General features: G+C 50.5%; 2 protein-coding genes across 10 annotated transcripts in view; one reads left to right on the top strand and one right to left on the bottom strand.

Annotated features, from left to right (window-relative positions):
* Lrmda (leucine rich melanocyte differentiation associated) overlaps positions 1–7,530 on the bottom strand; it is a 1,035,474-nt gene extending 1,027,944 nt beyond the window's left edge. For 2 of the 9 annotated variants that reach the window (XR_009591436.1, XM_060382109.1), the window contains exon 1: positions 7,130–7,529. Coding sequence is in view for 7 of the 9 variants with exons in the window: in XM_060382109.1 (XP_060238092.1) it covers positions 7,130–7,159 (30 nt within the window). In the remaining 2 variants the exon portion in view is untranslated. Of the gene's footprint in view, positions 1–7,129 lie in introns of all 9 variants that reach the window. The other 7 variants (XR_009591437.1, XM_060382108.1, XM_060382107.1 and 4 more) reach the window with 7 other exon arrangements.
* Positions 7,531–33,406: 25,876 nt separating this feature from the next.
* On the top strand, positions 33,407–37,182 carry Znf503 (zinc finger protein 503). The gene is made up of 2 exons (XM_021637511.2): positions 33,407–34,739; positions 35,436–37,182. Exons 1-2 carry the CDS (start codon positions 34,434–34,436, stop codon positions 37,032–37,034), a joined length of 1,905 nt encoding a protein of 634 aa, XP_021493186.1. The 5' UTR covers positions 33,407–34,433; the 3' UTR covers positions 37,035–37,182.
* The last annotated feature ends 33,677 nt before the right edge of the window (positions 37,183–70,859 follow it).

Below are 70,859 nucleotides of genomic sequence, written 5' to 3'. Positions count from 1 at the left end.
CTCCTGTGTGGAGGGATTTTAATTCAGAACATGGCTGCTCTGGCAAGAGATTGTATCCAAAGATCTTCTAGAACTGTGCAATCTAGCTGGAATACAAACAGGCCTTTAATCCAGGAGACAGAGGCAGGCAGATTGGAGTTCAAGGCCAGCCTGGTATAGAGCAAGTTTCAGATAAAGAAAAGCTTAGGTCCAGGCATGGTAATATATGCCTTTAATCCCAAACAATGAAGGTAAAGTTAGTTTGTAGAAGGAAGCACCCATGTTTGAAAATGATGTCTAATTGAGTGGCAGAAACAGTGACAAATCAGAGAAAGACTTGACAGGATAGGATACACCCAACTCTCACAAGAAGGAAAAGGGATGCAACTTAATAGGCAATGCAGAGAGAAGAGGAAGTTTTACCAGGTCAATAATAAAGAAAGAGGGTGCAGAGAAAGAACAAGTTAGACACAGGTGAAGGAAAAATGAGTCAGAGAATGAGAAGGAGCCAGATTATAAAAGACCGCTGAAGTTAGTTTGAGGCCAAGCAGAGCAATTCAGAGGCTTGAAAGAAAAGCCAGACTGAATAAATTAACTAGGAAAGAAGTTTGAGTCAGAACAGCTGAGTTGAACCAGATAGCTTTGAGCTCACAAAGAACAAGAAAGAGTGATCTTATGAAGCAGTAATTCTCAAAGGCTGAAAACATTATAGGCCTAGGCCAGATTGTATGGAGGCTGAAACTTCCAGGATTAGGCCTAGGTTAGCAGATGGAGCTAGATCAACTTCTGAGACAACAATTACCTCAAGAGAATAAAAGTTCATTTTACAATCCTGTCTCCCTACAAATATGTCTTGGGATGACCAACAGATCTCCAGAGCACTATGTCTCTTAAAAGAAAAAAAATGTGGTGGTCACAAGACATCCTCAGATATTAGTCTGAGCCTTATGAATGGCAGATAATCAGAGCAGAATGTTCATTCATGAGGTCACAAGCACCCTATTACCCCTTTTTTAAGCCATTGCTCACTCCTCCTACTGATTACAAACTGTTGGCAACACAAAGTCTCGTATTTTCTCTTCCCATTCGCTCTCCTTCAGTAACTTCATTCCAGGAAGAGAAAAAGTGAGAGAAGGGACAGAAAAAAAAAATAGCTAACTACTGAGTGGTGATGATAGTCCCAGCACTTGGGAACCAAAGCAACTGCCTGGGCAACTTAGTATGTTCAAAGCCGGGCTGAGTGGCACAGTCAGACCTGGTTAGTACACCTCTAAAGAAAAAAATAGATGACCTCAACAAAATTCTATGTTTTCATTTTTAACAGGTGTTTATTCTCTCTCTCTCTCTCTGTCTCTCTCTCTGTCTCACTCTCTCTCCCTCATGTGTATGTGTGTACATGTGTGCTCCATGGCACACACTTGGTAACAAAGGTAACTTGAAGTTTTCTTCTTCCACCAAGTAGGTCCCCAGAATCAATTTACCCACTGTGAAGCATCTTAACGGCCCAACAAAATAATAGCCAGTCTCTCTCTCTCTTTCTCTCTCTCTCTCTCTCTCTCTCTCTCTCTCTCTCTCTCTCTCTCTCTCTTTCAGCATTTAGAGTAATTAGGAAAGTTCTACTTCCATGCTGAGATGGAAATCGTACCCAGGAGAGACTGAGGCTACCAGGTCCCAGTGGATACTGGGACTTGGTTTCAAGCTGTATCTTGTTCTGTAAGTTCTCACTAACCCTCCAGGCCCATGGGGCTCACTCACACACCCACCACATGCCACCACTATTTTGTACCATCACCACATAAGATTTCTGTGACATCCAAAGCAGGGAAGCTTAGCCTTAAAAAGAGACACTGAGCCCTGTCCGCACCGACTAGGCAACAGATCTAGTGGGGATCCAGCTGGTCAAATCTTAACTTCCACACAGGAAAGAACTCCACAGCCCTCTGAACGTAATATAGATTCCTAGTGATGCAGCCTGGGTAAGTTCTGAGCTGTGAGGAAGGACTTCCCAACATAGGGAGCACAGAGTGCCTTTCATGCCCATGCAGGTGTGGGTGCTTTTGAGTAATAAATGCTGATGGTTTCCAACCCAGTATTCCTGTCAGGGAGTTGCTTCTGTTGGGACACCAGGAAACTTCTTACTACTGCTGCAGATATAAACATAGTTTTGTTTTAAACCAGGTATGGGAAGTGAGACGGATTCAGAGGGTCCACAGCAGCAAACGATTTGCCTGCTGTGGGCGCTGAGAGAAGCTTTTTGTCATCTGAAGAGAGTTTAAATGTGAGGACTCTGAAGAGAAAACACATGCCAGAGCCCAGAGAGTGTGGAGGAGCTCTGAGAAAGAACAAGGCTGCTGCTGCTTCCCCCCTTCGGCTCCTGTTGCTGTTGACACAGTGAGACAAGAAGTTGGAGATCTCCTGAAATGAGGGTGGCTCCAAGGAACCTGACAACCCTAACCAGCAGGAAGCAGCTCAGACAACTGTGCCCCCTCTCCCACAAACTCTTTCTCTCTACTACCTGGTGTTGGGGTGTTAGAAGGGATTGAAGTGGAGGCGAGAGAGACATATAAAGTATAAATAAGAGTTGTTTAAAAGTATGCCAACATACTACAATTTGTTCTCGCTCTCCAGAGGTGAAGACCTAGGCTTCAAGATGTAGCATGAGAGTGGATTTGGTAAGCCACACAGCGTTTTCAGCCCTAGGTAAGCTGGCAGCTTTCAGCCATGCCAGTTAGTCTCACCAGGCTGGAGGGCTCAAACCGCTGGCAAGGTTTGAGCAGGAGCAGCCACCACAGAGTGCAGCAACCAGTAACGACCAGAGAAATTTGGTGAGGACGTGCTTCTGGAGGGAGATTCCTTGTGACAACAGGCAGCTTCTGACTGGAGTGGCCCAGACAGCCTGAAGGGCCAGGCCAGAACAGTCCCATCTTCAGCAGACAGGGACAATGGATGAAACCATGAATGGCCCTTAAGTGGCATTTGAGTCAGAACATCAACACAAGAAGTCATTGCATCTGATCGACTACTTTGTTTAGACTAAATTTAAGGACAAAATTTTGAGCTTTTAACTTTCCTACCTTACTATTTAGGAAGAAACATCATTACCAGGCAAATGAAAATGTATCGTTAGGGTTGGAGCTGTGGCTCAGGTGGCAGAGTGCTTGCCTCATATGCATGGGTTCAATCACAAGCCCTGCACACACTGGGCATGGTGGTACCTGTAATGCCAGCACTTGGCAGGTAGAGGAGGCAAGATACTGGAAGTTTAAGATCATCCTCAGCTACGTGGTAAATCTGAGGATAGCATGGGCTACACGAGTTCCTGTCTGAGAAAGGGAAAAGAAAACAATGGAGAAGGGGAACAGGAAAGTGGAAAGGAAAGGAGGAAGAGCAGGGAAAGGGAAAATGCAAAATGAAAGGAGAGGGGAGAAAGGTGAAAGGAACAGAAGAGGGACAGGGGAGGAGAGCAGAGAAGAGGGGAGAAAAAATATAAAGTCAAAGAGCCGTCCAAAGAGAAACCAGGACGTGAATGTGTAAGCAGACCCCCACCCAGGCACATACTCGGTCCCTGTGAGCAGGCACTGCAGAAGAGGGCCAAAGCCCATGCGGCCGCAAACGTCTGTCAACCATTGGGACAGTTGCTTCTAGGGTCTTTCTGAACATGTTGTCAGTCACCAGAGAGGGCAGATTATCCAGAAGCCCCCTCTAATACCAGGTGGGCACTCGCCAGCAGCTCTGTCCCAGTGGGCGTCCTCTGGGTCCACTTCTGAGCACCAGTGTTGTATCTGGCTCTTTCCTTGGAAAAGTCACCATGTCCTGAAACCTGTTTACTGTTTTGTTCGTTTAGAGAACCACATGTATGTCAGGATGGCCTAGAGTTCACTATGTAGCCAAGGATAACCTTCAGCTTCTGCTCCTCCTGCCTGGGTTATGCTGCGGGTCAAACCCAGGGCCTTGTGCACACTAGGCAGGCACGCTGCCAACTGAGTGACTCCTGGCCTCTGCTTCCCCTTTCTTGAACGAGTCAAGGACTGTCATCAGCTACCACCAAAAACAGTTACGATAGCGCAATAACGTTTAATAAATGCCAACCAAGTGCCCAGTTATCTGTTGCATCTCCAGGAAACAACAGCCTTTGGGATCAGGCAGTCTCATCCCCATTGTACTTATATAACAGGAATAAAATGACATATGAAAAGCACGAAGTCTCTGTTGTGCAGAAGTCACCCAATCAATAGCTGCTGTTTCAGACCAATAACCCCATGGAGGGTATTGGTTGTTTTCATTATCTCTTGAGCCTAAGATTTCAGTGCCCAAATTTCAAGTTTGCATTCATGTCTGTAATTGTATCCATGCCACAAACTGTAGCTGTCATACCCTAATGGAAAAGGGAAGATGTAATGCTGAATATAAATGAAGCATTCAAGCCAAGAAAACCCAAATGAGGTCAGGCCTATGATGAATAAAAAGATTTTACAGAGAGAAGTGATGGGGCAGCATCAACCGCCCCACCTGCCATCAGCCATCAGCCCATGGTGGTGCAAGAAGCAGCAATGTAGCTTCAAACAATTATCACCAACCACTCCTTTAAATTGTTTTTAATTTTTATCGAATTCTTTCCCTCGCACTTAAACCATCCCTTTATTTAGGATGGATGTTCTCTAAATACTGAAAAAGTTGCATCCAATTTTATACTTAGCTATTTCAGTTACATTATAATGCAAATGATAATCAAGCCCTTGGGCTCCCCCCCCCCTTTTAGGAAGAATCAGGGTGGACTGAGCTAGAGAAATGGCTCAGCAGTTAAGAATACTCACTGTTCTTCCAGAGGACCCAAGTTCTGTTCCCAGCACCCATGACTGGTGGCTCACAACTGCCTGTAACTCCAACTCCAGGAAATCTGTCTTAGTCCTCTGCCTTATATTGCTGTGCTAAAACCACTAACCAAAAGCAACTGATGGAGGAAAGGGGTTATTTGGATTGCATATGCCAGGCCACAGGCCATTGAGGAAAGGCAAGGCAAGAACTTGAGGGAGGAGCTGAGACCAAGGAGGAACTCTCAGCTATTGCCTTGCCTACAGGCCAGGCTGCTGCGGAGTTTCTCAGCTGAGGGGCCCCCTTCTCAGAGGACGCTGGCTTGTGTCAGGTTGACAAAAACCTAACCAATATATCATGCACTCTTCTGGCTTTCTTGGGTGCCCACACACACTAGTTACACAGATACACAATTGCACACAAATAAAAATGAATTTTTAAAGTTGTTTGTGTGTGTGTGAGAGAAAGAGAGAGAGAGAGAGCATGTGAGGTCAAAGCAAAACTTATGCGAGTAGGTTCTCTCTGGGATTTTTTGTTTTGTTTTTTTGTTTTTTGTTTTTGTTTTTGTTTTTGTTTTTTAAGGCAGGGTTTCTCTGTAACAGCCCTGGATGTCTTGGGACTCACTCTGTAAACCAGGCGGGCCTGGAACTCACAGAGAGCTGCCTCTGACAGTGGGTCCTGTTATAAATTGAGTGGAGCAGACACTGCAAACACTCCAGCCCCAGAGCCAGGCACTCACATTCACCATCCAGATGGTGTAGCAGAGGAGAGAGTAACACCCAGGGTACAGCCCCAGCCTTCCTAGCTCCTCCCCAGTAGTTGATCTTGATATACTGGGCAGGACCCAAAACGTCTTACCCACAAGTCAGCAGATGGCCCTGAGCCCTGTGAAGCAGGCTCCATTGGCGGTACAGGAAACATCAAGTCTTGAAGAGGACAAGATAAGAAAAAGGAAGTCTTGTGAAGTTTCAGTGTCACTGTCAAGTTCTCCAGGAACTTGGAAGACACTACACACAGAGAGTGCTGGGACTGGAAATGCAGAAGGAAACCCTGCTTTTTAGGCAGACACACGAAGGGCAGGCCCCCTCCCCCCACACACACCCCTCCTTCTAGGCAGTCAGACTCACTCCCAGAAGCCCCCTTCCCTGGCTCAGAATAAGATCTCATTTTTAGGCTTGGACGTGAGCTGACATCAGCCTAGCAGCTCTGAACTCTGGACGTGTGCCTGTCTAAGGCTCCAGGCAGAGCCAGCAATCCTAGGAGACAGAACTGTCAATAGGGGCAGCAGAGAGATGGTAATTAAGCTCATTTCCATTAATACCTGCAGGGTGCCTGGTATATAGTAGTCACTCAATAAATACAATCAGCTGAGAAAAGTACCAACCACCTTTAAAAAAAAAAAGCAGCATTTCAGTAGGAATGCAGGCAGCATGCCTTACGATTCCGATTTGTAAAATTCTTCGGCCTCTGAAGAGGAACCATTCCCTTATCCCTGATGCTAGGTGCCTAAAAGGGAGAACATTCAAAACTCGAAACTGTTTCCCTAGGGTAGAGAAGAACGTTGCAAACAGAGAGAGCTGGCTTCCTGAGAGGGAGAGGCAAAGCTTCATTTTTTGGCAGATGCGGGGGGGGGGGGGAGGGGGCTGCTCAGCCTAGTGGAGTTTTCTCCAAACACCAGAGACCTTACTATCACTACAGGGCTGAAACAGGGCCGCGCGGTGTCCACCATCCAGCGTTGCCATGCCCTAGTGACCCCTGTTCAAGAAACCAGAGACCAAGTAAGACTCTGGAGGACCCTGGGCCTCCGCCTGCCTTGGAAAAGAAGGACCCTCTGCAGGCAGAGCTCCGCCAGCACCAGGCCAGAGAACACGTTGTTTTCCAGTGTGGCTTTGGTGACCCTGTGCACTGTGCTGTCATGGGCCACCTTCCTCCGTGTAAATGCATCAGACCATTTCTTTGCTCAGTTGTCCTGGTATCACACAGCTGCGTATTAAAACATTCTTACACGCCAAAAGTTCTTTTAAAACCAGGATTGTGAAAGAAGAAAACACTTTTGGAGGACCCTGAAAAATATGAGCACCAGCATTAGGACTCATGAAGAAGTTAGTCCCCAAATGTTGCTCAGTGTGACCCTAGAGGCAGAGAGGAGGGATCTGGGCTGCTTACCACGTTTCTAGGGAGTGTGCCAGGATCAAAAGAAGGGTCTGGAGCAGGGGTGGGCACTTCGCATAGACCACCTGCTCATGTGACCTCCCAGGGCAAAGGCGCTCATGCCCCGCTGTCCCTGCCAACCCAGCTGGGCCCGGGGACTAGATGGGGCTCGCCTGGACCGACTTACTTGAGTTCCACTGACCACGAACCCAGCCATGGTGGCGGGCCGGCTGGCAGGCTGCACTGAGCGCGGCGGCCGGCTGGCGGTGCGGTTCCGCACTGGGCAGTCAGCTGACCGACGGAAGCCCTAGGCGCCGCGGCCGCCACGAGAACTGCGCGCGGCTGCGCCTCTCGCTTGGCTGGACGCGAACCTCGCCGCCCGGCAGCTCGCAACAGGTAGCTGCTGCAGCGTGGTATCCAACGTGGGAAACCCACGCGACCACTCGTCTTTCCTGCCGGGTTCCTGCTGGGTTCCTCTGTACCCCCGTACCCCAAGAGGTCCCCCTCCCGAATCCAATGCCCAGAACTTTATTTCAGTCATCGGACTCAGGCTTGGGGTGAAGGTGGTTCCCATCATGAGAGTGCCATCAGAGCCGTTACTTCCCGGCTCAGAACTGGGCCTTCCTGGAGTTTCACAATCTAGGTTACATAACTGCCCTCAACTGCTGGAAGGAGGAGCCTCTTCACCCAAAGCCCCCACCACAGCTTAGAAGTTGCCAGGGGAAGGGGAAAGAGGCTCCTGGTGGGATGCAGTTTTCCTTTGTTAGAGGGAAGGCAAGGGAAAGTTGAATTTTCCCTTAAAGTGCCACCCTGCCATAAAACCCTTACTCCACATGCCCTCAGGATGCCCACCCCCACAACCGCATCAGTTGACAGTAATGAACCTTGGGCCTGGAATATTAATAATGTCTCCAAATCTCAGGATCCCCTTCTTCTTCTTCCCCTTCTTCTTCTTCTTCTTCTTCTTCTTCTTCTTCTTCTTCTTCTTCTTCTTCTTCTTCTTCTTCTTCTCTTCTTCTTCTTCTCCTCCCCCTTCTCCTCCCCCTCCCCCTCCTCTTCCTCCTCCTTCTCCTCCTTCTCTTCCTCCCCTTCCCCCTCCTCCTCCTCCTCCTTTTCCTCCGCCTCCTCCTCCTCTTCCAAGGGAAGAGGTATTTGTGAGACCCAGTTCACAGAGAAGAGAATCGTGTGTATGTGTGTGCATGTGGTTATGTGTCTGCAAAGACACATCTTAGACTGGATGAAGCTGAGACGGCTGAACAGGAATGTGATGGAGCAAAGGCTGTAATGTTGGGTGAACAGATTACAATCCTGTGCAGCATTCCCTCCGGGACTCCTCTGGGATCAGGATCTAGTGACTCCCTATCAGAGAATTTCTTGACAACCAGCTCAGACCCTGGAAGGTGGCTCTGGGGTAGAAAGGCTCTGGTCCTTAGGGCCCGCCTTGGGGAAGTAAAATATTGGTTTCTGTGACTCATTTCTAGAGAAAGGGTGCTGGAGAAAGGAACGCAGGAGATAGTCAGAACAAGAGCACTTCTGAGGTTGCCCTAGGGCCTTTCCTTCTCCTCTATTTTTTAAATTATCATTACATTCTGTGTGTGTGTGTGTGTGTGTGTGTGTGTGTGCACATTGTAACATCTACACATGTTCACACATGAAGAGGTCAGAGGACAGCTTTCAGGAGTTGGTCCTCTCCCCCTACTATGTAGGTCCAGAAGAACTAACTCGGGTCCTCAGAGTGGTCACCTCTGCCCGCTGAAACCCTTTCTACCCCCTTTCCTTTAATTCAAAATGCTCCCCCTACCAAAGCCTTGTACTGTGAAGTATCACTTTCCGAGCCCCTCTCCTGCCTCGCCCATTCTGCTCTCTGCACAGATGGATGTCAACATCTAGATGAGGAAAGGCTGAGTCCCTGTCTTGCTCTCAGGTCAGGCACCACAGCTCAGCAGCACTGCTGATAATTGTGCTGCCACCTCCATACTGGAGAACGGTCATGGGGCTTTGGTTATCATTCTCTAAGTAGTGTCTAAGTAGTACTTAGAAGCCCCTGGCTATGCCACTGATAATGACAGCGATGATGGTGGTTGAGAGTTTTGTTCTGGGCCCTGCTCCTAGCCCATCTCTAGGCAGCAGGAAGGCGGACCCGCCCGCCCCTCTCTTTCATACATGTCCCGTAGAAAGAGTGGCCATAGCCAAGCAGAGCTGTGGAAAAGCATCCCAACTATATTTACTTTAGGAGGTTCCTGGAAACACTGCGAGTGACAGGCAAAACAAAAAAGCTACTTTCCAGGGAGAAGAGGATGAAAGGGAGCCTTCCAAAGCCTGATGCCTCCTCCAGTCAGTGCAGGCTACAGTGTCTCCGTCCATCATCCACTTGGGTTTCCTGCCTGAAAGGAAAGAAATGGTTCAGAGCCCTGGTCATTGTGACAGTCTGTCCTCCCCACCACCACCACCACCACCACCACTCTCGCCACCACCTCTCCCCTCAATCTGCCGACAAGGACCCTAAGCAGAAGGTGATTCGGAGAAGCCTGCAAAGACAGGATCCCTCCCACAGCCCTCCTCCACACACAGCCTCATCTTCTGAGGCTGTTAGGTGGACACTGTCCACCACCGACACCATAGTGGACAAGGCTTGCTCCCCTTCACACACACTGTCTTGTTGCTGTTCCCTCCTCCACAGAACCTCAGGGGATCATTTTGAAACCCAAAATCTTCCAGCATTTCCCATTCAATTCCTCATAATCCAAGATAGAGTGTGATCTTCAACATCTCTTTCAGGGCTGGAGGGACAGCTCAGCTGGCAAAGAGCTTGCCTAGCTGTGCAAGGCACGAGGCCAATCCCTAGCACCAAAGGAGGGGGGGAGGGAGGGTGCAGTACCTGTATGTTACACACCAAAAAAAATAAATAAATAAATGTAATAAAAGTTTTGGGATTTTTTAATATCTATTTTTTATAGTCCCATTAGTCCCTATCCTCACCTAGACTTAAAGGAGTTTTTAGTTTTGCCAGGAAATGCCTCCCCAATGGTTCCTGTCACCACTCAGTGAACACACCAAGAAAGCCAGTTTGACAGTGTGTGCAAGGATCACAGGAAGACTGCAAAATTAACTTCAGGATAGCTCCATCTGAGGGAGATTTTAGTGTGTACTATAGGGAACTATAGAAAGTTCTTGGTCAGAGTGACTGTCTTAGACTGCCCCAGCAGCTACAGCTGAGTACCATAAACTAGACGGTGAATTAACAACTGGCAAGTCATTCCTCATATTTCTGGAGGACGAGAAGTCTGAGATCAGGTCCCAGCAGGTTCCGTGTGTGGTGGGAGCCCATTAGATGGTTACAGACAGTTGTGTCTCTCTGTGCTCTGGGGGGGGGGGGGGTAGGGGGCGGTGTACACCAAAGGCATTAATCTTATCACACAGGCTCCATTCTCATGATGTACCACCATGTGCCAAAGACCAAAGGGTTAAGGTCTTAAACCTGAACTTTAGGAGGACACAAGCATCTACACTCTAGTGTTCGCAGTTTCCCTGGTGTAGCTGTCAGAGGGCTCAAGCTGAAACAAGGGGACTTACCTGTGCTTTTGCCCATCAGCTCCCAGGGGTTGGTCTGCAGAAAGAGGACAATGGAGGAGAGAGGGAGGGGGAGGGGAGGGGGAGGTTAGCAAAAGATGAAGGGACAAAAGATCCTGTCTCTCTGAACCACAGAAGATAGAAAGGGGAAGAGGGAGACATCCTTCTGCTTCCTTCTGATTGAATAAAAAGAGAAATTAAGTAAAGTGGTCCTCCTTTTTGCAGGGGTAGGGGAAATGCTGGCTTGAGGCCTACACAAACAATTCTTGAAATATAAGGAGTTTATAAGAGTAGACAAGGAAGAAATGCCCTGTTGAAGGTTATGGATAGAGCAACTCCACCTCTGCCCCCAGGAATACTGAGAAAGAAGGTAGACTCAGGCAAGCATTGGGGTTGCTCTTGACTGTCATCACCCTGTTCTACAATGAGAGTCTCCTCCAGCCTCACTGGGGACATTGTCAGCTGGTATACACCCTTCAGGGAAAGATGGTTCAGCTTGCCTGGGACATCTGCAGTCACATATCAATAAGAGATGCTCTCACAGAGAGAGAGAGGGAGGGAGGGAGAGATGCTGTCACTGGTTGTGGTTTCTAAACCCCCAAGAAGATGCATGGCCCAGTATGGGTGAGTGCACTCATGAGCCTTACAAAACAGGAAGTCCAAACATGGCAGGGACCTCTGGACCTGTGATTCTGGCACTCTAATGGGGCTCATTGGGAGAGTAAGAAAGCTCAACAAGGTACCTTTCCTTGCCACCCTGGAGGAAAGGGGAAGAAGCATTGTATTCCCCCTGTCACCCTTGCTGCTGTTCCTTGGCAAAAGAGACCCTTTCCGTTGGAGTTCTTCCTCCATTGCATTCCTGGGGACACAAAGGAAGATCCTGTTTATTTCCAGTCAAGGGAGTTGATGTTGGGGTCAGCCAGGACTAGCCAAACAGGAACTGATTCCTCACATCTTCAGAGTGTGCCTTAGCAGCAGCGGAGCAGGACAGGGCCAGTTCTGAAGTTCCCTGCCATTGTCTCCAGCCTTCAAGAAAGTGGGGGCAGCCATTCATCATGCCTCTGGTGGGCTTTCTACCCTGAGATTTCAGCTTTCAAAAACACTAGATGTGTGCATATGAAATGCTCCTTGATGCTGCCTCTGTCCTCTTCAAACTGGGGGCAGGGGTGGGGGAAGAGAGGAAAAGGGAGGAGAGAAATTAAAAAAAAAAGAGATAAAGTGATTGTGCTGCCTCTTCTAAGCACCTAAAGCAGAGGATGGAAGGTAGCAGATGCTCCCAAACACTTCCAGTGTCCCTCAGTGAGAACAGTGAATATCCTTAAGTGGACATCATGTGCCATCAGATATCTGTCTTGGGGACTCCTTCTACAAATGCTAGTTCAACGCTCTTACAGTGTTTACTATGCTTCTCTCTCAGTGCCTCTACTCACCTTCTCTTTAGGTTTCAGTGGGTTTGGGCTTTTGTTGTTGATATTGCTCGTGTGTGTGTGTGTATGTGTGTGTGTGTGTGTAGTGCATGTACGCATGTGGATGTGCACACATGTACATGCAAATGTACATGCATATAATGGGCACAGACTGACAAAGGGGGGTCTTGTTCTCTGAGACAGGATCTCCATCTGAACCTGGAGGGCACTGAGACTAGGCGGGGCTGGCTGATCAATAAGCTCCAGGGATCCACCTCCCTGTGTGTCCCTTGCCCCAACACTGGGCTTGCAGAGCCATAGGCAGACCAGACTAGCTTTATGTGGGTGCTGGGAATGCAAGCTCAGGCCACCAGACCTTGCTCAGCAGGCAATTTACCGCTGAACTGGTTCTTAAGAAGCTTTGTGGGAACCAGACTCAATATATGTCTATAATTTGGCACACTAGAGGCTTGCAGTACCGGGGAGCTCACACGGTAATGGCCTATCTCAAAATTTAAAATTGTTGCGTAGTTGTTTTCCTATTGAAATGCAAACAGCAGGGAGGGAGTTTGGGAGAGGTAAGGGTGGAAGGGCTTCTGCCCTTTCTTCTGTATTGGCTATGAATGCACTACTTCTACAGTTAAAAATCAGAAAGAAGCTGAAGCAGCAGGTACATCTAATCCCAGCTCTAGGGAGGTAAAGACAGGCAGATCTCTGTGAGTTTGAGGCTAGCCTAGTCCACATAGAAAGTTCCAGGCCAGCCAGGGCTACATAGTGAGACCCCAGCCTCAAAATAAAATAAGAAAGAATAAGAAACTGAGAGATTGATGTGGATGAACAAGGAAAAAGACTCGGCCACTGGCGCTGCCCTATCTGCCCTTCTTTCTGTGACATCTCAGCAGATGCTGGGACAGCTGAGTCCCACCTTAGTCCCACCGTTGCCCAGAACCCAGAGAAAGAGGCTCACACAAAACTTAGGCAAGGAAAGGAGAATCCAGCTCAACTGTCTATTTCCAGTGAGGGGGTACCTTCCCAGAACCCCGCCTTGACTTACAGTGGTTCTATGGTCTAGAAGTTGAAGATGAACTCCTCAGACCCTCAGTTAAATCCATAGAACTTGAAGGTAAGTTCAGCTAGCAGGTCCCCTTCTCCCTCAAGTGACTGGGATTTGGGAACGTGCAAAACGCACCACTTTGGACATCAGATACTCCAAAGGGGTGCCTGGTGGCTCACACCTACAACTTCAGCATTCAGCTGGGGAGGCTGAGTCAGGAGGATTGACATAATTTCTAGTCTGAGCTACGTAGGGAATTGCAAACCAGAGTGTGAGACTGTCTTGGAAAGAAATTTAAAAGGAAGAAAAGGTTGGAGGAAAAAAAGGAAGGGAGGGAGAGAGGGTGGGAGAGAGGAAGGAAGGGAGAGAAGGAAAGGAGGTAGGGAGGAGCTAAGTCATCTACTGCAACTACATCTGAGGAAACCAAAGCCTGTAACAGCTTTCTCAACCTTCCTACTTTTGTGACCATTTAATACAGTTTCTCATGTTGTTGTGACCCCCCAACCATAAAAGCATTTTATTGCTACTTCCTTCATAACTGTATTTTGGCTACTGTTGTGAACCATAATGTGAATGTCTGAGAGGCAGGATGTCTGACATGTGATCCCCAAAGGGGTTGAGATCTGCTGGCCTGGAGAATAGAAGAGACCAGCCCGGCAGAACCAGCAAAGGCGCAGCTGAGCCTATCCTCACTAAGGAGGAGGGCTCCTCTTGCATCCCACTGACAGCAGGCTGAGGAGGCCAGGAGGGGCACCTGAAGGTGCCATCTAATCACTTCTCGTCACCTTGAAGCCATTTTCCTCACCCAGAGCCCCACACTGATGGATCAGAAATAACATTTTCAAAGTTCTATCCACAAGGAAATGGCTATTAATGTTCTTCCTCTCCTTTTAGAGCTCTGAGGGATACATATTCATTTTCTCTCTACTTATCTTGCCTAGTTGCAAATTGTATTTACTACCCAGTGCTCCTATTTGTCCTGCCGCTAAAGAGATGATGGTGAATAAATGTATTCCTGGAAATAAAATAATTGTCCCTGAGATTTATTTTCATAATAATTTACAAGGATTATTTTAGGAACTCGGAGGGCAAGAATAAGAATGCACGCACGAGAGTTCTGGAAAGATCTTCTGATTTTAATTCCAAGTCTCTTCCTAATCTTCCAGACTATAATGCTTTGAGTAGAAGCAGCAAAACCTACCTTTGGACCTGAAGCCACCAGCTCCAGAATTTGAGGACAAATGAGGGTCTGGCCTGGGTGTGACGGTCACTAAGGACCTGGGATTCTATGATAAACACGCAGCTGAGCTTTCCTCATGGCAAACAAACCTTACAGGTAGGGAGTAGAGGGTTGTTTGGGGAAGTTTTGTTGTTGTTTGTGGGTTGTTTTGTATTTTTTTTTTTTTTTTTGGGACAAGGATTTTTGTAGCTGGTCTCCAACTTGGTTGTGTAGCTGAGGATGACCTTGAGTTCCTGATCCTCCTGGGTTTTTATCAGAATGAACACTGCACCTTCTGTATTTAGTATAGGAGCAAACTCAGGGTGTATGCCAAACCAGCACTCTACCAACTGAGCCATATTCCCAACCCAGGATCTTTTGATTAATAAAATTACGCTACATGTTGGATCTGGGGTTCCCTGCAAGGCCTGCATGTTAAACATGTTAAAGGTGAGGTAATTAGCATGACATGATTGGAAGATGGTAGAACCTTTGGTTGTTACTGGTTTTGTTGGGTTTTTGTTTTTCTGAGACAGGGTTTCTCTGTCTTGACTGTCCTGGAACTCACTCTGTAGACCAGGCTGTCCTCTCACTCGGAGATCTGCCTGCCTCCCGAGTGCTGGGATTAAAGCTGTGTACCACCACCACTGGGCAATGGTAGGACCTTTAAGAGGTGGAACCTGATGGAAATTTCTCTAGCCATGATCACCAGAGGCAAAAGCCGAAAGGCTGATCAGTCATGGATTGAAACCTCCAAAACCAGGTGCCAAAATAAAGCTTTTAACTTTATAAGCTGTTATCTCTGGAATTTGTTACAGTATCAGAAAACTGACAAACAGCAAGAAGATGTAAATGTACCTATCTCTCCAAAATAAAGAAAAAATTATTAGCGGATACCATGAAGTGCTTATTATGAGCTGGACCGTTAAGTACAGGCAGAAACAAGTCAGCTGTTGCCCTTGATGCCTGTGCCTGTGAGACTTAAGGTATGGTGACCTGCATCCCTTCAGACACACTGGCTATGAAGATGAAAGTACCATGAAGAGTAACATTGTGTGAACGGCTCTAAAAGCCAGCCTTTCTCCCAGGACACCTGGCTGGGATGTGAGCTGTACTTGCTGCCTCTGACAGGGTTTTTAGCGATATCTAAACTTCACAACCCTTGTATAGCTGTGGGATGACCTGAAAATGTCTCTTCCAAGGAGAAATGATTTAGCTGGAGTCAGAACTTTGATGTGGGGCCTGCTACAGAAAGGCCTAGAAGGAGGGTCCCCCGGACAAAAGGGCTGGCAAGCACAAACTGTGCCTGACCTCTGCTCGTTCCTTAGGTGGCGTGTAGTTACCTGTCTCATTGCCTCGACAAAATGCCTGATGGAAACAACTCGGGGGGGGGGAGTATCTTGACTCACAGTTTGGAGGGAGTCAGTCCATCAGTGTAGGGAAATTATGATGCAGGGGCATGAGCCGGCTCACAGTGTACCTATGGTCAGGAAGCAGGAAGACATAAATGAAGTGTAGACCCCAACCTGTAGATGAGTGTGGTCCACATGTGGGTCCCCCGCTTCAACCGACTCAATCTAGAAAGTTCCTCACAGACCCAAAGATGGCTTGTCATCTAAGCAATTCTAGAGCTTGTCAAGTTGAAGACAATTACAAGTGATGGACTGGAACTGAAGTGCTTCAAATAGCAAACATCACCCAAGCCAATAGGAAGACAAGCCCAGGACCAAGACAAGATAGTTCAGTGGGTAGGGGTACTTGCTCCCAAACCTGATGGCCACAGTTCATTCCCTAGGACCCACATGGTAAAATGAGAGAGATGACTCTCCCAAGTACTGTGACACACATATACACAGAGAAATAAATAAGGTTTCCAAAAAGAAGAGAAACTTGTGCAAAAGAAGAAAAACTACACGGGCTTTTACGTGTTTTTTGCTTCCAAAGCATCGGTGGGCTGAGGCCTGGAGACCCCAGAGCTGAAGCTAAGGTAGGCAACAGAGAGTTTCTGCAGTCCTGTGGAAAGCCTGGGGTTTGCTTAGAAAGGGAAATACTGATGTGGAGGTCCTTACACGTGGCCACAGACTCACAAGCAAAGTGCAGGCACAGATGGATGCACGAGGAGCAGGAACCACAAGTCCCTGTTCTCTTCCTGGTGGCTACCCTCTCAACCCTGAATTCCAGTCCCAGGCACACCACGGTTGTCCCTGTTCCTGAACTGGCCTCTAGAATCCAGAATAGAACGTGGACATGTGAGACTGTCATTGCTTGATTAGAACCAAGACATTTTACAGTTTATGGTGAGGTCCTAGAGGCTCAATCCATTCAGTCATTCAAAAAATATTCAATAGTCAGGCTAAGTGGCATGTGCCTGTGGACCAAGGAATTCTTGAGGTTGATGATTTAAGAACACAAGTTTAAGCCAGGCGCAGTGACGCACGGCTGTAATCCCAGAACTCAGGGAGGCAGAGGCAGTAATAAAAGTACAGTATCACGTGGTAAGGAGTAATCATAGGAGAGCATGTGTGGGACATGCCAGGGATGCATGAGATGAGACGGCCAGAAAAGGCACCACTGAGAAAGAGACTGGAGCAAATACTGCAGCAAGTAGGCGTGTGGTAATGAAGTCACACGGCAGGTACACTGGACACTGCTAGTGCAAGACCAGAAGGCACTAGAATTTCTGTTTCAGCTGAGCTGGGGGGGAGGGGTGCTGAGAGTGGACAACATGATGTAACTCATTTTCTGAAGCTTGCTTTGGCTGCTGTGCTGACAGTGACCATGGAGAGGATGGAAACGGGGACTAAACAGCAGGCTGTCACAGGAAGCCTGTGGACAGTGTGTATCACCAGGACACCTTTAAAATCATCTGAGTCTGCTGATGGCTTAGACAGAAAAAGTATGAGAAACCAAGACTTGGGCCTAAGCAGCTGGAAGGGTGGAGCTGTCGCACTGTGAGGGATGAACACTGTTGGGCAGGGAGAGGGGAATCATAGTAGAATTTTGGGACCTGACATATTTGAGATGACTTTGAGAGACAAAACTGGAGGTTGGAAATTGTCATGAAATTTGGGGAGATGGGTGTGGACTAGAGTTAGAAATGTGTGTATCCTCAGCTTCATTTGGCATACAGATCCCCCAAAAGAGAAGTGGGAAAATATGAAGCCTGGGCCCTTAGTGCACACCAAAGGGCTGCAAGTCAAAGAGGATTAAGGGAATCCCACAGAGCCCGAGAGACAACAAAAGAGGTAAGGGAAGGCCAAAAACAAGTTTAAAACTCTAAGTCAGTGAAGGGCCAAAAAGATTCCCTAATGTCACTGCCAGTGTAGCCAAGGGTCATGAGGAATTGGCAGGAGCACTATATGAACGGGGCATTCACACAGGCTTGAGCATCACTTGACAGATGGCCATCTCTAAGGTACAGGGAAGAGGGAAGAGCCATCTTGACAGTGGAGAGATCTGTCACTACTCCAATCAACACCCAGTATCTCCAATGGCCTGGTAGCTCACATTCTGATGTGATCAGATGGGCAGTGCTCTCGTACAGTCCTAGCATGTGTTCCTGCCAAAATGCTTAAACAGGAAAACAAATACGGAAAGTGGAATATTTTACAACGTATCTGGGCTAGGCTGTTAAAAATCGAATGAGGTGGGGATTGGATGGAAGAATATGGGAGATGAAATGAACTAAAGAGACAGGTCAATGTCTCAGGCATGGTGGCATACGCCTGTAACTCCAGCACTAGTGAGGCTGAAACTAGAATGTCATAAGTTAAGGACAGTATAAGCTATATAAAGTGACTTCCATAACAGCCTGGGCTATGGAAGAGGAGAAACCACGTATGATGCCTGATCCATGACCGGACAGTGGCACTGGAGAAAAAAAGCTTACAAGAGCATTTCAGAGACAACTGGGGACATTTAACTCTGAACTGTTTGAAGATATGATTGAAGATATTGAATTAACATTGGTTTTCTTACTTGTGAAAATTGTACCATGGTTCTTTAAGAAACTGTCCTTCAGCCTAGAAGATGCAAGATGAAGAAATTAGGGATAAACATCAAAGTGCCTACAGCATTAAGAAAGTTCAGTGGAAAGGTGACAGAGAATGTGGCAACGACAACGGTGACTCTGAGTAGGCATAGGACCTTCACTCCCTTAAATTTTCTCATAAACTTGACATTTTCACAAGTAAAATGTTAAGGAAGAAAAGGGGAATGACCAGCTATGTCTGGGGCACTCAAGATCAGGAGAAGTCAGGACTAAGAACAAACACAGGAAGAACAACGCAGGAGTCACTGGTGACCTTGACGATATGAACAGCAAAAGAGATAGGCAGGGGCCTGACTGGAGAGCGCTGTGGGGGCCTAGCTCAGAGGATGATGTCGGACAGGAATAGTGACGTGTGCTTTGGAGACACCAGTTTGTAGAGGATGTTCACAAGGGAAAGGGGTCAGGGAAATGTCCTCACAGACCCTCAGAGCACAACCTACTAATCAGGTAGAGTGCTGAGGGTGGCAGGGAGAGCAGATCCAAAGGGGGAATGTTTACAAGCTATGCTTTGACTTCCAGGGACAGAGGTGGGAGGAGCCACTACCATGTCAAAGTACCAGCTAGGGATGAAGTGATGAGTCCTGTCTCATTCCTTGTGTTCTCCTCTGGAGAAAGCAGCAGATGGGACCCAGTGAGTCACTCCCACACTGCTTCGTGCTCCTTTGATAAGGTGAGGATTCTGGAGTCACAACTCTGGCTCTGACAATGACCTGACAGTCTCCATGTTCTGGGACTCACTCTCATTAGAGGCCCTCCCAAGTCCTCCTTACCCAGGAACAAGTTTTCCTAATGGACCAGCTATCAGTGCCCCTTCCACTTTGATGGTGGTTGTCTATCTGTCAGTGTCTGTTTCCAGCTTCCCAATGAGGTAGTCAGTCCTTGAATATAGGGAATCCCTTTGAAATCTATTGATCAACTGCCCAGAACAGGTGATCAATAAACTGGGAAGAAGGAAAAGTGAGAGAAGAGGAGGCCACAGGAGTCTCTACACTAAAGACACCTGAGCCATACTGTACACAATTCTATGTCTTCTATGGAGACATAAAGTTAGCTACACAGGGGCCTTGCATGCCAGCATCGACGGCTTTGGAGCCCTACCTCAATGCAGACTGAGCCCCTGGTTAGAAGCCTCACAGCAACACAGCCCTGGATGCTCTCCCCTAGGCTGTTTGCAAGTAAGTGACTCACCCAATTAAGAATATCTACATAACAAAGCCTCACCGGGCTGGGAGGTCACGGAGACTGTGAAGTGTCTTCAGTGTGTGCAGCAGGGAAGGTTCATTAATTACCAGTCATTTCCACCCCTCAACAGCCTGACAGCCTTTGAGATGCAGGGAATAAAAGACTCCCCAAATTCCCACCCCACACCCTTCACTTCTCCCTCTCCAACCCACCCCAGCAGCTCAAACCTGTGACTAATAGGTTCCAGGGAAGGGGCTCTTCCCACCTGGCTGAAAGCAAGGAGAGAGGGAGGGAAAAGAAAAGAATTGCTTCCAATAAGGTGGGCAGGCACATTGTTTTTTAAGCAAGATGCAACTAGAAGGTCTCTCTTTGTTTCTTTTAAACAAGCAAGTGAAGCAAAGTGACATAGTTAGCTCCTGTCCCTAGAGACAATGCATGTTTGTGGCAGAGACTGAGGGCAAGCAAGATGAAAGCTAAGTCACCCACAACCCAATCCCAGAAAGGATGGGTGGCCCCACAGATGTTCTGTCAGCCTGCTGTTTAGGTGACAGGTATTACGTGTGGGCGTGCCCTTGCTTCTTCATAACCAGCTTTTCAAATTGAATGGGCTATCACCATCTTCCTGCCCCATGGATCAGGGCAGGCAGGGATGCTGCCTGGCCTAGAATGGGAAGTGCACGGAGCTCAAGAAGGAAGCATTTTGAGAATTCCTGAAAGGGGGTTCCTTGGAGACTATACAGGGCAAGTGATTTTACCCCAGAATCCACAGTCTCTTTATCTGCAAGGTGGGTGTAACAGTATATGCCTAACAAAATTTTGGCAACGATTAAGGAATTAAGGGAGACCCTGGTTGTAAAAGGACTATGCCATTATTGGACATTTTATGACTCACTTTAATAAGCATTCATTAATTAATGCCTGCTTTCTACTTAGCTCCCTGTTAGTCAGTTTTAAGAATGTAAAGAACACATCTGGCTCAAGCCTAGAGGAGTTCAAGATCTAATTAGAAAGGTGAACATACACACACACAAGCCCAAAGTTAAACTAGGAGAATTTAAACAGTTAATAAAAGTTATCATCAATTAGTAGATAATTAAAAGAGCCAGACAAGAAACATAGACAGGACTCCAAGGGTTCAGAGGTCAGAGAGAGCAGATGACCACAGTAATGGCTGCCATGAGCACTTTCCGTGTGCCAGGAACACACTCTCTTTCTAACCTTCCCACTGACTGTATGACATGGGGACCGTTATTACTTCCATTTTTGCAGAGGGGGAAATGGAAAGTCTTGCAGTCAAAACCCTCACCTGGCCACACACCTATAAGTGAAGTCATAATGGTGCTATCTTTTGGACTGAAGCAGCTGGCCCCAGAGCTTGTCATAGGCTGAAGCTTATAATGACCTCATGTGTAGGCAGCAAGGGATGCTGGGCCCTGAGCAGAGTCTACAGGAGGGACCATTCCACCAGGATGCGTGTGCATCCTGAGGTATGTAAGCTTTGCTGGGAAGAGTCAGATTGGAGTGTTACCTAAGGTGGATGATCTTGGCAGTGTCCTTTGGAATGCTTGGAAACCATAATCAGACACATTCTCTCCACACAGGGTTTTGGTAAGATGTAGGCAGGGCAGTGTCCTGAACCTACCCCAAGTGGTTCTTGGGACACCATGGGTATTTGGGTGCAATAAAACCATCAGTATGATTCTCTCACTCAGCTCAGCAGAACCCAAGCTGACTATAACATGTTTTTCCCTTGAAGTCGTTGCCTGGCTAAACTAGAGGCATTCGGCCAAGCTGCTTGATGGAGCCCACAGCACAATCTAGAAATAAGAACCATCATGCATGATTAGAAAACACCTATACTGACAAGTCAGTTGCCACTGTTGGTTGTAAGTGACAGAGACCAGCTCTGAATAGTTCAAGGAAAGAAAGAGGGAGAGGAGGGGGAGAAGGGAGAAAGGAAAAGGAGAAGAAGAAAGGAGAAGAGAAAAGGAGACAGAGAGGAGGAGGAGGGAAGAAAGAGGAGGATGACAAAGACTGCCAGGATCAAGTTCATGAAACTAGAGAGACCAGCAACCAGCAACCCACCCAGGGACAGAGGGAGGAACAGGCAGTGGCTGGATTGGAGATGGAGCTGGCCATGCTGCTATCCAAGTCCAGTTAGACCACTGCCCAGATGATCTTCCTATTACAGCAGGGACTGTCCCCTCCACTTGGCCTTCCCTCCCAGTCACAGTCATTGTCATAGGCTCAGTTCTCCTGACAAGGGTTTCCAAATGATTCTTCATCCTCTACTCCCCCTTTCAGAATCAGGCCAGGTAGGGGATTTTGCTGGTGGAGCCTCAGCTGCCAGGTTAGGAAGAAGGCAAAAACAGCCCCTTCAGCCTCAGTAGTTAGAAGCAGACCCTGGGTCCCTAGGAAAGAGTTTTCAGACACCTGAAAGTCAGAGAGAGAAAAACAGCAATGTTCATATGAACTAACTAGTTCACTGCAGTACCTAGATTAAAGTTTTTTCCACACTAGACTGCTATTCTAAAATACCAAAGCCATCTCATAGGAATGCTTGCCTGCTCCCGAGGCTATTTCAAAATCCATCTGTATTAGTTATTTTTCTATTGCTGTGATAAATACCATGACCAGGGCAATTTTTAGAAGGAATGGTTTATTTGTGGTGTATGGCTCCAGAGGGATACGAGTCCGTTGTGGTCAGGGAGCAGCAGGCATGGTGGCTGAAGCTGCAAGCTGAGCGCTCACATCCTGAACCACAAGCACAAAGAAGAGACAGCAAACAGGAAATGGCTTGGATCTTTAAACTCCCAAAGCCTACCTTCAGTGTGATGCATTTCCTCCAACAAGGCCTTGGCTCCTTTAGCCTCCCCCAAACAGCATGACCAACTAGAGACCAAGCATTCAAAATCCAGACACTATAGGACACATTTCTCCTCTAAACCTTCACCCCATCCATGTACAAAAGTCTCCAAAATAGGTTTCAGATACCTTTTTTGATCACTGTGCTGGTAACCCCATGGCCGAGCACCGCTGGAGAGGCTTGCTAAGCGGGGAGTGACATTATTAGGAGGTGTGGCCTCATTGGAGTGGACATGGCCTCGTTGTGGAAGTGGGCTTTGAGGTCTCCTATGCTCAGGCTACACCCAGCATGACATACAGTATCCTTCTGCTGCCTGCTGATCCAGAAGCAGAACTCTCAGCTCTTCCAAGTCTGACCGCGTGCTTCCACGCTTCCCACCATGAGGACAAAGGACCAAACCTCTGACCTGTAAGCCAGCCCCAGTTAAGTGCTTTCCTTTATAAGAGTTGCTGTGGTCCTGGTGGCTCTTCAGAGCAATGAAGCCCTAACTAAGACAGTTAATGTTTGTCTGAAAATATGAAAACCCTCAATTTCACTGGCTTGAATAGAGGCTTTCTTCCCTTAAGGAAGATTTTGGCAAGGAAGATGGCTCCATGTCCCAGTGACAGCAGTAAGAGGCTCTCTCTGCGGCATACTTAGACTTTTCCTTCTGGTCATAAGATCCTGGCCACAGCTCTAGATGTTTGGTTCAAGTCACGGGAGAAGAGAGAATGGGAAGTGGGGGGAGGGCCAAACCACTCACAACATCCCCTTTGATGATGACGCAAAAGTGCTTCCCAGTATTCCTCTCCGGCTTGGCCACCCCCGGTGGTCCCCATTTACCACAAGCTAGTCTCATGGTCATCCCTAGCCATAAGAATGGTTCTGATTGGTCTACACTGATCTTAAACCACTTCCTAGACCTGACACATCATTATGCTGTCGGGATGAGAAGAAAAGGATGAGGAACAGCATAACTAGTATTCGATTTGGTTGTTGCAGGGTTAGAAGTTGGTTGAGCATGGGACAGAAGTAAAAAAAAAAAAAAAAAAAAAAAAAACACTTGGTTTGGACAGTGGTTGTACTTTAATTCTAGCATTTAGGAGGCAGTGGCAGGGGAATCTCTGAGTTCAAGGCTAGCCTGGCTTACAGAGTGATGTCCAGGACAGCCAACCCTACACAGAGAAAAAAGAAAGAGAGAGAGACAGGACTTGTGGGGAGAAAAAAGAAATTCAATTTGGCTATTGTGTAGACATTGTAATTTGGTTATCTATCCTACAAAAATAAAACTACAGGTTGCAATAATATAGACACAATTTTATTAATTAAATAAACATGGTAGCAACCCATTTGCACATTGATAGTAGAATCTTGAATAAGCACTGTATGTATGTATATGGTTAATGCAATATATACATATATACATATATAATGGTGAAGTTTAAAAGCAACTAGCCAGCACTGGGGAGCCTGAATCAAAGGCTCATTAGCTGGAAGCCAGTCTTAGTTATATAAGGAAACTATGTCTCAAGGACAGTGAAGGGGATTGGGGTGGTCAGTGAGATGGTTTGGTGGGTCAAAGTCTTGCCTAGAGGCCTGGGCTGAATCACCAGAACTCACATGATAGAGAAAGAATTTATTACTAAAAGTTGTCCTCTAACGTCTGTACAGGTGCTCCAGCATGTGTATACACACACACACACACACACACACACAAAAAAAAAAAATTTTTTTTTAAGTAATGGCTCCGACTGTCACCCAGGGGTAAGGTGCTTAGAATGCACAGGCCTCTGAGTATGATGGAAGAACCTGACCCCACTCCCTTCCCCCCAAAAAAGTATTTACTCAAAACCAGCTAACACTGGGTACCTACCTCAGGACACCAAGTGGGAAACAGAGAGGGGGTAGAGCAATCTTTTGGTTTTGGTTTTGGTTTTGTTTTCCTTTTATATCTTTGAGTATTTTCCTGGCTGGTGTGAACATACATAACTTTGGTGTGCAACTTAAGGCTCTCTATAAGTAGTCAGAAACCATATGTTTTTGAAGAGTTAAGTGCTATGCATGGACAGTGGGAAGTTACTGAAGGTTTCTGAGCATGGGAATGATGCAGTCAGGAAAAATGAACCAGGAAGGTGTGACAGACAGAAGGGAGACAGTCTGAGGACATGCAGAACCATGAGCCACTATGGAAGCAGCAAGGGACTGACAGAGATTACCATAATATGTAAAGAGGACCAAAAGGAAGGGGGTCACCAGGGTGGGCTGAGGCAGCTTTTCCAGCAGAGCCTTAGAACCTTGATGTGAAAACATGCCAGAAGTGGGAGGCGTGGTCATGAGGGCATGTTTCCTCCTGCACCCTGTCAATCAGCACGTCTTCCGCTCTGAGAGTCCAAGGAAGCCCGACTCCTCTAGCCACCCCTCCAGCAGCCACTTCGTTGACATTGACAATATAGACTCAGCATAGTCATATTTTTCATGGGATTTGTGTTATTTCCCCCTCTAAACTGAGAAAATCTTGGAACATGAGAAGACTTAATGGCTTCCCTCCCAAAATAGAGTGAGCCTGAGAGGTAAGTATCCATTCATTCCACACAGTTGATTTTATTTTTATTTATCTTCATTCATTCCTTGGAAGAGAAAGCTCCAGCTACTACCCCTTGGAGTTTACCATCCTCGGGAGAAGACCAAGTCTCAACAAAACACCCTGTTATGGCTGAGGTTCCAGGAGATGGGAATGTGCTTGGAGTCCTGTGTACTTGAAGCTCTAAGGAAAAAGAGGGAAGAGCCAGTAAAAGGGGAGGACCAAGGGCATCAGCAAAGCCCTTGAGGTGGGAAGCAGCCTGGCCTGTTTGAGCAACCAAAGGGAAGCCAAGGATAGTGGGAGCCCAGGATGGGAGTAGGAGGCAAAGAGCAGGGAAGACAGCTGTGCAGGAGTGGCAGTCCAGACCAGTGTGGTGCTGAGAGCAGCTGATACCCACACTTTTTTTTAAGCAAAAGGAACCGAGCTCCAGGGTGTGCTCGGCTTTCAGAAACAGTTTTTTTAGTTTCCATTTGGTTTAGTTTTGTTTTGTTTTTGGGGGGGGGGGGTTGTTGTTGTTTGGGGTGTTGTTATTTTCCTTAGTTTCGTCACTGTTTTATACAAGGCTGCATGCTGAACAGGAACTCACTGTGGAGCCCAGGCTGCCTCTCCTCCCCCCCCAGGTGATGGGGTTGCAGGAAGACAGCTCTGCCCCTACTTTCTGTGGTGAGTGCTGGGGACTGGGGCCAGGTCTTCTGCTTCATGTTTGCCTGGCAAGCGCTCCATCAACTGTGTCCCCAGCCCCTGCTTTACTTTTTCCCCTCTTTTCTCCCCAGAGAGAGCTCTCTGACCCTCCCTGGTTGGGACCTCAGGCGAGGAACCAGGATGCTGAGACCATGTCAGGGGTCCCTCTCAACTTCTCCATGCAGTCTGGCTCCGCACTGGCCTGGACTCCAAGCTACAGTTAACGGAGGGAACACCCGAGACCTCAGAAGACTTGCCCCAGGACTGGAAGAGATGGACGTGTGTGATGAAGGCAAGGCTGTCATCTCCTCTCCGTACTCAATTTGTCTGTAAAACAGGAAGTTCGTGGCAACTACCTCAGAGAGTTGCTTTAAGGGCTCAATTTCACACAAAATTTTTTTCATAGTATTGGCCCAAAACAGTCTACCAGAAAGTGTTAGCATTTTGTTCCTTGTTTTTCATCTTGGTTTTGTTTCCCGCACCCACAGCAGATTCCAGCTAAGTAATTTGGCTAACTGATTACGCCTGAATGGTCACTTCCTTTAAATGAGATACGAGTTTATTAAATGGCACGCAGTTGAATAAAAATACTGAACGTGGGAAAAAAAAGTTTGTTCTTACTGAAAGCTGAGCCCCTGCAGGCACCGACTGTATCCGCATCTGTTCCAAGGGACTTATGGTTGAGAAAGCTTGAAGACCTCTGGACCAGGTAAGTCCACCCAAGGACCAAGTTTGACTAAATCTTCCGTGCTACCTGGGGCCTAGTCTTCTGATATGAGGTCCTTCTGTTCTCACGACTGAAAAAGAAAATAAATGCAGATGGGAATAGGGAGCTGCCGCTGCCCTCCGGTGATACCCGGATTTGGCGTCAGGCCTCGGGCTGGGACTGAAAAACTCTCCGGGAGCCCCGGGACCCAGACTGAAGACTGCGGGGCGGGTCATGCGGCAGGAGGCGGGGCCTCACGGCAGCCCTCGGCCCCACCCCAGCGGAAGTGCTGCTGTGCCCGCCCCTCCTCAGCCTCCCGGTTCACCCAAGCCCGTCCTTGGGCCTGATCCCTGCTGCGCGCAATTCGGCTCCCAGAGCGGCTTAAACCCGCGCCCAGCTGCCCAGCTGCAGTTTGAGAGGGCAACCCTGGCCGCTCTCTGCCCCTCCCAAGTCCCCGCCCTCCCCACCTCTCCTCAGTTATCCGCGGGCCGTTGGTGCCGCTGGGAACCTCACAGGTAAACTGTGCGCAAGTGAGGGCGCAGGTGGAGGCGCCTCCCGGGCAAGAGGAGCAGGGAGAGAGGAAGGGGACCTTTTGGGTCCTGCAGTGGTGGGAAGGGAGAGCGCGGAGCCCGGGAGTGGTGCTCGAGATGGGCCGATAGAAGGGGCGAGACTGAAGCCCTCCAGCGTGGGGGCCGGGTCGTTTGTGTCCCCGCGTTTTGCGCAGTCTCCGGTCATGCCTGGGAGATGTTGAGCTGAGTAGGTGGGGGTGGGTCAGGCGGTGACACCCGAGAATTGTCCCCCGGCCACTCTGCGCGGTGACTGGGTACTGACAGCCACCCCGCCCGGGTGCGCACACTCCCAGGTTTGCAGAATGAAAATCAATAAAATCGATGTAGTGGCAAAGAACACGAAACATGTTGGGTTATTATTATTATTACTTGTGTTTGTTAAACTCTTTTTTTTTAACTTCCTTCTTGGAAAATGTGGCTTCAGGTTGCATGCCTGCCTCAAAGAGGGATGCAAATTGTCTTCTGGTTCCCGCGCAGACTAGGAGACACTTGGTCCCAAGCCGAGACAACTTCCCCAGGAGGCCTAGCAACGTCGTCCGCGGGAGCAGTGCCCCAAGGCGTGCGCAGCTTCTACCCGGAGCTTTTCCCGGAGCCCTGTCATCTGCCCTTCGGGGAGATGGACCCCTTCCTTCACAGGTCCCCAGTTTACCGCTCCCATGCCCCGGGGGCCGAGCCTCCTCCCCTCCCCCGAGCGCTCTCGGTCGCTTTAAATAATGATATTTGCATGCAAGGAGCGATTCATAAATATGTCAGGGCCGGTGAAATATAGGCAACATTTCAAACTTTCTATTTAAAAAACATGAATTATGGCCGCGGAAAATGTGTTCCCATTTAAAGGCGATACGAAGTATTTGGTGCCTCGCCCCCAGGCCCATCCATCATGCAGACAATAAAGAGAGTTTTTCGCCCTGACACTCGCGATTTATGGGCGCCCTTCTCTGCCCTCATCACTCACCCACTACGGCCTGCCGGGGGACAGGCCCTGCGGAGAGACTGGCAGTAACCCCCGCCGGAGTCCAAGCGCGCAGTTTACACCTTTGCTGGAACTCCACATCCGCCGAGCTCAAAGGGAAGCGCCTCGAGTTAGGGGGATCGGCCGGCTGGGAGGATGTGAGCAACCACGTGCGCGTGGGACACACAAGCATCCTCCTGAAGCGAGTTCCTTCGGAGGCTCAGGCCGAGGCGACCCAGGAGTGGCCCTACGCGCCCTCAGCCGAGGCCTGGACGCTTGCTGCAGGGGGCCCCAGGTTACCCAAACTCTGGCTGGAAGTTCGGGCAGAGAGATAGGCAGGGGACCGCTTAGGCGGGCTCTAAGCCTTCCTCCCGCGAAGGTGACCGGAGCTCAGATCCTCTCGGGCTGTACTGGGCGGACGATTTGGGGCAAGGCTCTGTACCGCTCCTCCAGAGCTACTCTTCCTCCCCACCCCCTCCCCGCTCCGACTACTGCCGCCCCTGCGAGGCGTCTGCGGCAGTCTGAAAATCTCCGAACCTCGTCTGGCCGAGGGCGGGAGGAAGGAGGGGTGCCTTCACTTTGCCTCTGGCCAAGCTAGGTCACCGGGCACCCTCCCTCGTCGGGCTCACACTAACTCAGCCTCCACTTACTCTCTGGAGAAACTTGCTTGAAGCAAAGTTCAGACTGCGGTGGAATTTGCTTTCAGTTTTCGCTGGGGGCGGACTCTGCCCTGTAAGAAGCCCCGTAGGCTCCAGAGCTTGAGCAGCTGTGGGGGCTGCTAGGCCCAGCAGGGCTGCGAGAGGCCAGGCAGCCTGTGAGCGCCAACGAACGGCGGCTGGACCCACTGCCTCTCGGGCACCGGGAGCCATCTCGCTCCTGTGACTGACGAGGCTCACTGGTACATGCCAGCCGGGAGCCATTTCCAATCCGTTGCCTACTGGCTGGACTTACTCGGTTTAATGTAGCTCCAGCGACGGCCAGAGAAAGCCTGTCGATTCTAAAAGTGACAAGGTTGAATTTATTACGGAGTCATGTGTAAGCTTTATACATGTGAATATAAAATTACACAAACATCGTGGCGCTCAGTACTAACACCATTGCTTCTGGCTTCAAGGACACACAACACGTCTGGAAATTGAGACCTACAGAATAAAATATATACATATATATATTCTTAAATTATAAATGTGTGAAAATATAATTAAGTTGGAAAATTTTTAAAGCAGTATTTAGTTTGTTTTTTACATGTGATGTTTTTTGGTTTTTTTGTTTGTTTGTTTGTTTTTTTACATCCTTTGTATGAGTGTTATCGGGGCCCAAGACAGAACTTCCGTCTAAATAACCACCCAGTGACTATTTTCTACAGCTGTCTATAGCTCTGTAAGTATCTGTAGCGCAGTGAAGGTGGCATAAATAAATGCATAAGAAAAGGAGGAAGGCAGATAGCTGAGCCCGGCGTGTCATTCATATATATATGCATATATGAATATGTAGTATTTCTGAGCTTAGGAATTAATTCTTTTCATAAGACTGGAGAGTGAGGACAAATTGAGGGACTTGGGGGGCCTTCTGTGGGGATCCCCAGTCCTGCAGCCCAGAGCACCAAAACAGCCAACAAGACCTATTTCAGGCTGTTTGGTGCCTTCAATCCCAAAGAGCTGCTGCTTCTCGGAGAGGCTCAGTTCAGCTGCAGAGAACCTTTGGGGTTCTCATGGATGAATACCCCAGAAAGTGCCTTAGAGGAGAGCTGGCATTTAAACTAGCAGGCCCTGGGCCCCTTCAACAACCGTTTCTCCTCAGACACTTCAGCCAGCTTTCAATCCTGGCTTAGTCCAGCTCTGGCAATGGCCATTTGGGTCTGAGTTTGGACAAGAGCATGACACAGAAAAGGATGGGTGGTTACTCAGTTCCAAGACATTAGCAGAGCGGGAGGCCAGAGACACCAAGAAAAAGGCCACAATTCGGGAGGCCAGAAGCCAGACCCCTCCTAGCCTTGAGGCCATGGAAACAGTAAACTGGTGTATTTACTTAGGAAATCCTGGGCACTCCATACACTAAGTGCTGAAATCCCAGTGCCCTGCGGGTCTGAAGGCAGTCGTGAAGCTCCACGGAGGCTATTGCCCAGGTCAGTGAGGCTGGAACTGTGAAATTCCGAGGCAAAATACTAACTCCAAACAGGGGCTTGCAACAGCCCACATATTTAACTATCCTGCAATGGCTAAATTACCTCCCTGCCCCCAAACACACAAAACCCTCAAGGGAGTGAAAAGCCTCTAAAAGTCCCTACTTGAAGAAACCAGAGGCCATTTTTGCAGGAAATCTTTGGACTTGTGCACGCTCCAGCCGCGAGACAAATAACCCGGGCCCCGAGAACGCCCTCCTCCAGCGGACATGATTTGTGGAAGTTTATACGTTGGGTGGGTAAGACAATATGAAATGTTCTCTAACATATCGGAGAATGGAAAGGAGGAAATGAAGAGGGAAAGGTTCAGAGAGTCAAAAAGAAAAAACTATAATGGAAACAAAAAGAAGAGAGAGTGGAAATTTTAAAACAAGCAAATTCAAAGAGGCGAACCTAGAAGAGTGCATTCTATCTCGAGGTCCCAGGCCTAAGACAGGCCGCTCGTCCCGCCCCACGCCTTGCAGGTTTGAAAAGCGGTTAGGCTGGGGTGTGAGGGTGTGACCGTCACCTCCGCAGCCTCGGGAATCCTGGACCTGCTGGTCTGGTGGGCAGGGACCAAGGCCAGAGGCCTCAGCTTGCTCTTTCCCTCACCCCTCCAAGGGGGGTTGCTAGGCAGAACAGAACCGGGTGCAAAGACCCCTGGGGGTGTGCGCCAGTCCAGGACTCTTAGGGCGCTCTGGGCCAGGCTTTCCAGCTCGCCGGGCCTGACCTGTCAGCCGGATTATCTTCGAGGGAGATTAATAGGGGAGGCGGGCTGCAATAATAATCGTTTTGTTTGATGTGACAACTCTGATAGGCGTTGATTTACTTACAAACTGATAGGCTTTTAATTGAGCGCCTCCGCCGAGCCAGAGATGAAAGGAAAGCGGTGGTGAAAGGCGGCCCGCCTGCCCTCCGGCCTCAATACTGATTAGCCATCTCGACAGTGAATAGTTCAAGGCATTTTCAAACTTTTTTCCTCAGCTCTCTTCCCTTCCGCCTTCTCCCCTCCACCTCCTCTTCAAATATCTGCCATGCCCACACCTTTTCTTTTCTTTTTTCTTTCTTTTTTTTTTTTTTTTTTTTTTTTTGACAGAGCAAATTACGTCCATTGTGTGCAAATAAAATCCGCAGGACGTCTGAGGGTTAGAGGCATTGGGCCTAGCCTGGCGTAATTAATAACCACCCCCTCCGTAGCTTGCTGGGCCTTCAGGGATTTGGCCTCCCCTGAGAGGTGCGCAGGCTAAAATGACGGTGCCTCCCCCAAAGCCGTGGAACGCAGACCCCCCCAGGCGCCCCCGTGCGTGCGCTGCTCCCACCTTCAGAGTTGGGTTTTAAGGCGGCCGGCGGCGGGAGCTCGCAGAGCAGGGAGCCTACCCATGAGCGCTTGCAGCCAGTCACTCTGGGGCAGGAGCCATTCCACGATTCCACCAGGCTTGGAGAGCGGGGGTGGCCTCCCCTGAACTGCACTGTGCAATGAGAAAACTACTGGAGTCGGAGGGAAGGGGACACAGTGAACCTGCAAACTGAACCCGGGAGTGAAAAAGGGCATCCCAGGCCTGAGCTCCTGCTAGCCACGGTTCCGTCCACGGTGCCAATTTCAATGTCCAGGCCTATCGGAGAGGCGTGCTGCTCTGGGACCACAGCAGCTGGCCAGAGGTGACACCCCCACAGCCACACAGTGGGTGACAGTAACACCGCAGGCTGCCGGGGAGCCTCAGACACACTGCCAGCCCAGAGAGTTTGGGGCCGCCATTCTGGGAAACTGTCCGGCTGGACACTTGCCGAGCCGCTTTCACAACCGCCCTGCGGGACCTTGCCACGGTCTCACAGGCTTATCTTCCTCCAGTGTCTCAGGGGAACCACAAACCTTGCCGAATGCCAGTGTCCTCAACACCCCCCACGCGAACACGCGAACACGCGCACGCACGCACACACACACACACACACACACGCACGCACACACACACACACACACTCACACCAGCAGCAGCACAAACCACCCCTTCTCTCCAAATTAACATTAATCGAGTTACCATCTCATTAACTTTGCCAACCCAAGGAATCAAGGAATAAAACCAAAACTCCGTGAAAGAAGACCTACGAGAAAATCATAAAACTAACCCATCCCCAGAAACTTCTCTTTACCGGAGTGGAGTGAGAGACAGACACAGAAGGGAAAGGGAGCCCGGGGTGCCGGGAGAGGAACGCGCTGGCCAGCCGAAGGGATCCCCGACAGGACCCCGGAGCGTACCGGTCAGCTGGGGCGCGCGGCGGCCGGAACCAGGTCTCAGGCTCGCCCCCGCCCTGCCAGGGCGCAGAGCCGCTCCGAGCTCCCGGCGCTCCCGGCACCACCATTTATCAAAGGGATTTGACAACAAAAGAAGAACCCTGCGGAAAAGCGGGGGAGGGGGATTTCAAAGCCTCCCGAGTCCCTCCGAGCCAGGGGGTGTGTCCTCCTCTCGCCCCTTCTACTTTCTGCGAGTTTCTGGAGGTGACCCCGGGGCGGAAGCCCAGGAGTGCGCACGCACTGTGCGCCCAGACCCAGACGCCAGGCGGCTCGCGAAGCGCCTCTCCTCTCCTCCCCAACAGCCCGGGCGACGGCGCAAATCGAGGGGAACGCCGCCGTCCCGCTCGGCTTCCCGGGAAGAGCGGGTTCGCACGCGGCCGCCCCTCCCCCCTCCCCGCGCAGGTCAGCCCTGGGCGGACGCCCCTTCACTCTGTCGCGCCCCGGACAGTCGCGGCTCCCGGGCCGTCGGGTCGCGCGGAGGGTGTGGCGAGGCCCCGGGGAGCACGAGGCCAGCCGGTTGGCCTGGCGTCAGCCCTGGCTGCGGACAGAACCGAGGGCTGTCCCACCCGTAGCCCCCGGGCCGCCCGCCGGCGGGGTGGCTCTCCGCTCCCGCTGGGCCGGGGCGCTGCGGAGGGCGGCAGCCGCCGGCTTCAAGTTACACGCCCGGGGGTGTCCCAGAGAGGCGGAAAGCCCCGCGGTAGACGCGCCGCCGCTCCCAGGTACCAAGCTCCCGAACTGTGACCCGGATGCACCGAAGCCCCCAAGGGTGGAGGGTGCGTCTCTCTCCAACCCCCGGAGGGAGGGAACGCACGGGGCCGGGGCGCCGGAGTCGGTGCACCTGCGCACTTTATTCCCACTGTTTGACTTGGCGACGGCGGGCGGGCGCCTCTCCTCGCCCCTCCACTCTTTTCCTTACACCCCTGCACACATCCCCGGAGGCTGCTCCTCTGGCCCCCTCCTCCAGCTTCTTCCCGGTCTCTTCTTTCCTCTGTCTCACTCTCCTTTTCCCTTCAAGTCTCACCCGCCTTGTAATCAGCAACAAAAGCTGACATAAATCACGGGCAGATTGACAAGAGCTGACAAATAACTGATTGATTGCGGTCGAGGCACATTGACAATTGATGGAGGGGTGGAGATGCCCAGAGAAACGGGGCTGGGGGAGAGGGTAGCAGGAGGAAAGCAAGAATGGGGTGGGGGGGACCGAGTGTGAACCAGGAGAAACATGTGACCCCCGCTCATGCCCCAATCTGAGCTTCTTCGGATGTCACGTGACCGGGAAGGGCGGAGAGCCCAGCGCACGTCGCCGGGACGAGCCGCCACCGCCTCCGTTGTCCTTCGAGCTTCTGGTTTCTCCGCCGCTGAAGCTCCGGAAATCCAAGCGGGCGGGCGGGCTTCCTTCAACGTCGGCTCTCCGCCTCTCCCTACGCGGGCGGCCACGCCGCGGGAGCCGCCAACTGCCGAAAACAGTCCTGTGCCGACCCTCAGGCTTCCCGGAGCGGACTGCTCAGCAGGCACCCACAGCACGGCCCGCGTCTCTTCTCCCTCCCGAAGTCTGTTGACTCGTTCGCACTCCCTCCCTCCAAAGGTTTCCGTTCTCCAGCTGGGAAAAAGGAACGACGAGGAGGAAAAAGAAGGAAGGCGGGAGATGGCAAACGCAGAATAAATTGTCCATCTCGTCCGGGTAGCGAAACCGAGGGAGGGGACAGGCCGAGGGGCGGCGAAGAGGGAGCTGCCCATTAAAGCCAGCTCTGAGAGCTTCGGCGGCGGCGGCGGCGGCGCGGGACGCGTCACATCCCCTTGACCCTCCAATCACCTCGGGCTCCCATTTGATTGGAAGGCGGCAAAGGCTTTAATCTCCCCCTCGGTGCAGCTGCTTTTGAAGTGAGTTTCCTCCCAGAGCCCGGGCTGGCCAGGCAGCGGCTCGCACCGCAGAGCGCAGCGCCGGCTGGGGCCGGGAGAGCGCGGCGCCGGGCGCAGCCCCCGCGGAGCGCGCAGCGCGGGACCCCCGCGGCCACCAGCGCCTCCGGCCCGCCGCGGCTCCGCCGAGGGCCGCCCAGGATTACCGGCTTCTGGCTCCCGGCGCCGAGCAGGCGCGGGGCTCCCGCGGCCGCCGCGCCAGCTCCTCCTCCAGCTGCTCCCGCTCCCCGGGCGAGCGCGCAGCCCCGAGCCCGCCCCGCGCGCCCCGGAGCCCTCCCCCCGCTGCTCCCATGCGCGCGGGTGGGTCATGAGCACAGCGCCCTCGCTTTCTGCCCTAAGAAGCAGTAAGCACAGCGGCGGCGGCGGCGGCGGCGGCGGCGCGGACCCTGCCTGGACCAGCGCGCTCTCTGGAAACTGCTCCGGCCCCGGCCCAGGCTCGTCCCCGGCCGGCAGCACCAAGCCTTTCGTGCACGCCGTGCCCCCGTCCGACCCTCTGCGCCAGGCGAACCGCCTGCCCATCAAGGTGCTGAAGATGCTGACGGCACGGACTGGCCACATTTTGCACCCAGAGTATCTGCAGCCTCTGCCTTCCACGCCCGTCAGCCCCATCGAGGTAAGGGCTCTCTCGGGGTCACGCTGGGCCCCTACCAGGCTGCCTTCCGTGGGCTCTCTCCCCCTGGGATCTGGGCGAGGGGCTGGGACGGGGGGGGGGGAGCAGTAGGAGTGATTCAGCTCCAGGATGGGAGGAAAGGACAGCGCTTCCGCACCATTAGTCGGAAAAGGACAACGGAATGGAATCGGGTGACATTTCTAAGGGGCAAAGCCACCCAAACTTGTCCTTTTCCTATTAAAGCGCCTGTGTGCCTCGCTGTCCCTGTCGGGCCCCGGGCGGACAGGGGCCTGTCGGCTGGCCCTAAGTCGTCTCCCTGCGGCTCTCCAGAAGCTGGTGTATTTACTCAGCCTCGGCGGCGCCGGCCGCTCGAGCCCGTACTCTCTAGAATCCAGGAATGTGTGGGGAGAGGAGGGTAGAGTTCTGGGTCTGTGGAGACGAAAACCGACACATCTGTGAGGGGTTGTTTCCGAATCTAAGTAGAGCCTCAGAGCCGTGGGGAAGGTCCCAGAGCCGGCGGGGGTTGTGGCGTCGTCTCCCAGAGGAGAGTTTGCGAGGGTAGCTGTGGAGCGGTGCCGCTTAGGACGGCGCCTCCAAGTTAGGCTGCGGCTGGCGGGCTGCTGCGGAGGCCGGGAGCCCCGGCGCCGGGACACTAAGGGCTGTTCCTTCTCTCACCGGTAACCCCGTCTCACCCCGCAGCTGGACGCCAAGAAGAGCCCCCTGGCCCTGCTGGCTCAGACGTGCTCGCAGATCGGCAAGCCCGACCCTTCGCCCTCGTCCAAACTCTCCTCGGTCGCCTCCGCCGGGGGCGGCGCGGGGGGCGCCAGTGGCGGCGCCGGGGGCGACAAGGACGCCAAGTCGGGCCCCCTGAAGCTGAGCGACATCGGCGTGGAGGACAAGTCGAGCTTCAAGCCTTACTCCAAGCCCGGCTCGGATAAGAAGGAGCCGGGGGGCGGCGGCGGCGGCGGCAGCGGTGGCGGGGGCGTTTCCGCCGAGAAGTCGGGATTCCGGGTGCCGAGCGCCACCTGCCAGCCGTTCACGCCCAGGACAGGCAGCCCCAGCTCCAGCGCCTCGGCCTGCTCGCCCGGGGGCGCGCTGCCCCCCGCCGGCGGCGGCGGCCCGGAGCCCAAGGACGACAAGAAGGAGCCCGAGGGCGGCGGCGGCAAGGGCGCGGGGCCCGGCTCAGCGGACGGCGCGCCCGCGGGGCTGGCGCACGGCCGGCTGGGCTGCGGCGGAGGCATGGGCGCGGACGCCGCCCCGCACGCGGACGGCGGCCCGGCCGCCAAGGCGCTGGGCGCGGACTGCGGCGGCGCGCCCGGCTCGGGCCCCGGCCCCGGCGCGCCCGGCTCGTCGTCGGTGCTGGGCTCGGGGCTGGTGGCGCCGGTGTCGCCCTACAAGCCGGGCCAGACGGTGTTCCCGCTGCCCCCCGCGGGTATGAGCTACCCGGGCAGCCTGGCGGGCGCCTACGCCGGCTACCCGCCGCAGTTCCTGCCGCACGGCGTGGCGCTCGACCCCACCAAGCCTGGGAGCCTGGTGGGCGCGCAGCTGGCGGCGGCCGCGGCCGGCTCACTGGGCTGCAGCAAGCCAGCGGGGTCCAGCCCGCTGGCCGGCGCGTCGCCGCCGTCCGTGGTGACGGCCAGCCTGTGCCGGGACCCCTACTGCCTCAGCTACCACTGCGCCAGCCACCTGGCGGGGGCCGCGGCCGCCGGCGCCTCGTGTGCGCACGACCCGGCCGCCGCACTCAAGTCGGGGTACCCGCTGGTATACCCCGCGCACCCGCTGCACGGCGTGCACTCGTCGCTGACGGCCGCGGCGGCCGCGGGCGCCACGCCGCCCTCGCTGGCCGGCCACCCCCTCTACCCCTACGGCTTCATGCTCCCCAACGACCCTCTCCCGCACATCTGCAACTGGGTGTCGGCCAACGGGCCGTGCGACAAGCGCTTCGCCACGTCCGAGGAGCTGCTGAGCCACTTGCGGACCCACACGGCCTTCCCCGGGACGGACAAACTGCTGTCGGGCTACCCCAGCTCCTCGTCCCTCGCCAGCGCCGCCGCGGCGGCCATGGCGTGCCACATGCACATCCCTACGTCGGGGGCGCCCGGCAGCCCGGGCACCCTGGCGCTGCGCAGCCCCCACCACGCGCTGGGACTCAGCAGCCGCTACCACCCCTACTCCAAGAGCCCGCTCCCCACGCCCGGCGCCCCGGTGCCCGTGCCCGCCGCCACCGGACCCTACTACTCCCCCTACGCCCTGTACGGACAGAGACTGACCACGGCCTCGGCGCTCGGGTATCAGTGAGGGCGGCCCGAGGCGTCCGGAGGGCCAGAGAGGAGCCGCCGGGGGAGGGCAGGAGCCGGGCAGGGCAGGAGCCCGGCTGGGTTCCCGGACGCCCGCTGGAGCGGAAGATCCGGGCTGCCGAAGAGAAGAGAAAGCCCACACCTTACCCATCCACCCAGCAACCTGGAGCGAGTGAGCCTGGGGAGGAAGCCCTTCTCCACCCTGCTACCCCGCCCAAACTTTATAAAAGTTGAAAAAAAAATCATTGACTTTTTATAGAAAAAGAAGGAAAAATAATTGAGAAAGTGTTCATCAGAAGACTTCGCCGGTGAACGTTGGTATTTATTTATGTTAGCTCCAAGCGGACCCGTGGTTCAGAAGTGCATTATTTAGTGTGAGCTCCGTAGCTTAAATGGAGGAGGGGAAATTAAAACTCGAGGGTGAAGATGTGGAAGACAGCCCCTCCAATCCCTTGTAGAGTATAAATAAAAAACAAAACCGCTACAGAACTAGGGGTCTTCTCTTTAATGTTACTTTAAAATTGCTATGATTGTATTGTGCGTTCTTATTTAATGTCTGATTGAAACTCAAATTTACATGCATGTTTGTTACAAAAAAATGAAAAAGGCGAAACAAAATAAGTCACAATTTGTCAACTCTGATTTCAAATTGCAATTATTTTTAAGGTGTACACCATCGAAAGAGAATGGGTATTTTTTTGTATGTATTCTGGAAGAAAAAAAAAAAGGAAAAACGATTCTATTCCAAAACCTCATTTGCCTTATTTTGTTCTTTAAAGGAACACTTAACTATTTTTAATTTTTAAGTTCACCCGCTGAGAAGGGGACAAGGTTTACGTCATGTGCTAAAATAATAGACAATGTAACGCTTTAAAGATTAAAATTCCGTATATTTGATGTATTAAAAGGATTTACTTCTTATATCTTTTTATTTTTCACTTTTATTAAAGCGGTTTCAGCTGCGGCTGGTTCCCGGACGTCCCGCCACCTTCTGCCTAGGATCGTAGCTGAATTTCCTGCTGCTTTGTTGTGATTTTCCTGAATAGTCAAAGCTTCAGAGGGGCTGGCCAGCTGAATGGCTGGCCTTGAGGAAAAATGTTTTTCCAGAGAGGATTCCACGATGTGGAAAGAAAATGTCCTGGGCTAATTGCTCATTTCGTTTTTATGTAAATCTCTCGGAAGCTGGTTTGTGAAAAGTGAAAGCGGGGGAAATACCGGCTTCGGTTTTTGCTAAGGTTTTCTTTTAAGGTGGGGGTGGGGGCTGCGTTTAAGTTTCGTTTTGTGCAGAGAGCGGCGCAGGCTGGGACTCGCCCGGCAGGGCCAGAGGCCCCGCGGGACGCACCGCTCTGTGGCGGCTCCGCTCTTCACGTTGCAAGCACCCCAGGCCTGGGGCTGGCCGAGCAGACAGACTAGCAGGGCTGGGGGAACCTTTGCTGGCCTGGAGAGAGCGCGCAGGACCTTCTTGTCCCTCGGGAACGATGTGAGTTCTGCTTTTTTTATTTTTTTTCCAAGACCTAGAGAGAGTCAACCCCAAACTCAACCCACCCCACCCCAACCCCCACCTGGCCCCTTCCTCCTGCGGGAGTCCAGGAGGGTGGCAGGCCTGTGCCAAGGCTGCTTTTCCCGGTCCCGATCGTGGGTGCAGTTGCAAGAATGCGCTCCTGGGGCCAGGAACCCTGAATCCCCCTTTAAATTCAACAAGGCGAGGGTCCTAGCGGTCCTGCTGTTGGGGAGCGTCGGCACGGCAGGGTCTGGGTGTGGATCCCACGGGCGCGCTCCTTTCTCCCCAACTTGAGCCTCACCACCCAGCAGCTAGAAGCCCAGGCGGAATAGCCTAAGGAAGTGCCCGGGTCGCAGCGGAACGCGGGCCCAGGCTGGAACTGGAGTGCTTCAGCTGTTTGGGCGCCCTCGGTGGGGATCCTGGGACTAGAGAGCGGCGCGCGGCTCGCAGAGTCTCCAGGAGCCAGGCCTTCCTGGGCTCCCTGAGCCTCTGGCTTCCCTGGGCACCAGCTCTCTCTGTCGCCCCCGAGGCACCCAGAGTCTGCCCTCCGCAGTGGACCTTGGGGAAAAGGGCCACTCGGGCCCTGGTGCCATTTGCGCAGGACTTGGTGGCTCTTGAGATTTTCCGCCCTCCTGAATAGCCTAGCCCTGAGGGACCGTCCCGGTGGCGCGCACGGCGGACTCGGCCTCCGGAAGGCCGCCGGGGCAGGCGGTGCAGGCTCTGCCCGGCTGCTGCTTCCGGAGGGTGCAGCGCAGGCCCGCGGCCGCAGCTCGGGGCCAGCGCTGGAGAAGGGACACGTTAGGCTGGCCTGGGCTTCTAGCCGTCCCCAGGGGCCTGAACGAACTCCACCACCACCAGGTTGGGAAGTAGATGATGGCACCGGAGCCCCCAGACCCCCAGGCCCCGTGGCTTGGCACCTGAAAACCAGGCCGCTCTCTAACCTACCACGGGCATCAGCCACAGGCCGCTGGCTGAAGGACACAAGAGCCTCGCCAACCACGACCTTGCATCTTTGGGCAGGAGTCCTCGAAGCCTCGCCCCCCAGTACACACTCTGCCAGGGAAGGCCTAAACATTCCTCATCCCTGGAATTCAAGCCTGGGACCTGGGGAAGGCTGGCACTGTTCGGGCCTTCTGGTCTCTTCTTGGCGTTTTATTAGGCCAAACAAAACCTCTTAAAAACAAAACTTTAATGCGACCCTCTTCCAGGAAAAGTTGGGCATAGGCAGCACGATTTCAGAGCTCGGAGCTGAGGGTTAAGGCAGGGAGGACTCCCCTACGCGCGGGATGGAGCCAAGTCACTCAGGTGCAGTTATAGGATGAAGGGTGCCAGGATGTGTTGCGGGTCCTGGCCTAGTGGTCGTGCGCCCCGGGAGGGACGCACAGCCCTCCCCGGGCCATCCTGGAGCGGCCTCCCTCCTCGCCTCCTCGCCTCTCCGCGGCTCATTCCGCTGGTGGAGGGGGCGGGGACCCTCGGCCCTCAGCGCGGCTCTCCGGAGCCTGCAGCTTGAGCCCGTCCACCAGGCGGCGCTGCGGATGCCAACAGAGCCGGAAAGTACCAGGAACCAAGGACAGCCCAAAGGCCTCAGGCTGGGTGGCCAGCCCAGGACCCCAAGCCGCTTCCACCTCTCCTGTTTTCAGGGCTTCCGCTCCCTGTCACTCCTCAGCCATTTCCTGCTGCAGACCATCTTGCTTTTCTTCCATCCGTTGTAGCTTCCTGTTAGGTGCGTTGTGTGGCCACTCAAACACACACACTTCCCTGTCTCTGAAGGGTTAGTACAGGCCCCCAGGTCCCTCCTAACTTCGAGAAGTTCCCATTGCCGCTCTCCAGGTTCCAGCAGGCCCCCCTTTTCTGGCCAGCTCTTCAATTTGCGAGCATCTCCTGCCTGAAACAGGTGGCCTAGATACAGTGAGAGAGCCAGGGTCCTTGGGAAAGCCTGTTTCGTAGGCCAGAGACAGCACACAGGAGCCCATTATGGGCCTTCTGCTGGTCTTTGACCTTCACAGAGAAACTGAGGCAAAGTCCAGGAAGCTGATGGTAAGGTCAGAGGGCAAAGCCGAGGATGCTGGACTTGGTGCCCCTACAAGAGGGGATTTTGAGTTGTTCTTAATTTTTAATTTATCATGGAGTTGTTTTTTTTCCAACACAGAGGTAGGAGGAACCCTGTAATGGACTCCCACAAACCCTCATCCAGCCTCCGTAACTGTCAACTCCTGGGCAATCTTATTTCCCCTCTGCCCTCTCTGAAAACCCACCCCACACACTGGCATGGCTGCAGACGTCATGCAACTTCACCTCCTCAGCGGTCAGTCGCTTCCAAGCAGGGATCCAACCTGCGCCTGGGCTGGCATCTGTAAGCTGGCATATGCGAATTCATTTTTCCCAGACCGCGGGCCTGGCACTCAGCCTCCCCTCAAACGGGACATCCAAGAGTCCCAGATCCCAGAGCGCGCCTCGGATGGGAGTGGGATTGGGGAGCGAGTGGGGGGCTGGTTCTGTACAGTGACTTTGAGTCCTGGCCTGGTGGAGAATTAGAAGACATTCTCTTAAATGTGCTACAGTAGAAAAGACAGATCCGGGGCTAAATGAGCCAGGCTCTTAGCTCCATGTTGGCCTACTCTGTGGTTCGCTTCCTCTTATCCTCCATGTTCTCATCAGTAAAACGGGGACACTGATACCATCCTGCCAGGGGTTATTAGCCTCAAATAAAATAATAATTTTAGCTGCTGGGAACAGCTCAGTGATAGAGCAGTGAGGACTGGGTCTGATTCTCAACACGGGGCGGGGGAGGGGAGAGTAACAATAATAAAAATTTGAAGTGTCCATGTCCCTACCTGTCCTGCTGTGGCTCTTACTGAAGAGCTAGCTGTTAGTCCCTTGACCCAGTGGCCTCTCCAGGGTGCCCATAATCGTGGTTCATCTTTGGAGAGGTCCAGTTTTGTGTCAGTTCCTCACAGTTCAAGCCCTCTGCTTGCTAGCTAGACCCCAATCTCTCACCCAGCTGTGCCAACCATTCAGCCCATTCCTGGAATGCCTTCCTCCCCCTCTCTGCCCCTGTTAGAGTGTAAGTGTGGAGGGCCTTCACAGACTCGTGTGTCTGAACGCACTGCCCAGCAGCTGGTGCTGGAACCTTCTCAGGAGGTGGGGCCTGGCTGCAAGGGGTACTTACGTTACTGCAGACGTCTTGTGGTTTGTAGATTGCCCCATTCTCTCCTCAGTTGTGATCAGACTCCTCTGCCACCACAGAGAACGCTCCAGCCACCATGTCTTCCTGCCCTGATGAACTGTGTCCCCTCAAAATCGGAGCCAAATGAATCCTCCCTCAAGTTGCTTTGCCCAGTACTTTACCTAGCAACAAGAACAGTGACCAATATACCACCCCTAAAATTCTCTCAGTACTAGGCTGGGCCCAGCAGCCATATCTATAGACTCTGTGCTTGGGAGGCAGGAGCAGGCACATCTCTGTGAGTTCAAGGCCAGTCTGGTTTACACAGTGAGTTCCTAGGCCATCAGGGCTACACAGTGAGACCCTGTCTCAAAGAAAGAAAGAAAGAAAGAAAAGGGAAGGGAAGGGAAGGGAAGGGAAGGGAAGGGAAGGGAAGGGAAGGGAAGGGAAGGGAAGGGAAGGGAAGGGAAGGGAAGGGAAGGGAAGGGAAGGGAAGGGAAGGGAAGGGAAAAGAGAAAGGAATTCTCTCAATACTCACATCCGCTGGGCCAGGGGTAAAGATCCCGACTTTGACTAGGATTTCTCCACAGTTGTGTGACCTGAAACAAGATATTTATAATAGTGAAGTTTATCTCCAAAAGTGACCCAGGCCTGTGTGTACACAAGTGAATGGCACAGTGCCCCAAACTCTAATGCTCCTGGAAATATGTCATTCAGTGTTCCATATGCTCAGTCATCCATCTCTGTTCCCTTTTCCATTGCACAGGTGAGGAGCAGAGGGCAGAGGTGTGTCTGCACACCACAGCACTGGGCCTGGAGCCTTTCCCACACCCTCTTTTCACATTACTAATCCAAATCTCCACCTTCTGACCTCAGGCCGATTGTTACCACCCTGCCTTCTGAAAGCCCCCCGGGGGCCTTATTATACTTAACATTCTCCCCCTTTCCTCGTGTAGCTCCTGCCCACCCACTGCCAAACACTTTTTTTTTCTTTTTTGTAATATATGTATTTTTATTTCTGAAATTAAAATATTCTTACATCTTGTTTTCCCTTCTGTTTTCTCTCTCCAATCCATCCCATGCACCCATTTGTTCTCCAGGGACACTTTTTCTTTGCTTGTTACACACACATACATTCATTCACACACACACACCCATACACACACACACCCATACACACACATGCAAACTCACATTCACACACACACATACATACATGTTCCAAATATAAGTACAGCCTGTTCAGTCCACATGTTACCTGTACAGACGATTTCGGGATGAAGACTTGGAAATGGATGATCAGTCGGGGTGCTTTTCACTGGGGATGACTGTTTCTCCCGCTCTCAGCATTCCTTATGTGCCTGCAGTTCTTTGTAGAGCTGAGGCCTTGTGAACATTCTCCCTTCCATGATAGCATATCTATTTGGTATCCTTGTTCAAATTTTGTTTGGACAGCCATTCTGATAAGACACCATGGGCCTCATCATTTCTCTGACGTTTTTGGGCAACACAATCTCACAGCAAACTCCCTGTTCCTCTGGCTCTTACAGTGTTTCTGCCTCCTCTCCCGCTGATCCCCAAGCCTTAGGTGTGGGAATTGTGTTGTAAATGCATTGATTGGGGCTGGGAACTACATGGTAGCTTGTTCTCTGCATTTTGATTGGCTGTGGTTTTCTGTAATAGTCTCCCTCTGTTACACAGAGAAGTTTCCTTGATGGCGGTGAGGCCCACACTCATCCATGGCTGTAAGGACACATATTTAGAATGTACTTAGAGGCTGATACTGCTTCAGTAAAGTGACAGTTGTCGGTTCTTCTTCAAGATCCATGGCCTCGCTAACCTCTTGTCATTGGCTTGGTTTCCAGAGCCAAGCAAGATTTCCCTCTTGTTCAGAGGCCTTTGGTCCCACTAGAGAGCTGTTGGTTACTGCCAATGCATGCATGCCATTACTGTACCCTTAGGGATATCATACCATGTTGGATATCATTGTTTTAATGTGTGGGCATCAAAGATGGGTGGAATTGGTTGCTTTCCTCCATTGGAAGCGTTCATGGTGCCTTCTGGTGTCATGGAAGCTAGTCCTCAGAAATGCTTTCAGGCCAGAAGCAGGTAGGATTCTAGGTCCTGTGTCTGAATCACACAGTGTCTTCTAGTGTCTTTTGTTTTGTTTTGTTTTTTTGTAAGACGGGGTCGTATGCACTCCAGAATGGCCGTGAACTTACGTGGGCAAGGATGATGTTGAAATTCTGGCTCCCTAGCCCCCACTCCTTGAGTACTGGGGTCACAACTCCAGACCCAGTTTATGCCATGGTGGAGATCTAGCCCAGGGCTTCATGCATACGAGGCATGAACTACTAACTGAACTACATCCCCAGCCTCAGACATTCTTTGTGTCGTCCACCAAGTCTGGAGGCTAAGTTAATGGGGAAAACTGGATATCCTCAGCTGGCATAGTAAATAGAAACATAGCTAGCAGAGCATAGGACATAGAACATGGCAGGTGTTGATACATGTTAGAGAGAGGGAGAAAGGAGAAAGCAGAGGGGAGAAAACAGGCTTTGTAAGAGTGCCTCTTGCACAAGCATGAGGACCTGATCTCAGAGCCCAGGTTCAGTGGAGACTCCGTCCCAAAGAAACACATCAGAAGAGTGGCAGATCACTGTGCCCAGTGCCCATCTGTGTACATACACGGGCATCTGTACCTACATATGGACAGTGCATACATACACAACTAAATTTTTAAAAAAGAAATGTGTAGTGAGTTTCTCCTCTTCAGAGAAATTATGCTCCCAATGGATTTGGGGAATGCAAAGGGGCGTGGCCTTAGAGAACCTGGGGGTTTGGGGCCTAAAACCTGGGCCCCGGAGAACTTCAATACATTAAAAACTCACTTGCTGACAGTAACTAAAGCCCCTACCTAGTGGAATAAGGAAGATAAATGTTCTCTCAAAGTACAAGTGGACAGTCCAGGATGGAAGGCCATTGGTCACTGGGAACCCAGGGTCTTCAATCACCGCCTCTGCCAGCCCAGCCAGCAATCTTTTCTTCTCATGTCAAATGAGTCCAAGGTAACTGCTTGAGCTCAGCTGCCATTGTGTGGTACCAAACAGCCAGAAGGAGAAGCAAGAAGCCAGTGGGGCCTCTTTTAATGAGTCTTCCCAGAGCCCACATGACTCTTTAGATTGTACCTAATTGTTTAGAATGATATCACATGGACATGCATAGCTGCAAGAGAGGCTAGGAATATGATGCTTAGTTGGGTACATTGGGGCCTCAGATCAACTCAAGGTTGCTGTGGACTGAATTGTGTGTCCCCCCCACACACACACACTCCAAATTGATTGGAAGCTGTATTTCCTAATGTAACTATATTCTCAGATGAGGCCTTTAGGGAGGTAATTAAGTTTAAAATGGGGTCATTAAGGTAGGACTATAATCTGAGAATATTTGTGGTCTAGTGAGAAGAGATAACTTTTGTTGCTTCTTCCTCTTCTCTCTCCCCTTTATATCTTTCTTTCTTTCCACGCACAGAGAAAAGGTCATGTGGGAACTGGCCATCTACAAGCCAGGAAGAGACCTCTTAGCAGAAACAGAACCAGCCAACTCCTTGATCCCAGACTTCTAACCTCTCGAACCACAAGAAGGAAGGAAGCTGCTATTGTCTTGGCCCCCTGTTCTTCCCCGCTTCACACAGCTGACTAATAGAGGGTTCTGGGGTATAAGAGAGGATAAAATAAGAGTTATAAAGGACATTGGCAGACTCCTACAAAGTCATTGACTGAAGACTTCTACCTGTAAAACATCATTTTTTACAGGGTCTTTCTCTATAGACCCTATAGGCTGTCCTGGAACTTACTATGTATACCAGACTATCTTCAAATTCACAGAGATCCACCCTGCCTCTCAAGTGCTGGGATTAAAGTTGTATGACACTATACCTAGCTCAACCACAGACTCTTGATAAAGTAGACAGGACAGATGTCTGCTAAGCCCTCAGAAGCTGTGATTCAAGCTTGGGGCAATAGCAATTCTATTGTCAGTTTGGATACTGTCCATGTGTCATGCAATGCTCTTCAGTAAGATTAGTCAAAGATCATTTTTACGCTCATAAAAAAAAAAACGCTTTAGTTAGGGCTGGAGAGAAAACTCCATGATTAAAGCATTTGTCAGAAAAACAAGGACCAGATTTTGGGTCTACAGAACCCATGTGAACCATGCTGGATGGGAGGAGCAGCCTGCCTGTAATCTATCACTTGGGAGGTAGAGAGAGGATCCCTCGGGTGAATTGGCTAGCCAGATCAGAGAAATTGGTAAGCTCTAGGTTCAACCGAGATAGTCTGCTTCAATGAGGACAGTGGCAATTGATAGAGGAAGACTCCTGACATCAAACTTGGTCCTACACACACACACACACACACACACACACACACACACACACACTCTTGCAGTGAGTGAAAAATAAAAACTTTGAGTGGAGACTCATTTATTGTGCCATGTAATCCACTCACAAAGGGTCTTCTTCAAGGAAAAAAGGGGGAGACTAGGGAGATAACTCAATAGATAAGGCACTTGTGGGCCAAACGTAGTTCCCAGAAAGCACGTAAAGCTGGCTGTAGTAGTAATCCTAGTGCTCCTACAGTGAGGTAGGGGGTGGTCTGGGAGAATCCTCAGAAGCGCTCAGGCCAGCTACCCCGGAATACACAGTAGTGAATTATAGGCCTTGTTTCAAACAAGCTGGAAGGCAAAGACCAACATCTGAGGCTGTCCTCTGACCTCTGCACACCCATCATGGCACATATGTATCTATACTCATATATTACATATCCATCACACAACACACATACACAAAGATTATAAAGACAAGAAAAAAGCTAGGAATAGGAGTACATGCTTATGCTCCCAGCTACTCAGCTGGCTAAAGGAGGGGCAGGTCATGAGTTCATGACCAACTTGGGCAACACAGCTTAAAATATAAATTAATGGGTTTAAGGGTGAATTTCTGTAGTGAAGAGCTTGTACAGTTCTGAGGCCCCAGATCGATTCCCGGCCCCCATAAAAATAACAAATAAATAAAACTAAAATAAATAAATAAAACTAAAAAACTGAGTTAATGGAAAGAAGGTAACGTAAAAGACCCTGCCTCTCTCCTCCATGTTATTGATAAAAACCTAAAACCCAACCTCTCACTCCACACAGAGGTCCAACTTTGTCCTTAGAGAGGCTCAACGTACTGACCTCAGGAAACAAAAACACAGCTGGTAAGAAGACAAACGACAGCTCTGATCACGGCAGTGACGGGGGGTGGTTCTAATCAGGGCCTGTCACCCACCCAGCAGTGAGCCATGGAGCACACCTCACTCCTCCTCAGGGACCCCCAGGGTGAGGCCAGCGGAGGACCATTGAGAAGGAGCAGCACAGACTGGGAAGAGCAGCAGGGACAGAGGGACAGGCTACCACTGGTCCCGTGAGAGAGGCCAGTGGGAAAGGAAACCGTTTAGACTTCTTCCTGCTGGAAGTATTCTTCCAGATTTGGATGTCAAGAAGGGAGAAGCACGCTGGACTCTCAGCGGTCCTCAGACACCCATGCCATTTGTTCTTATACGTTTTAATCCCTCCCTCTCTTGTAGAATCCCTCAGGTAGGGTGGGAAGGCCACACTTCTCCATGCCAGAGGTCCTAAAGCCTTTGAAAAGGCTAAGGGGAGTTTGAGAAACTGCAAACACATTTAAAGAATCCCAGATGTGCTGTGGCCCCTCTTGCTAGGAAGGAGGGCGCACATGTATGAATAACTCCAGGTAATCCCCGGGCCTGCAGATTGAAAACTCCAGAATAGAGACTGTGTATGGGAAGGTACCTTCCTGAGGGACCCCACAGGCAAGAAGAAAGATGGCGTGCTTGCCTGTGGGACAGCTAGAGCCAGGTCTCCAGCCCTGGGCAGTGGGCGTCCACTGGAGAGCCTGTGGTCAGCACCTGCTGTATACACAGCCTTGTCTGTGGCATGGAGGCAATGGAAAAATCACCAAGACATGGTCTCAGTCCTCAAGTAACTGTCCAGTGCTGTGATCTGAGAAACAGCTACTGCCCTAGGCAGGCTGTGACAAGTACAATGTCGGCGTTCATCCCAGCGGGAAGATGCGGAATCACCAGAGAGGTGGCTGCTTTGGGGATGAGCAGACATTTGATTGGTAGGATGTGAGAATATGGGAATCAAGGAGGAGAGGCTCGTGAGTTCTAACCTAAAGAGGCAGGGCAGATGGAATCCGATCTGGGGCCTCAGAACTGGACAAGCTCTTTGATAGTCACTTGAGAGCTGTTAATGGTCCTTGAGCAGAGGAATGACATGATGGGGCAGAATAATGGGATTCGAGAGAAAGACAAAAATGTGGAGTCCCAGTGGCTCAGAGAGGAGATGTGAGCTGGTCACATCAGAAACTGCAGAGCAAGCAGTTGAAAGATGGCTCCAGGGAAAGCGGGAGGCAAAGCCAGCTGTGCTGGGAGAAGGGCAGTAGCTGGAGACAAGTGAAGGAAAGTTGCCTTGGGAATGAAGAGACCTCCAGACATAACTACTTATGCCAGCCTGGCTTCTCCCTCAGGTGGTGCTGTATGTGGTACTGAAGTTACAGACGGTTGTGAGCTGCCGGCGTGGGTGCAGCGAACAGAACAGAGGTCCTCTGCAAAAGCAGTTTGCACCTTTAATGGCTGTGCCATTTCTCTAGCCCTGGTAGTGGTATTTCAAGACAGGATCTACTCTGTAGCCCAAGCTAGTCTAGAACTTACTACATAGCTCAAATTTGTCTTAAACAAATTGAAATCCCCCTGCCTCAACGTCTCTTGTATTGAGATGTCTTCCGGGCATGAGCCCCTATGCTTGGTTTGGATGGGCTGAGTTTGTGATGCCTGTGTAGGATCAAAACTGGAGATGTACACTTGAAAGCTCCAGTGGGAGAGAGAAAGCTAAAGCTGGGTGAGGGTGATCCATCCCCAGAGGCAGAGGGGAGGAAGCTGGACAGCTGAGGCAGAGGGCGCTCTTGTTGCCTGTCCACTAGCCTAGCAGCACAATCCATGGATGACCCCCAGTGTGCACTCCTCCTCCAGCGGTCAAACTGTGAAGAAGCCAAGCAAATATGTGGGGTTTCCCATCCATCTGCTCCTGTCAAGGCCCCATTCACTGCCAGACTGGAGTAAACAAGGTCCCAGGAATTCCTGCCCTGCTTTGGGACTCTGAGTAGAACTGAGGGGGAGCCAAGCCCTCCTTACCGTGCCGTATCCCCAACTGGAGATTAAGGACCAAAATAAATACTAGTGTTCCAAAGTCGTGAAACTTGGGGGTCTTTACCTGCAGCAATAGATACTGACAGAGCCCGGAATCTCATCTCCCACTCAAGAAGCTTTTCCAACCACCCTGGGCGGCCTTATCCATTTAGATAGCCTTGCCTGCCTTCATCCTGCTCCTCCTTTCTCCAGCAGCTCCACCACACTGTTGCTGAGTTCCTAGTTCCTCATCCACCTCACTTCTCAGAGCCACTAATCTAGGGTACCTGTACGGCCCCCACTAATCTCAGGCATCTATATCCACCCCCAGGAGCCAAGAGGACCAATCAGGAGGCAAGGGTTGGGGACTCGAGGCACCAAAAATGCAAGGTTTCTGCGCTTCCAGAAGCACACTCAACTTTTATTAAAGATGCTATGTGAAGAATAAATGTCTCATTTGGAGAGGTAGAGTGATGATGACAGCTCAGGGGACCAGAAATGGGCAGGTAGCGGAGGAGCACAGCCTATGAAGATAAAAGTGCCGAGATGGAGGAGTCCGCAGACTTGCAGACTGCGCAGTAGGAGCTATGCAGGGCTATGCAGGCAAAGCATTCACTGGGGTGCGGGGATGTGGAGGGCTGTGTGGGCCTTGAGAAGGAAGGGAGGTGTCAAAGAGAAGTGTGTTCTGGAATCCCCGGGCATTTGTGGAGCTTGGCTGCAGTGGAAGGGCATGCTTGCCTTGGGACAGGCCCAGGTGACGTGTGTGTGTGTGTGTGTGTGTGTGTGTGTGTGTGTGTGTGATTATTTGTAAGTTGGGAATGTGTCTCCAATATCATTAGTAAAGGTTAGTGAGTGTAAGACGCAGAGACCACATCCCCACCCCACATCTCAGAAGGCCTGAACAGAGGCTACTTTGGAACAAACCTGGAGAGGAACCAGAGATGTCCTAAGCTGCCGCCTTCCATCATAGCTCAATGGCGCCCCCTCCTGGAATCTTTGAAGACCAGGCTGCAGACTGGTCTCCAGGAGAGTTCAGAGCCAGATGAGAGGAAGGTGGCCCATCAAACAGCTAGCACGCAGATTGGCTGACAGATCAGTTAGGGAGCCAGGAGACTGAAGACTGGGCTGCGTCCTCCAAGATCTTTATCCCCAGCTACACTAAGCCCAAGAGGGGCTCAGAGTACCCATTCAAGGAATGTTTTGATGAATAAGCAAAAAGGATAGTGAGATCTAAGGCTCTTCAGTAGCTGAATGCCTGACCAAGAGTCCAGGTTTGTGTGTGGCTGTTCCATTCTTGAACAAAGATACAGATAAGTGACCAAGAGATTGGGAAACCGAGTGGCTGTGGCCCGAAGTGACTGTGTTTGTCTGGGAAGGTTGCAACAAGGAGGCACACAAATTCAGGAAACACTGGGGTCTGGAACTGCAGAGAGAGTGGCCATCAACACAACTCCAGGAGGCTGACTTCTGTCCTAAGGAGACAATGATGAGTCCTGGGTTCAGGTTGCGTGATGCACACACTTGAAAGCCAAGTAAGCTCAGAAGTAATTACATAGGCCTTTGGAATGACATTCCCTCTTCTGCAGCATCTTCAGAGGGTCACGTTTCCTCCCCATGACTCCTTGCTGTTCTACAGAGATGCTGAGTTCAGCTGCAAAATCACCTTAGCCCTGTGAGACAGCTGTTTCCTCTTCCTCAAGCACCTACCTTGAAGATGGCACTTTGCAGCCTCCTTGGTTCTGTTGAGTCCCCCACCCCCACCCTGGAGGTTTGGTCCAGGTGTTCTGATGCCAATGAATATGGCCCATGCTGGGCCTCAGGCTTCAGTCCCACAGCCAGAAAACAGAACCCTGAGGCTCCTCTTGAGGCCAATGGCAGGTGTGCATCAGCAGTGGACAGGCACTGTGTAGAATGCTAGAGCCCCACTTTCTGGGTTCCAGTGCCAGCTCTGTGACCTTGACCACATGGCCCCCAGGCCTCAGTTTCCCCACATATTATGTAAGATGACAGCAATGGTCCCAACCTTGTGGGATAAGAGCAAAACCAAGCAGGTGTCAGGAGCTCAAAGCCCTGTGTATATTCTAGACATGCAGAGAGTCATTTGGGTTCCATGTTTCCTAATCTGCAGCTTGGAAAGGGGCCCGCAGCCCCATCTTCCACCTCACGGGCCTTCTTCCTTTCCCCCTGCCACAGACTAGACAGCGACCACTTGGTCGGTATGAGATCAGATGCAGTAAAAGGATCACCACGTGCCAAGTGCTACTTCAGCCCCAACACTACCCCCACCCCCAGGTGCCCAGGGTGATGGCCTGCACTCATTTCTCTCCGTCCACTTGGAAGAGGGCAGGGCAGGGACACGTACCTGCACACAGCAGCCTGTATGCCTTGCCTGCAGACAGCTCCTCTCACACAACAAAGGATCATGGGGTCACAATAACATTTGTCTCCATGCTCTGCTCTGGTTCCTCCAGTGTCCCTCTCTCATATTTATGGTGCTCATCTCTTGCAATAAAAACAGTGTCTAAATAATAAGGTAATCTGCTACACCTAATTACTTGAGGATTTCCTTCCTCTCAGGGAAAAGCTCCACCAGATCCCTGCCCCATCTTGCTCTCTCGTGTTCCCAAAGATCCTCCTAATGTATTCTGGATCATAGATTAGTGGGGAGCCACGAATGGTCCGTGCTGGGCAGAACCGCTCAAATCTATCCCAGCAACGTGAAGCGGTGATTTATTGTGACATGGAGTGTGGGACATTTCCCCAGCTTTTGTGATTGTGGTAATGAAGCTGTAAACCAAATAGCATGAAATGAGGCAAGGCCTTACAATTTAATCAGCTCGTAAACAGATCTACTGCATCAAGCAAATGACATTATTATCCATCCGAAGTAAATCATGCTAATCTCGGGAGATAAAATCAACATCGTTAATGGTCACATGTCATATTCATCAACACTAAACCATCCCCTTTGACAGATTAATCCTAACTACAGCTCCCAGGATGTATGGTAATAGGGCTTGTAGCATGCATTTCACTCTGCGCCAGGCTAACCAGCACTCTTAGGCTGCTATTACAAATAATTTTTTTATTGATTTACATATTTTAAAATGCATTTAAGGTGAGGCACCATTAAAAACCCTGTCACCCGCCCATATTTCTTCCCTACATTCCCAGACTTTATTAATAGGATCGGGAAGACAAACATAGTCGGCCTTATAAATACTTTGTTTAGGGCCCTGTTATGGGTAATTAAGATGGGTCCTGGGGTTTGGGAGGGGCAGGGGGACAGGTGAGAAGCAGCAGGAGGCATAAGAAGTAGGGACCCTTTTGTGGTGTGGGTATTAAGGGAAAGAGCCTCCTTCTGTATCCTGTTTTCTCTGGAGATGTGGGAAAGGGAATAAATGTGCCCCCAAATCTGGCCCCAGGGTCTTCTCTCTCCTCATTTCTCTCACACCCTGCCTCCACCAAGTCACCCCAGCCCGTGGTAGGTGCATATAAGCCTTCAGACTGTGTAGCATAACTTCTGACTTCAGATGCCAAATGTATTTATTTATCATGAGGCTGACCTAGGATGAATGCTCCCTGGAAAGTGTCCACTATTCAAAATGTCACTTCCCCTCAACAGGCCATGCATTATATTGACAGGCATACTTTCAGAGGCCTCTGAGTGACCAGGATGGATGAAGGGCTGCCACACAGGCGTGGTGCCCGGGCAGAGGCAGTGAGGAAGTGAGGGAGAGATGGGTGCTGGTGCCCAAATGATCTGTACCCACAAGGGGCACAGAATCAGCAGGAGCCAGGATGGTGGCAAGAAACGCACTCTGGAGACTCACAGGGCTGGAGGGCTTGCTGGGAAATAGACAGACACCTACAAAAGCCTGTTACCCTTCTGAAGGGCACATTTGCAGGGCTTCCTGTCCACTCTCGGGACTAAGAGGAGGCGGAGAAGAAGGAGTCTGTTCCTTGCCCACAGATGGCCATGGGGGAGGGGTGTCTCAGGGCTGCTGCCAGTGGTTTGACAGGTGTCGCATTGCACAATGGCACCCTTTGGAAGTATGCAGGGCAATGACCCTGGGGGTCCCCATTTCTTCATGACCCATGGCCACTCCATCCAGAAAAACCATCCTGGAAAGAGGGCTGGGGAAAGAGTGCATCCCTCTTTCAGCGGGGAAGACATGCTGTGTTTAATGGATGTGGCAGAAACCTGAAACACTCCTGCGCCCAGGCCTCTGCTTTATAAATCTGCATCTATTGATTAGGCCAACTAATGAAAGGAGGCAGAGAGTAAATTAGTTCAGGGTTTAGGTGGCATCCAGTCAAGGGCTGGGAACCCGCTCGGCTCTAAGAATCTCTGAACACTTTGCAGACTGGATTTTCTTGGACCCTTTTGAGAACCCTGGGTTGTTGCTTACCTTTGGGGTCCCTGGGGTGTCAGGACAAGTCTCTTCTGCAGTTGCTTAGTCTAGCTAAATATGGGCAGTTGATCTTTAAACTTCACTAAAGTCAGAATTTTCTAGTAACTGCTAAAACAGAGATTTCTTGTACAGTCCCTTTTTTCTTGTGTAAAGCCAGAGAGCTGGTATTTCTAGCAAGTTCCCACAAGCTCTTACTGTTTCTGGTTCTAGAATCATGCTTTAAGAACAGCCAAGAGGGGGATAGAGAGATGGCTCAGGGGTTAAGAGCACTGCCTGTTCTTCCAAAGGACCCAGGTTCAATTCCCAGCACCCACATGGCAGTTCACAACTGTCTGTGACTCCAGTTCCAGGGATCTGACTCTCTTACGCAGACACATGCAGGCAAAACACCAACACAAATAAAAGTAATTCTTTTTTAAAAAGGAACAGTCAAGAATACCCAGGTGGGAGCAAAGGGAGCCCGGTGGAGCAGAGGTGAGCAGTGCTAGGACCCTAGCACCAGCGTAAACCCAGCTAGATTGCCACAGGAAACAGACATGCTCAGGACTGGAAGCCAGCAATGGGCTGCCATCTCAGTGCACTTTCCTCGTCTGAACTTATGGGACTCTGTAAGTGTGGACGAGCCAAACAGGGCTGACAAGCAAGGTCAGATCTAAAGGCAGCATGTGTTCTGCAAGCCAGAGATGGCTGGGTTCCCCTAGCACCAGCCCCACCTCTGCTTAACCTTCCCTGTGACCTGAAGGGTTGCTCTTCCTGTCAGCCCATTCTCGCATCTACCACAGAGAGACAAAGGGAAGGCAGCATCCTTACAACTGCCTAAATGTGAGCTGAGCAGGGAGACACCTTTAATCCCAGGTCTCAGGAGGCAGAAGCAGGCGGAACCCTTGAGATCAAGGCCAGCCTGGTCTACAGAGTGAGTTTCAGGGCAGCCAGAGGTACACAGAGAAAGCCAGTCTCAGGGCGGAGGAGCTGACAGTTTGAAGATCTGCGCTCTAATCTCCAGAAGGTGCTATGAGGTAGCATCTTGATCTCTAATCCCATTGATCCTTCAGGGAGTTGGGAATGGGGGGGGGCAGGTGAATCTCCAGAAGCTTGTGGTCCAGATAGACTGGTGTGTACATGACAGAGAAAAAAGGGGGAAATGACCCCTGTCCTAACGTGGAGGGCAAGAGCTGACACATCAGTGTTGTCCTCTGATCCCCACACATGCACAAATTTTCACATACACACAGATGTGCACACATGGGCGTGCTTACATACACACACTCATATGCACACATCAGGCACACACAAAGAACAAACATAAAAATGCATGTACATGTGCTTCCTGGATTGCCTGCCCTCGATGCCTGCCATCTGGGTGTTTATTTATTTGTCCTCCAGCCTCTGCCTCTCACACACTAGAATTACAGCTCTGTGCCAGCACACCAGCTAATTTTAAACGTCTTGATCTTTTAAAAGTTTTGTTTGAGAGCCAGGCATGGTGGCACACACCTGTAATCCCAGCACTCAGGGAGGCAGAGGCAGGCGGATCTCAGTGAGTTCGAGTCCAGCACAAAGTGAGTCCAGGACAGCCAAGGCTGCTCAGAGAAACCCTGTCTCAAAAAAAAAAAAAAAAAAAAATCAAATTTTTTGTTTGTTTCTTGATTTTTGTTTGACATGGGGTCTGACTATATACCCCAAGCTATTCTGGAACTTCCTGTGTAGCCCAGGCTAGCCTTGAGTTCCAAATGCTCCTCTCCTTCCCTCCCAAGTGCTAGTATTATAGGCATGCACTATTGTATCTGCCCTTATGTTTCAGGGTTTGTTTGGTCTTTTTAACTTACTGTCTCTGTTTTGTGGAGATTTGTTATTTATTTATTTTTAAGAAATTACCAAAGAGGAGTCAAAGCATTAGTAGTAGTGCTAGGGGCTTTTTAAACACACATTCTTCTGCTCAAAAGCCTGCTTCCGGGCTGGAAAGATGGCCCCGTGTTTAAAAGCACCGGCTGCTCTTCCAGAGGACCTGGGTTCAATTCCCAGCACCACATGGTATCTCACAGCCATCTATACCTGTAGTCCAGTGGGATCCAATGCCCACTTCTGGTGTATAGATGCACACCCAGACAAAACACATCTAAAATATGTGACATAAACAAGTAAATCTTTAAAAAGAAAAAAAAAAAAAACTTGCTTCTATCCTGCTCTGTCCTGTAAAGAGAAGTTCATAGATGACATTGAAAGCTAAATGGGAAGCCAGTAACCTATTATCTCAAAAACAAAATGCTGAAATCCACTCCAACAGCCTTTCCTCCCTCCCATGGAGGTGTGGGGCTAGTCAACAGCTTAGCAAAGCTCATCACCCCAATTCTAGGCAACCCCTCCCCCCAATGCCTGGCAGGTGGACCTGCCCCTGACCATTGCTGCTTCTGAGCTCACTTTAGGACAAATGAGAGATGCCTTCCAAACCAGAGCGGAGGGACCCCAGGTCCCCCAGGAACTTGGGGAGGTTAGATACCAACCCATCGCCTTATGTGAAGAAGGGCTGTGATAAAATAATGACCAGGAACAGTAGGTGACCCAATTTGGACAAAGGGGCAGCGGGTCGATGCTCCAAAGTCACTGCCTGCTTTGTGGGTCCTTTAACTACAACATTATATATTATATGCAAATCGGAGCACCAACTTAAGACTGCTTTTCACGTCAAGAGGCTGCTTTGAGCCTATAAGTTATATTTTTCAGATCTTGGACAGTAACATTTTTCTTTTTAGCACGAAGTTGCTCATGGTTCATCTGAGACTCTTTTAAATTGCGGCTTTCAGAGAAATAACAATGTAAAATGACACAATGATCTATGGCCCCATCCAGCAGACCGGGCTGCAGCCGCCGCAAACGCCACCAAACCTCTGGGAATGAAGCGGTCTCCGGAGCGCCATTGTGCGATTGTCCTAACCGGATCATTTTTAATTAGTTGCAATTAATTTCAAGTGACAGCGTCCTGCAATATCAAGTCAGAGCCGCTCTGCTGCGTGGGTGGGGGTTATTGGGAACAGACGGCTGGTGAGAGAAGCCAGAGGGAGGTCGTGTCACCAAGCTCTTAACCTACAAGGCCTTCTGTGTGGGGAGTAGCGCTCCATCATCTCCTGAGCTGGAGGGGAGCTTCCTAATGAAGCAACGTTCTGGTGCGTTCTGGGCTGCGCGGGGGCCTTGCTAGCTGGATATTTACTATGCACTGCGTGGCGGCCAGCTGTGGGAAATGATCTCACTTTGGTCACAATTAGCTTTCCTTCATTTAGCAGGAGCAACTCCTGAAATGAGGAGGTGGGCAGGCAGCTTGTTTAGGAAGTGACCCCAGGAGTGAGGAGGTGCGCAGGAAATGTAAGGGAGCTATGTTGCCCCTGAGTGTGAGGCACAGATCGGTTAGGGAACTTCTCTGGGAGGTTACCTAGACACTCAGTGGTGGGGCTAGAATACGGAAGAACCTGCCCAGCCTGACTTCAGAGAAATCCATGACAAAGACACCTGACCCTAAAACGCTGGACACCTGCATTTCCACTGGGTTTAATTCATGCTTAAATTAAAACATAAACACACACACACACACACACACGCACACACACACACACACACACGCACACACAAGAAAACTAAAGTCACCAAGTACCAAAGGAATCACTTTTCTAAAATTTATTTGTTTGTTTGTTTGTTTACTTATAGGAATATATGAGTGCCTATGTGTGTGTGCATGCATATGCATGGAGTTGCACAAGTAAGCCAGAAGGGGGCAGTAGGACCCCTGGAGCCCTAGTTTCAGGTAGCTGTGGGCTGTCAAGCTAGAAACTGAACTCTGGTCCTCTGCAGCACTCACATTAGCCAGTGAACTGTTGTCCAGGTCCTGACGAGCCACTTCTTTTAAAAACTAAATAGATGCTGAGGTGGCACATTCCTATAATGCTAGCGCTGGGAGATGAAGACAGGGAGATCAAGAGTTCAAGGCCAGCCTCAGCTCTGTAGTGATTCTAAGGCCAGCTTCTATTACTTGTATCAAAACAAAAACTTGAAATAGATAATTGCCCTTACTTGGAAAATACCCAGACATATGGAGACCTAGCATCACATTCTTCGATCCAGCTTCAGGTGACGCAAAAGGAACTCTGTGCAGAGAGATATGTCTCCCAAGAGAAGCCGACTTCCCCTTAGTCACGTCTGACTGCTGTCCTTTATAGACGGACAAAACCCCTGCTCTCCAGGCTCAGTCTTCCCATTAACAGAGTGCTTCTTGGCTATAGAAGAAGACTTTACAGACGGACAAACCCCTGCTCTCCAGGCTCAGTCTTCCCGTTAACAGAGTGCTTCTTGGCTATAGAAGAAATGGAGTCACCATTTCATCACACAAGATGGTCTCCTTTAAAATGCCTCATCTTTAGCCCTCCAGTAACTTCTAACATTCTTAATATCTTATGTGTGTGTTGCCTGTGTGTATGTCTGTGGGTACCATGTGTATACCTGGTGCCCACAGAGACCAGAAGGAGACATATTATCCTTTGAAAGTAGGGTGATAGTTGACTGTGAGCCACCATGTGGGTGCTGGGGATTGAACCTGGGTCCTCTGGAAGAACAGCCAGTGCTCTTAACTTCAGAGCCATCTCCAGCCCAAGGTCTTCTAATAACTTTATAAATAGCCCCAGGCTAATTTTCCATTGATTTTATTCCCTCCACTAATTTTTGTTTCTAACCAGCCTTGGCTTTGCTGAGCCTGTTAGGAAAATCCTCCTCTGGTTGGGAGTTCCCCATATACCGAACCCTCTCAAGCTGAGTGCAAGGCTCCCAGCACCACCCACCTTTCCTGGTGTTTGCCCATAGGGGTCCTGTGACCGTAGACTTGTGTATTATAGAGCAGCCAGCCATGTCACTGTCCTTTTCAATGGACCTGGCTAGGACCATGAAAGGCCGGCCTTAGAGAACTTTTCTATCCACAGGGACAAAAGTGGCATGATTATTCCTGAGATGACCTAGAAGCCAAGGGACAGGTTGGTATGGCCCAGTGCTTCCGTTGCTCTGTGGGAGTGAAGCAGCCCCAGGTGGGCCAAGGCGGAAGTCACGGGAAGCACCTTCCTGAGTGGATGTGGGAATGGGAAAGTCCATGTGGTTGAGTGCTTGGCCCCAGCTGGGGGTGCTGTTTCTAAAGATTTTTTTTTTAATTTATTTAAACAGGCCTGTGTGGGTGCCAGTACACAGAGTCCAGAAGAGGTGTTGGGTCTGGAGGTGGAGTTACAGGTGGTTGTCAGCATCCTATGTGGTAAATACTGGAACTAAACTTTTCTGTAAGAACTAAGTTGTCTTAACCGTTGGACCTTCTCTCCAGGCCCCAACATTTACATTTACTATTTTTAGTGTGTGTGAGCGAATGTGTGTTTCAGGGTGTGCACAAGCCATGTGTATATGAGTGTTTGTGGAGTCCAGAAAAGGGCACTGATCTCCTGGATCTGGAATTTCAGACAGTCGTGAGCCACCCAGTTTGAGCACTGGGAACCAAACAGTCCTCTGCTGAGCAGCAAGTGCTCTTAACTGCCGAGCCATCCTCTCCAGCCTTGAGAGCTCTCAAGGGTCATGAGGGTTATAGTCCACCTCCACTTCCCATGCTCGGATCTGTATGGAAGCTCATGGGCAAGCTGTTGCGTTAGGCTCTAGCTGCCCGGCCCTTCGTCACAAAACACCTTAACTGAAAGCCAGCAAGCTCTCTTAAGTCGCTTCTGTCACATCTTTAGTTACAAGTGATGGTGGAAGCAGCCAAGGGCTGCAGTTCTCTATGCTGGGAGAACTCCAGCTACAATCCCCAGCTCGTGGGGACTGTGGTCTCCTTTTACTACCAGGTTCTGTCACACCCATTTACCATCTCAGAGTGGAAGGCAGAGATAATATAACCAACTTATCCACGTAATTTTTTTAAAAATAGATATATTGACCCTACTGTAATATAAAGGAGAAGCCGAAGGAAAGTGAGATCTAATGGGATAATGTATATTCTGATACGTAAATGCTCAAAAATGACCAGGAAGTAGAGTGCCACACATACATCTATAACTGCTCCAGGGGACATTTGTCAGTGGCACACGGCCTTCCACAGGGCTACAGCTGCTGACTGAGGAGCACAGACGCTGTGCACCTCAGTGGTATTTCTGGCAGATCTAGGTAATGTTCTGGGCCTGAGAGAGGGCAATGCCCCCGCCCCACCCCCACCCTTGTCCCAGAGGCTGCTTCTCTGGGAAGTTAAGTATCTCTTTTGCAGCCATGCAAATATTTTTTGTTGCCTGCACATAGAAGAGAGCTTAGTCCAGAGTCAGGTCACTGTAAACAGGTTTTCACTGGGCTCACTGCCAAGCCTATACCAACGCTGACCATCCCACAAGCTACCCACCACACAGCCATCTGCCCCATCACCAAGGCAAACATGCTCCTGTAGGGTAGGTGGAGAACCCAGACACCTGGGTGAGGTGTCTTACACACACACACACACACACACACACACACACACACAGAAAGCATGTGACTGAGTGGTCATCTCTTGGTCACAGATTTGAACAAAAAAAGTTGAAGATAATCCCATCCCAGGACCCTACAGAGAATCACAACAACCCACAAACTCCATCATTCCCCAAGGCCTAGCCCAGGGACTGTTTCAACCAAGATAGAGGAGATCACAAGGACCTAGATACAACACCCAACAGTCTTCTTCAGCTAACCTCCCAGCCCTGTCTCCCCAACAAATGCTTTCCTTAGATCTGCATGTGGGGTGAAGATGGCCTCCATGTTCCTATTCTGGGCTGACAGGCTTCTGTGAGAGTCTGGGTGGAACAATAAATGACAGAGAAGGGAAGTATGGATGTGTGTCTGCCGCCTTTGTGTGAGCATCTGTGTACGCGCGTGCACACACACATACACACACACATACACACACACACACACACACACACACACACACACTGATGTTAAAGCAACTGCCACTGCTGAATAGCCAAAAACACAGGCATTTAAAGGTCTGATTGTAGCTTTCGCACAGGGTGGGGGCTTGCCCAAGGCCAGGGGTGAGGGGGTGGAAGCCAACCAGGATTGAAGAGGCTGACTCTGAGATTTTGCTTTGATTAAGATCGGGTAGGAAAGCAGAAATAGGGAGCCCCAACTACCCTGCTAAAGTTGAAGAGTAGTCCCCCGTCTCCTGTCCCCCACCCTCACACAAGGCCTGATTCTAATGTCTTTTGATGGGACAAATTGGTGAGTGCAACTATTAGCTGGGTGACATCAAAAGGCATTAATCTCTGGTTCCCGAGCAAGACCAGCACCACATTAGTGCCGCGCACCCAGTCATTATTAAGACTTTAGCCCAAGGGTGTAATAAATGTTTTATGGCATGCAAACCAAGGTAATGGAATGCAAATCCCATAATATAGCCATACATTTATTTTCTAATGGAGCAAATGATGATGTATTTTATCTGAGAAGAGCTGCCAATAGAACCTGCTTGGGAAATGTGAAGTTAGAGACCCAAAGGATGGGTGGGTGGCCCTATTCTGCTTATCTGGGGGCCAGCACACAAACTGCTTCCAAATAATCCATCGTTCCCGTTCTCATGCCCCTGACTGCTTGCCTTTTGGGGCATATATCGAACATTCTGAGGCTTAATTACATCCCCTTTGCAGAGCCCCCTCCCAGGAGCCCCCACCCCCAGCCAGAGCTGCATACCAATAAGCTATTCAGCACATATTGGCTTTCCAAAAATATGGCCGCATTAAGGTGTGAGATGTTAATGGGATCGAGGGGCGCGGGGCTATTTCTCCAGCGGAGTTGGGGCCTGGCATTGGTGCTGTTTTTATTAAGCAGCCAACATTGTTCAGTTGCAGCCCTGGGGCAGGGGAGAGACTAGGCCGACTACCTCAGGCTTTACAGCCCGGGAAAGGGTGACGGAATGCCCCAGGTCTTTCTGACTGTTAAAGCCACTGCAGAGAGAGATTTTAGATGATCTAGTTACCTAGAGAGAGTCTGGGTCTGGGCTCCCTGCAGTGGCCAGAGGGCCTCTTCATCTCCAAGAATGTCCTCCCTTCAGTCCAGGCCCATGGCACCTACCTGGGAGTGGAGCTCCCCGCCTCCTGGAGCTAATGTGGAGATGCGGGGACCTGCTCTGCAGTGAGTTGAATGGGGGCATCTAGGGGACCAAGGCCTGTCTCCAACATTCCCGTTAGAGGAAAAGAAATTAGAACCTAGGGCCTGAGAGATTGTTCAGTTAGTAAAGTGGTTGGCTTGCAAGTGTGAGGACCCATGGTCAATCCCAAAAACTCCTGTAAAAAGCTAGGCACAGAGGTCTGTACCTGTACCTCTCAGCACTGCGGAGGTGGAGACAGAGGGATCCCTGCTGGCCAGGTAGTGTAGCCCCTCATAGAGCTTCAGGTTCTGTGGAGACCCTGTCTGGAACAATAATAATAAATGAGGTGAAAAGCAATTAAGGAAGACACCCAACATCGATCTCAGGAGCCACACACCTAAGCATATAGGCACACACACGCACACCCACACACATGCATATAGGCACACCAACCCACACGTGTGCATAGGCACACCCACACGCACGCATACACTCAAAGAAGTGAACGAGGTCACTGGCCTATGGTTTGCCCGAGTGGGTTATCCAATGGTACAAGTTTCTTTGCAGAATTTGTAGAAAATGCATTCACTGAGGAAGGGGAGGGAGATGAAAATGGAAGGAAAGGAATCTTGATGGAGAGACTGCTGTGGGCTGGGTGTCCAAGACTCCTTAAAACTAAAGACACAGGGTGTGGCTCTTCCTTAAGAGAGGTTGTAGTGGTAAGTTCACAGTCTTGCTTTGTTTTGGTTTTAACGTCTTGACCACAGTGACTCTCAGAAGGCTGAGCAGGACCTAGGATTGGCTTATAGTAGTTCTGATCTGATCGACACTCCTTTCTGACAGAACAATAGAAACGACACTAGTTTTCACTAGTGTTACCGAGCCCTGTGCTGAGAAACTTGCTGTTTTCGTTCACTCTTCAGATGGCCCTACCAGGAAGTGTTTTAGTGATTCCTACTGAGGAAAATGTCTCCAGGTGAGACTTAGTGAGAGACTGACTGCAACTGGGCCTCTCTGCCTCCAGACCCCATCTTATACTGTCTGCCTCCCCAGAACTAGTTGACAAGAGAGAAGAGTTACACTTCAAGGGCGTGAGACATCAGTGCTAAGGAGAGTGTGCCTCTCACTTCAGGCCGTGACTATACCCTGCACCCCAGCAAACAACAATGGGTATTTATGTATTACCTTAGGCATGGTATCCCCCAAATCAAGAACCAGTCTCTGTACCCCACCCACCAGTCTGTGCCCAAGAAGCATATGCTTGTATCCTAAGGTAAGTCCCATCATGGCTGAATGCAAGCAGAATAATAATAGAGCTGGCATCACAAATAGATCCTGCCGTCACCTCCATATGAAGCTTCTCTGTTAGTTTGGTTTCTCTGTGCTCAGCCTTATCAAAAAGAGTCTTCAGTAAGTCTGGTGTGATGGTACACACCTTTAATCCCAGTAGAGGCAAAGGCAGGGGGATTTCTGAGTTTGAGGCCAGCCTGATCTAGAGAGCAAGATCCAGGACAACTAGAGCCACAGAGAGAAACCTTGTCTCAAATTGAGGCTCATTCCCTTCAAGAATAGTTGGGCTGGGATGAGCTACATTGGATTATCTACTCTGATAAAACCCCAGAGGAGGTCTCTAGAGAACGTAATCTTCTAACGTCCAAAGTATGACTCATGAAGAAGAATGGGGAAATAGCCCCAATCAGTTATGAATTCTTCAGGCTGGCTTGGAGACAGACAGGGTTGGAACCCGGCAACCTGACTGGACCAGTCAACATTTAAGGTACAAAATTTAAGGAGGCACTTGCTCTCAAGATCTCACAGCTGTCTAAGCCTTAAAAAGGAACATCCCTCTGGGATGGTTTATTTTCATTGTCTACTTGATTGGATTTGAAGTCACCTAGGAGACACACTTCTGAGACACCTAGCCCACAGCAGTCTGAAGCTGCAATCCCACTTCTGAGAATAAACTCCTATAAAACAGCACCACGTCTGCCTGCATGCTGCCATGCTTCCCACCATGATGAAAATGGACCAAACCTCTGACCTGTAAGCCAGCCTCAGTTAAATGTTTTCCTTTATAAGAGTTGCTGTGGTCATGGTGTCTCTTCACAGCAATAAAGCCCTAAGAAAGACAGCTTCCCAGAACTAGGGTTGACCAGAAGGCGGTCCACTACTCCTGGTGGCCTTTCTGCCCTAAACCTCCAGAGAGGCTTAACAAAGGAGAAATCTGCACTGAATGGAGGCAGCACCATCCATGAGCTGAGAAACAGACTGCATAATATGGAAAGCAAGGGGAAAGTAAAAGGCATTCACCTCTCTCTGCTTCCCGACCACCAATGCAATGTGGCCAGCAACTCACAGTCCTGCTCCAAGCCTTCTATGACTGTGAGATGAAATACCCTCCTTTCCTTCCTTTCCCTTTTGGATTTTCAAGACAGGCTTTCTCTGTGTAACCCTGCCTATCCTGGACTCACTTTTTAGGCCAGGATGGCCTTGAACTCACAGAGATATGCCTGATGAGTACTGGGATCACAGGTGTGCACCACCACACCTGGCTCCTCCCTTCCTCAAGTTACCGTTATCATGTGCTTTGTCACAGCAATAAAAGCATTAATACACCACCAGCTTTTATGCTCTGGGCACCTCTCTTGCCAGACCTTGGCCATGACTGTCACAAATAGAAAAGTAAGAAGACACATACAACTCCTCAAACCGCCTTGAACTGGGGAGAGGAGCAGTGACTTCCAATTGGTCCTCACACCTAGAAAGCATGTAAATCGGGAGCTGAATGGACCACAAAGGTTCAGAGGAATAGATTCACACAAGTGGAAGCCACAGATTGATGCCAGGAGTTGGCTTAATTCCTTTGGAGAAAGTTCAGGAGTGGCCTAGCCTTCAGCAGGATGAGCTCCAACCACCACCAGACACTCTGAGACATTTTTTTCTCTTTCTATCATTCTGCTCCCCCCACCCCATCCTGGGCACAGACTAGCTTGAAGCAGACCAAGAGATAACACAGTCACCTGAAAACTGCTATTTGCTGTAGCACAGGAGGACTGAGGCCCAAGGCCCTGAGCTACAAAAAAACAAAAATCAAAAAACAAACAAACAAAAAAAAAAAAAAACAAGCCGTGGCTTCACTGTGGTTCATAGAAAGTCACCCAGCTTAGGGCAGAAAGGCCACCAGGAGTAGTGGACCGCCTTCTGGTCAACCCTAGTTCTGGGAAGCTGTCTTTCTTAGGGATTTATTGTTATGAAGAGACACCATGACCACAGCAACTCTTATAAAGGAAAACATTTAACTGAGGCTGGCTTACAGGTCAGAGGTTTGGTCCATTTTCATCATGGTGGGAAGTATGGCAGCATGCAGGCAGACGTGGTGCTGAAGAAGCTGTGAGTTCTACATCTGGATCCACAGACAGCAGGAAAAGATGGTGAGCAGCTAAGCCTGACTCAAGCTTCTAAGACCTCAAAGCCCACACCCCCATTGACACACTTCCTCCAACAAAGCCACACCTCCTAATGGTGCCACTCCCTATGGGCCTATGGGGGCCATTTTTATTCAAACCACGACAGAAGCCCAGTGGAGAAACAGCATCTCCTTCCTGGCTTTCCTGCAGCCACTGTCACTGACTCAGCTCCAGGTCTAGGTCCATGGCTGGACCACTCTCTACTGCCAGGACTAAGCCAAAGTTTGTGGTTGTGTCTACTTGTAGGCTGAGACCAGTGAATCCTGGATCAGCAACATTTAGAATGAAACAGACTTAACAGAAGGAAAACCTGAGTATTCTTGGAGGAGAGATATTTGCTGGGTAGGCCATCTAAACAATGGAAACCCTTCCAGAAGCTGCATCCTGGCCTCCTTTAGGCCCTGAGCTGGCTAGTTTTATGTCAACCAGAAAAGATGACGTTGTAGGCAAGCCTATAGGACAATTTTTTTTTCACTTACGATTGGTGGGGAAGGCCCAGCCCATTGTGGGTGGTACCACTCCTGGACTGGTGGTCCTGGGTTCTACGAGGAAGCAGGATAACATGATGATGTCTTTGGCCCATGCTACAACTGAAGGCCTTGCAGATGCCCATGGTCTGTGCTGCTGCCTGAAGCCATGTTGATGTCTGGGCTAGGCTGCCTCCACGGGCTTTGTCTGGGTCCAAGGCCCTACTGCAGCTGGGGGCTGAGTTCGTGGTCTACTCTGCTTCCAGAAACCATGAGGAAGCCCACAATGCATGCTCCAGCTGACGAAAAAGCAAGGAAGCCACTTTGACAGTAAGATTGATGACTGCAGGTGGACAACTGAGAAGGAGGGAAAGCTTTTATGATAACCCCTACCTCCACCCCCAAAAAGAAACAGCCTAGACAGGAAGTCACCAAAGAGAACTCATAAAAACTTTGATTGAGATGCTGAAGTGTAGCTCTCCAAATGGCTTCTGGAGTGGGTACTGGTGGAAAAGGACTCAGTTTTCTTTAGTGGGTAGGCCACCAGGGGAGAACAACGGGGGGGGGGAGAAAAAAATGGTGAGCTGAGCAAGCCACGAAGAGCAAGCCAGTAAGCAGCACCCTCATGGACTCTGTATCCGATCCTGTCTCCAGGTTTCAGCTCCTTCTGAGTTCCTGTTCTGACTTCCTTTGATGATGAACTATGTATCATATGGTAGTGTAAGCTGAATAAACCCTTTCCCCCCCAGGTTTCTTTGGTCATTGTGCTTCATCACAGCACTAGCACCCTGATTAGGCCATGCCCTCTAGCATCTATCTCCGAGTCTCTGTGATTTGTGGGCATGTTCTGTAAGCCTTGCTAAGATTGGTTTTTGGTTTTTGTTTTGTTTTGTTTCTCATCTTTGTCCCCCAATCTCCTCTGAAAAGGCTCATGCTTGATATTCACTCAGGAAGAATTTGCTGACGTTATGAAAGAATGAATGAAGACCTGTGCTGGAACTGGCCCCCCAATTTTTTATTAACTGTGAGGTTAAAAGCTATCAAGGGTCATGGGCACTGCAAAGGGGCACAGGGAGTGAGTCCATTAACACCTGCCTTTTTATTTCCAAATCGAACTGTTGCATGAGGTTTGGGGTGACGTAACCACTCGTCAGGGTTGGGCCAGGATTTACGAGGTGGGGCTTATGGAGCCAAGTCTGAGCAGGCAGCTGGTGAGAGGCACTTGCCCTAACGCCCTCACTTGGATAACTCCTGAAAAGAATGGCTGTAAGACATGAAGGCAACCTGGCAGTCAAACCATCCTCCTTTGCCCACGGTGGATATGACTGAGTCACTTTTTCCAGGGTCAGTAGAGAAGGGTGCCCAGTTCAGGCATAATTTTGTGCTGAGGGAGGAAAGGAATGTTGGAGCATAGAGGATGGAGAATGGCCAGGACAGGTCACTGGTTCAGCCTTGGTCCAGAGAACAGAGACATGGCCATCAGAACCCTCTCAGGTGGGTTTGCACTGTAGAGAGAGTGGTATTAGCCAGCGTGAGTCCATCTGTACATGTTAACTTGTAATCTCCCATCTAACATAAGAGGAACTAGCCTCGACTGGAAGTTCTTGGAAATGTGGATGCCACAGCAGGGACTCACCAACTACTATAGAGCACGAGAGGGAGGGAGGGAGGGAAAGAAGGAAAGAAGGAAGGAGGCAGCCTTCCCCTCTGGGCCTTCCCACCAGCACTTGGGTCTGAATGATGAATTTTCAACTGGGTCATTAAATGCTGATTAAAGTACCGGAGGAAAGAACAGGAGGGGAAAGAAACACCATCAAGTGCTGTACATACGTACACACCCCACTCCAGGCCCCCCTTCCCTGTTCTTGAGCTTCCTCAAAGTGTGTTCCAAGCCCCCATTGGAAATGCTATAAAAGGCCAGGTTAATTAAGTCCTGTATATTACCAGCACAAACACTTCCAACTTTATCCTGGCGGCTCCATGAGTGAGGAGGACGGGGCCAGGCAAGGTCCAGGCAGCTCAGGGTAATAAAACAGAAGACTCAATTACCTTGTACATTTGCAGTTTTTATAAAAATCATTTAAAGCCCTTCCAATGAAAACCACAGCAGAGAAGGCTCAGGATCCTGAAACCCAAAGAAAGCATCAGACCTAGGGGTTGAAGCATGAGCATGGATGAACTTCAAGGCCATCCTTGCCACCTCCCTTCTGCCCTGGGAAGGGAACTCTTTAAGAGCGTGTCTCTGGGGGAAAGATAATGAGAAACAAAGATAAGCACCCACAGGGTCCAGAGCTCCGTGTTAGTGTTTTGTACACCTCGCTCAGACAGGTATTCCCCACTTGCAGGTGACAAGACTTCGAAAACAAAGGGAATCTCCCGTGCTCAGGCAAAGGAGGCCAATCCCTCAGGTCCCCATGGCTCCTTGGTCTCACTTTGGCCCCTTGCTTCAAGCTCCTAGGCCTGTCGTCTGCACACCATGTTCCTGTGGGGAGAGCAGGCTGCAGAGAACATGCAACTAGAGCTCAAATCCAAGCTTCACCACTTTCTAGCTGGGTACCCTTAGGCAAAGGGCTTCCCTACTCTCCCAACCTTACAGAAGTTATTCCTTCCACCTGCCTTGCTACACAGCATTAGGAGGCTTAACAGACAGTCGTGTGAAATGCTCAGTCCAGAGTAGAGAGGACAAACTGCTTCTGGTTATTTGAATGGGAATGGCTCCCATATGCTTCTATGTTTGAGTATTTGGTCCCTAATTGGCAGAACTGTCTGGGAAGTACTAGGAGGTATGGCCTTATTTAGGAGGTGGCACTGGGGGTGGACTTGAGGCTACAAAAAAAACTCATGGCATTCCAAACACGCTCTCTGCTTCCTGCTTGTGGATCAAGAAGGGACAAGAAGTGAGCTCTCGGTCGTTTCTGCTGACATGCTTATCATGGACTCAAATTCTCTGGATATATAAGCTCAATTAAATGCTTTCTCTTATGAATTGTCTTGGTCACCGTGTTTTGCCACAGCAATTGAAATGTCACTAAGACACTGTTCAATGTTCATACTCTTTAAATGGAAATACAAAATGTTGATGCGAGGGCTCAGTCAGTAAAGTGTTTCACATGCAATCATAAGGACCTGAGTTCAGATCCTTAGCCACATAAAAAGCTAGGGGAGGTGGTACATGCATGAAACCACAACTCTAGGGAACGGCCAGAGGCAGGATCCCTGTTTCTTAATAGTTAGCCAACATGGCCGAATTCATAAATTCCAGATTCAGTGAGAGATTTTTTTTCTCAAAAAATAAGGTGGAGGAGACCAGACTGCCATGTGGCCCACTTGCAGTGGGAGCCACTACAATGCGCAAGTATGTGGTGGAGAGATGGGAGAGAGAGAGAAACAGAACAGTTTGAGCACTGTGAAGAGAAGTGGAACTGGAGACTTGAGGGAGGAGAGGAGCAGCCTGTTGTGAGTAGTCTGCCCTGCCACCTTAGGCCATGGTAAAGTCCTGGCCCATGCTGCCACTGAGGGCCACGTCTGGGTCCATAGCGATGCAGCAGTGGGGGTTCTGTGTCAATGCCTGTTGCTCATGTTACCACTAACGGCCATGTTGATGTCCCTGGTCTGGACTGCCGCCTGGGAAAATGTTGATGTCCAAGGGCTGACCCTGCCCCTCACTGGCTGCAGCACTCAGGAGAGCAGGCCCTGCACATGCCTAGTGGCAGGGACCTGGGTGAGCTGGCCCTAGTGCATGAGTGTGGGAGAGCTGGCCCTGCCCCTCACCAGCACTCGGGAAAGCAAGCAAGCCCTGTGTTTCACCTGGGCAGCGCAGTAGAGCCAGGCCTGGTGACATAGCATGAGTGAGCCAGCCCAGGAGTGACACTGGGAGAATTGGCCCTGCCCCTTGCCTGACAAAGCAGGAGAGCTGGTCCTCGTGAAGCAGGTACAGGAAAGCTGGCAGGCTGACCAACTCAGCTACAACCCAGACCCAGATTCTGAGCTTTGAGCTGGCTCCCCTCAACATCTACCCCCTCTATAATCTGCTGAAGCCTGTGAAAGGGGCCAGTCCTACAGGTCCAAAGATGCAGGTTCTCCATGACATAGAGGAACAACAGGATAGCAGAGCAGAGTCCAAGGGAGAATCCAGTACTGACAGCACAGCACAATTCAGATGCCTCGAACCAGAGTTGTTGCCACGAACATTTCCAAGTAAAGAACTGTGGACAAAAGGACATACTGTGGGACACACCGTGACACACTACAGCTTCCATGATGAGATGTTTTTGTTTGTTTATTTGTTTTTTCTTTTCCTTTGGGGGTGAAGGTTGCAAGGTTGAAGGAAGGTAGACATAAGTGGGATTAGCGCACATGATGCAAAATTTACAAAGGATCAATAAAAAGTTTTTTTAATTAAATGGAAAGCAACTAAGGAAGACACTTGAAGTTGACCTCTGGCCTCTCCATGCATACTCACATGTGTGTACATGCACTCATACTCATGTACATACGTGTACACACACAATGGGAATTTAAAAATCTCAATTCAACAAAGACCTCAGAGGGGCTGGGCAGCTCCCTTCACTGTGAGGGGAGTGTAAGAAAACTGTCTCATCATGGCGGCAGGCAGGAAGCAGAGAAGTTGAGCCAGAATCAGAAGTGGGTATCATCTTCCAGGCCCTCCCACAGTGGTCGGCTTCCGCTAGCTGGGATGCAGCCCCGAAAGTCTCTGCGGCCTCCCAAAATAGTGCCACCACCTAGAGACCAAGGTCCAAACACCTGAGTCTGAGGGAGATACTCTTTTCAACTGCAGCACTGCTGTGACATGCTGGACGCCTCTCAGGATGCCTTGTTGGAAAGCTCGCTCTGAGAGGAGGAAACAAAGCATGCCTGTTTTCTAAAAATAGCCCCAGTAATGTTTCCAGGCCCTGCTTCCCCAGAATCTTGACATTCACCCATCAAGCAGCAGTCTATCTATGCCCTCCCTCTACATCTGACAGGGTTTGGTAGCTCCTCAGCAGATGTATCTGATATGATCTTATACAACCTGCACAGCCAACTACACAAAGCAATCCAACCTTCTCCTGAGAAGCCAGCCGCCATATTGTAAGGAGGCCAAAGTTATGTGGGAGCCACTTTCAGATATTCTAGTCAAAAGGTCCTGCCAACAGCCACAGCGACACCAGCCATATAACTGAGGAAGCCTCAGATGATTCCAGCCAGCCTTTGAGCCTTCCAGCTCCTGCACACATACAGCACAGGTAAAGCAGACTGCAATGCCCTATCTGGACTCCTGACCTACAGAGCCCATAAGCATAAGTGGCTGTTCTAGACCATTAAATTTGGGTCCATCTTAATGCTACGTAAGCAGAATCCACAACCACAGTTTTCAATGCCAAATTCAGTGCTGGAAGCTTCCAGTGTAGAAGATTAGGGACCAACTCGAGAAACTGCTGTGC

This window comes from Meriones unguiculatus, chromosome 4 (genome assembly GCF_030254825.1).
Source record: "Meriones unguiculatus strain TT.TT164.6M chromosome 4, Bangor_MerUng_6.1, whole genome shotgun sequence".
Lineage (NCBI taxonomy): Eukaryota > Metazoa > Chordata > Mammalia > Rodentia > Muridae > Meriones > Meriones unguiculatus.
The sequence above is the reverse complement of the archived record's forward strand: the minus strand, read 5'-3'. Positions and strand labels throughout refer to the sequence as shown.

Coding starts and splice junctions, on each gene's coding strand:
- Znf503 (XM_021637511.2), top strand. CDS start 34,434: ATGAGCACAGCGCCCTCGCTTTCTGCCCTAAGAAGCAGTAAGCACAGC. Junction 34,740..35,435: donor CGCCCGTCAGCCCCATCGAG/GTAAGGGCTCTC, acceptor CTCACCCCGCAG/CTGGACGCCAAGAAGAGCCC.